This window comes from Helianthus annuus, chromosome 7 (assembly GCF_002127325.2).
Source record: "Helianthus annuus cultivar XRQ/B chromosome 7, HanXRQr2.0-SUNRISE, whole genome shotgun sequence".
NCBI classification, from domain to species: Eukaryota; Viridiplantae; Streptophyta; class Magnoliopsida; order Asterales; family Asteraceae; genus Helianthus; species Helianthus annuus.
In genome coordinates, this window is record NC_035439.2 from 144,275,129 (window position 1) to 144,347,217 (window position 72,089).

Sequence of the window (72,089 nt, forward strand, 5' to 3'; positions counted from 1 at the left end):
TGGTGGCTCACATCAAAATTCCTATGCGACATCTCCATCAGGTTGACACTTTTAAAGAAGTCGTTTATCATATCATATAATACAGAAATTGACAAGACTAATACTCCATGTTTTAGACTTCATGCCTAAATACTAGGTTTGGAGCTTGCTCGGATATGGCCCGGAAAAGCTCGCTTGATATAACTCGGTCTGAAACGAGCCGAGTTAACATGGCTTGGTTAGAGAGTGAGCCGCTCGGCTCGGTTCGTAACGAGCCGAACTGAATTGGTTTGGCTCTAAATATTTTAGTTTTAATATATATATATATGTATATATATATATATATATATAGGGGGAGGTTCATTTGAGAATAATGTTCTTGCAAGAAGAAAAATAAATTAATCTAAGCCCTACATTTTTGTGATCAATAGTTGTGAATCAAGATATCATTTTTGTCCTCTTTTAATTAATGCTTTAATTAATAAGGGTATGATAGACAATTTGATATAGAATACTAATAAATATTATCAAGAGTTACTCAAGTCTCATTAATGACACAATAATTTCTTCTACACCACCATTAATGTGTTAGGTCATACACCAATTTTATTAGGAGTGACAAAAGTATTTAAAAGTGTTAATGTCCTACACATATTTTATTATGTGTCGCAAATTTATGAAAAATGTTGTGGTCCTATACATTCTGTTGCCTACACCCAAACAATTTTTATGGTGTAGGAAATGTTGTGTTTATGGTGTAAGAAAAGTTGAATATGTAGGATCATGTGCATGATTGTTTTTATTGTGTAAGATGCACATTTTTTTAACAGGATAGACTCATTAAATGACTAGATATTCATTAATTTGAATAACTAAAATAAAGGATAGACTCATTAAATGATTTGTTCAAATTACCTTTGTACCCTTTATTCTTTTTATTCTTAATTTGTAATTTCTCCTCATTTGAACTCTCCACTATATATATATATATATATATATATATATATATATATATATATATATATATATATAGAGTAGGAGTTGTGTGGAAAGTCCTATTTTCCTAGAAAGTCTAGGAAGCAATAGTATAGTGACATGTGGCATGGATGTATTTTAACTAGAAGGGCAAACATGTAATTGCATATATATTTTTTTTTATTTTTGGTAATTATCTCAATTTATATATTTTTGCATGTTTTCGTTTTGTAACTGATTTCTATGCATCAAATTCGGGATTGTAGTTTCTTTTCAATCCAAATCTATTCCAAATTCCACGAACACGAAACACACATCTATATATTATAATCCGATCATCCTATTATTCATCAGCAAAGTTCTTATTCTATATTTTTTAAGTCTGAAAGATCATGGCTTCGAACACCCTCGCTGATGTTGCAGATGGTAATTGCAGTTACCTTTTTAGCATTTTTGTATTGTTTTACTATAACCTTTATTCAAAATATTCAGATTGTTCTTGATGCTGTGTTTTAACAGCAGAGTTGTCGAGCTGTATTAAGTACATAAAGATTACACATTGTTTTCATAACCTTGATGATGTGTTTTAACAGCAGAGGTCACCTTGTTAAAATCCACAGTTTTTTTTTTACGAGCAAGACCATCAAGCTTTGTTGTTGGTGATGTGTTTTAACAGTTATACAGATTCTTATTTGTCTGTGTTTTAACCGTATTGTGTTTAACAAGTTTCCTGTTGCAACAGATATTGAGGTTGTAGTCAACCTTTTATATAAATCATGTTAATGTTGTCTGTTAAATAGTGTTGTGTTTTAACAGTTATTGAGCCTGAAGACAATTTTTTTTTAATGTTCCAGAGTGGATGTTGTGTTTTAAAAGTAATGTGTTTTACTAGTTATGTGTTCTATTTTAGTTTCTTATTGAATGATGTGTTCTAAATTGACTGTGTTTTACTAGTTATGTGTTCTAATGTAGTTTCTTATTGAATGATGTGTTCTAAATGTACTGTGTTTTACTAGTTACGTGTTATTATTGGATGTTGTGTTTTAAAAGTAATGTGTTTTACTAGTTATGAGTTCTTTTTTGTAGTTTCTTATTAAATGATGTGTTTTTTAACTGTAATGTGTTTTACCAATTACTTGTTTCAACAGATGCTGATGTTGTGCCAAACCATCATCATGTTATTGGTGTTGTGTTTTAACAGTCATACATGTTCAGGGTGTTTTTGTTCATTGTTTCACATGAGTTGGATGATTGTTTGTAGTATGAAGGTCACCCCTTTTTTTACATAGTTGAATGTTGTGTTTTAAATTCCATAGTTGCAGTTTTTTGTTCATGTTTATTTTAAACTCTTTATGTGTAAACATCAGTTTGTTATATGTGATGTGTTTTCAACAGTTGTTGAGTTTGATGTGAATGTTTTTTTATAGGTTCACCTCTTATCATTGAATCGCTGTTTTTTAAGTTGCGTCATGTTTGGTTAGTTATGTGTTTTATACCCTTTTTTTGTCATGTCTTGTAGATGCACCTAATTACCAATTACGTGGTGTTGAACAAGTTTCTCCAAACACCGGAACGAAGAGATATATTCCGGATTCACCCTCTTCGTTGACGCCAGCAGAGGGAATGTTATTCGACACAGTTGATGACGCGTATAACTTTTATAAAACTTACGCAGAAGCGGGAGGTTGGACTGTAAGGAAGGGCATACAACACGAGAACCGTGGTATTGTTATAAACAAGTACTTTTTCTGTTCAAAGGAGGGTCAAAAAGACTTTCGACCAGTTGATACTTTAGTAGATCAGCCGTCCGATAGGTGGGTACGTAGGGTACCATCAAAAAGGACCGGATGCCAGGCTGCGATCAGAATAAAACTTACCGATGCTAAGAAGTATTTGCTTTATCATTTTATAGAGGCGCACAACCACGATTTTGTGCATGAAGAAGATTTACATCTTCTCAAGGAAAACAGGGGTATTAATCGTGCACACGAAGAGATGATAAACAAGATGTCACATCTCAACATCGGGCCTGTTCGTGCATTTAACATTATGAAGGAAGTGTATGGTGGGTTCGACAAAGTCGGTGCTACCAAAGTCGATTTTAAAAATTTCAAGAAGGAGTTAAATCTTTTTATCGGAGAGTTTGATGCGGAAATGTTTGTCAAGCGTTTGATGAGAAAAAAGGAGTTTTTACCGAACTTCTCTTGTGAATATGAAACCACAGACGAAGGTGTGTTGAAGTGCATTTTTTGGGCCGACGAGGATATGAAGAGAAATTATTATATGTTTGGGGACGTTATATCATTTGATGCTACATACAAGCGTAACAAGTAACTATGAGTTTATTTTTTTACATATTTATTGTGTTTTAAATCTTACTGTGTTATAAATACATCATGATTTGTTTTTTCATCGCTGATTGTGTGTTTTTTTAAAGGTATAACATGATGTTTGTCCCTTTTACTGGGATTGATAATCATAATAGGAACGTGACACTTGGTGCTGCAATTCTCGGTTCGGAAACGGCAGAGACGTATAGCTGGTTACTTAGGGCGATCAAGAACGCATACGGGTACGCGCCTCCTGTAATCGTTACTGACCAAGACCCTGCGATGAAAAGGGCTATAGCTGATGTTTGGCCTGAGTCGAGGCATCGGTTATGTATGTGGCATATCATGGATAAACTCACTACAAAGGTATGGGTTTTATATGGCAGGGTTTTATTTTTTTTTATTTTTTGTGTGATTTGTTCTGTGTTTTAAGATTATTTTTTTTTTGTCATTCACGATACAATGTGCCATTTTAGGTTGGGGCTGCCTTATGTTCAAATACAGATTTCAGGAAAAGATTGTCTGCAGTTGTTTGGACTGATTCTCTATTGCCCGAAGCTTTTGAGGCTGAATGGGCCGCTATTATTCATGATTTCGGGTTAACCGACCATGAATGGCTGACGTATATATATGGGCTACGTGAATCATGGATTCCAGCTTACTATCGTGAAGAAGAAATGTCTGGTCTTATGCGGACATCATCTAGGTCCGAAAGCGAGAACCACTTTTTTGGAAAAATTAGCAATCCAAAGTGCACGTTGGTTGAATTTCTTAGCCACTTTGATACGGCTATTGAAGCGCAAAGGCATGAGCACCGAAAAAACGATCATGACACTCGATACACCAACCCTGGAGAGTGGAGTGATTTTGTTCTCGAGAAGCAAGCAGCTCAAATATATACTAGAACTTTATTTTTTGATGTTCAACTCGAGATTCAACATGCTATTCATCGTTGTGCGAGTGTCAGATTAGATCACGTCGGTGATTTCATTAAGTTTTTTATAAAGGATCTCGATCAGCCATGTTCTTCGTACTTTGAGGTGATTGTTTATTTTTTCTTTATGTGGTCTTATTTTTTGTCTATTATTTATTTTTTTATGAACTGTGTTTTATTGATATTAAATGTTACAGGTTATGATACGCGAGGAGGATGTTACTGTTAAGTGTACATGCAACAGGTTTGAGCAGTTTGGGCTGTTTTGTAGTCACATTTTTTGCGTGTTACGGATTCTTGATATAAGGGAGTTTCCTAAACAATATATATTGAGGCGTTGGACGCGTGAAGCTGTTCCAAATAGTTCCCCCGGGTCCATTCTTACGGATGGTGGAAATCCAGATCGTAGTGACGATGTTAACCGGTGTGTTCGGGAGATTAGTCACGCAACGGAGTATGTCGTTAACAAGCTGATTTCAAATTTTGATAAGTTGTCTGATTTTCGAGACCATATCAAGCAGTTTATGTCAGCCGCGGATGAAGCTCAAATAAATGCACCTCCCAAGACACGACGTAACCGATTTGCTGAACTGCTAGGAGTTGCTCCAGAGAGCACGGCCACTATCCGTGTTCCAGTTGGTACCAGGTTCAAGGGCTGTGGTTCTCATAAACGCCTTAAATCTCAAAAGGAGCGAGCCGTAAGTCAGTCTGGAAGTAAACGTCGTCAATGTTCATTATGTAAAAAATACGGTCATAACAGAGTAACGTGCTGGAAATACAACGTGGCTGGGGCTGAGGCAGGTTCTTCGCGGAATGCTGGTGGTAATGAAGACACAATTCCTGAAGGAGATGCTGCTATGGTTGTTCAAGGTGATGGTACTGGTTTGAACGATGATGATGATGTGTTTTACACATCTGGAAACGATGCAGATATGGACGATGAGGAGATGGCATAGTAGGATCTTTTTTTATCAATATTTTTCTAAGTACTTTGCTGAACTATCCGTTTTTTAGTTTTATTTTTTTATCGTATGTTTGTGTTGAGATTTGGTTTTGGTGATTTTAAGACTGATTTGTATTCGACATTTTATGAAAATAGTTGCTTTTGTGTTTTAGTTTTAAGCTCTTTATGTAGTAGCCATATCTGTTTTACGGGATTCTGGATTTGTTCGTGGGTTTGGCATATTTGTTTACTTCGTTAAAAGTGTGTTTTAAACTTGTTTTAGTCCATAAAGTGCAGTTTTCAACTGTGTCTTAAGTACTCACTTTGTTCCAGAGTAACGAGCATACTTTTTAAATGTTAATGTGTTTTAGTAGCCATATGTGTTTTAGCATACTATAAATGTTAAATGTTAACTTTGTTCCAGACAAAACACAAGCCTTTTAAATGTTAATGTGTTTTAACATTTTTAATTTGGATTATGTTCCTTAGAATCCATCCGCCTGTTATACGTAATGTGTTTTCACAGATATTCGAACCTGAAGTCATTCTTTTGTATACTTGAAGGTTTTTTCAACTATTTAGTTTATGTTATTGATGTTAAAGTGCGTTAACTTGTTTTAATGTATGTTTTCACAGATACTCGAATCTGAAGTCAATCCTTTGTATACTTGAAGGTTGTTGTAAACTATTTAGTTTTTGTATTTGATATTTAAAGTGTTTTAACTTCGTTTTAAGGCATAGACACTTGATGATATAGATAGGTTGCTTACCAGATTTCATTATTGGCACTAAGTATGTAGACTGTGTTTTAAGGGGTCACACAACTGTAACAATGCCTTTTCCAGACAAACCATCAGCCTCTTTAAATGTTAATGTGTTTTAACAATTTTAATTTGGCTTATATTCCTTAGGATCCATCAGCCTGTTATATGTAATGTGTTTACACAGATATTCGAAGTTGAAGTCAATCTTTTTAATACTTGAAGGTTTTTGTAAACTCTTTAGTTTCTGTATTGATATTAATGTGTTTTAAGTTTGTTTTAAGGTATAGATGCTTGATGACATAGATAGGTTGGTTCCCAGATCACATCCTTAGCGCTGTTGTCCAAAACTTCTACCTTCATGTCCTTTAAATTAAAGCATACACAATAGAAATGAGCTTCGTGTAAGACTGGTACAAAGATGAGGGCATGTTCAGGTATCTTTTTGACATCAGCTGAAACTAAAACCGGTTCCATGTTGTCTCCGAACGTTTTTGCTCTTGATTTTGCATTTTTAATGTAGTCGTCTTCATTCTGCATTTCAAATTAATCGTGTTAAACAATATTACTAAAGTTGACAACTTAAATTGCAATTCCAATATGATCAGCCTTACCAACATATTGACTGAACAGAACAGGCGTGCGATGCTCCCCTTTAGCCTGAATTTTTCTTCGTAATTCAACAAATCCGCCCACGCGCTTATTACCAATATGTGCACCTCGATTCCCGGCAATAATGATTCGAGCGGAGATCTCATCACCGGCACTCCTTTCTTAGTTCTGAAGACAACATCCCTAATGTATACAAATGTGTTTTATTAAATGTTTTACAATTTATTCATCAGAATCAGTTTCAAACTGTTGTGAGTATATCGGTGCATTACTATTTTTTCGAATACAATATTAATGTGTTTTACCAAAACAGATGTGTTTTAACATACCACATTGAACCCCAGGCTGAAAACATGTATGAGCTGACGGAGAGCTCAGCGTTTTCAAGCTTTGCCTTAATCGACACTGCCCGCTTCACGTAAGGTGACCTTAGAGCATCGGTCAACTCTGTTTGTCTTTCCGGTCTTATTTTCGGCTTTCCAAGGTCCAGATCGTGTATTAGCCGCCCACGTCTAATTGTATATTCGTACTCTTCCTGTGTTTTTTGGGAGATTGGTGTGACGGCGAGTGCGGTCTTCTCCATTTCTTCAACCTGAGTCTTCTGTGCGGGCGGCTCAATTACTGCAAGCTGAGTCGTCTGCGTGGTTGTCTTGTCAACCGTCTTGCATACCTCTTCGGCCAATGAAGGTGTCCACTGCGACAACTGTGACATATCCAAATTCTCCTTATTTGCCTCTTTTTCCGGTGTTTTATCATCAGGAGTTTGTGGTTGTTCGGTTGTCGTACACGTTGATCCGACCTTTTTCAACTTATCTGTCCACAATTTGTGTACTTCTTTGATTTTTTCACTTTGGGGGTACAATTGGAAACCTTCTGTAAAAGTGTCGGTTATCCTTTTTACACATTCGTCGAATTGATTCAAGAAAACCTCCAACATTCCCGCATGTACCTGAATTACATCATACACACTTTATCATATTCTTATTTCTCCAATTATGCAACGTGTTTTTACCAGGTTATAATGTGTTTTCCCTATCAATATTTGTGGTTCTTTTTTAATTTTTTATGTTGTTTGTGTTTTACCTACCAGCAGTGTGTTTTATTAGCAAACAGAATATGTGTTTTAAATGATCAGGCTGTTAATACTTTAATGTGTTTTACCATTCGTAAAGTGGTTTACCAATCACATAAATGTGTGTTTTAACATTTAGCAGTGTGTTTTACTAATACCAAATATGGTTTAGCAGCAGTGTGTTTTAGCAATCACAAGGTGTATTAAATCAGCATTGGTGCTACTTCCAAACCCTGCACTATGTTTTTACCATTATTAAAAGTGTTTTACCTTTTTGGAAAATGTTATTTTCCAATCATTAGTTTGTTTTTTATTATTAGTGTGTTTTTACCAAATAATTATTAAATCAACATCAGTATTCTGTTTTTACCAAATAATTAGTGTGTTTTAATAATTCCAGTTTAAGTTTTTTGGTATTCTGAATGTGTTATTAGCAAACAGAATCTGTGTTTTAAATGATAAGGCTGTTAATACTTTAATGTGTTTTACCATTCGTAAAGTGGTTTACCAATAACATAAATGTGTGTTTTAACATTTAGCAGTGTGTTTTACTAATACCAAATATGGTTTTTAGGTAGTATGATTGTGTGGTTTAAGATGTTAAGTGTAAATAATTGGAAAATTAAAAGATTACCTCGTCGCTTTGTGTCGCTGGTGTCGATCCATATTGAGATGCCATAGATGAGCTAATTCCCGGCTGACTTTGTTGTGTTTGTCCCCACTCGCCGGTTTCTCGGTAGTATCTTTCTATATCGGATGTATCTATAATAGGCACTCGTTCCTGGCCAGCTTCTTCATTCATGCAATCTGCGAAATCGGTTTGGAAACCCGCATTAACCGGTATTTCTTCTACAACACGCGCATTTTCCGGACCACTTTCATTTAAAATTTTCTTCTTCCCAGCCTCTCCGGCTTTCGGCAGCTTCTTTGCTGTCTGTTTTTTTTTCGGTGACGGTGAGACCGGAGGTTTACCATGTGCTTTACCGGCCGGCTTTACGAATGTTTTTTTCTTTTTTTCCGGAACACACTTGGTAATGTGTTTTTCAGCCTTCGGTTCATCTTTTTTCTTTGTTTTCACTACTTCTGCTTCGATGTCATCATCACTCTTTTTTGCAAATGGATACCTTTGTTCCGGTTGCAACTCGTACTCTTCCACTAAGATTTGATCTAATCTGACCGAGTCCAACTTTATGCTCACTGCCTCGATATCGTCATCATTGATATCTTCGATGAGATGCGCTGCTCTTTGTTCACCTTCTTTGTATATCTTCTGGTCACGTATCAACGCAGCCTGTAAAAAACCAAATAACGAAACTAACGTCAGATGTGTTTTAAAGGTTTGGTATACTCCAGGTTGTGTTACATCACCTATAATACTGTTTAACTATTCTTAGAATGTGTGTTGATGGTTTTTATATACATAATGGTCTTCAAAATAAGTTTTGAGTCTATCGGTGCATTTCTATTTTTTCGAATACAACATTAATGTGTTTTACCAAAACAGATGTGTTTTAAAGGTTTGGTATACTTCAGGTTGTGTTATATCACCTATAATACTGTTTAACTATTATTAGAATGTGTGTTGATGGTTTTTATATACATACTGTGTTTTACCAGAACAGATGTGTTTTTACCAAAACAGATGTGTTTTAAAGCACATTACTCTTTGTTTTATATTAGGAAATTACATATCTATTTAGAACATACCACTAGCAATGGCATTGGTCCAAGGAAGGGCTCCTTTGGTGTCCATGCTTCCACCGTTCGATCCAGACACCTGATCATGTACTCACACCAGTTAAAACTTTTGATATCCTTCCCTCGATGCAATGCTGGTAAAAACTTCATATTAATTGATGAATTCGTAGTTGTCTCTCCCAGAAGTGTGTTGTAGAACAACAAAAAGTTCAACACAAAGATCCGTCCGCTCGCTTGTTGCCCCTGCATGTATGTTTTGAACTGAACAGGCGTCAAGCGTGCAGGATCACTTTCGAATTGTGCTTTCCATTCTGCCACAACCTCGTGGAAATCAGCCCTTGCTCTCGCTACTTCCTTTATTTCTTCGTTCCCTCTCGGTACTCCGAACACATCGTGCACCAATTCCTCTGTTATTTGAATGTGGTGGCTACCGCAATTCAAGACCCGTGTTTTAGTGTCGTAATTATTTACCAACCACCAACTCAGAGTTGAGGGAATCGGACCCATTCGAAAGCTAAGTATTGACCCGAAACCTATGTTTCGGACAGCCCCCCGTTGATTTTCGTTCAAAGATTCCATTAACTCCCCCATGTGTTTAAGAGCCAATCGCATAGTTAGTTTCCCATCAGCAAGTGGTATGTAATTCTTTACCGGTTGTCGCTTCTTGTGTGTTTTAGAGTCTTTGATTGATGTAGCATATGCGGGTTGTTGTGTTTTTTCAACTACTTGTTGACCCGCACCTGACCTTGTTTTTTTCCAAGGTGGGTTGTCAAAATCATCATCAGAATCGTCTATTGTCGTACCTGACAAAACACCAATATACCAAGCCGGTCAGCAAGTCAGTCTTTTAAGTATCTGAAATTTAGTCCTTAATATTAACTTTACCGTGTGCTGCTTCTTTAATCGGCTTAACCGTTTGTACAGTCGCAGCTTTCTTTTCTTCCGGTATGATTCCAGCCTCTTTGTGCTTCCTCTTCTTACCGGTTTCGTTTCCCTTTTTGTTTGTGGCGGCTGATTTAAAGCCCATAAAATTTGTTAGTACTATGCTGTTGTGTTTTAACTCATTGAACATATGGTTTCACGTTCGTTCATTTAACTTACATATGGGAATTTCACTTTTTTCGTTTGGTTCCGACTGCAATACGACATTTTTATCCATTACGTTCGGAAAGAGATGTGCAATGTCAGACAGAAGGGTACCGGCAGGCGGTTGTTGTGTGGACGATACTTTGCTGTCTATTGTTTCTTTATGTTTTTTAACACGCTCAACTGTTTGTAACAAAAATTAACACAACTTATCAGACAGGTGGCCATATAAGTTACCCACCCCCCCCCCACCTTTAACTGCCACAACTAACCGTACCCTGTAAAGGTGATCCTTCTTCTGTGTCCGATTCATCCAGTATTATTGGCTTGTCCGGTGGGTTTCCGGGTACCCTTGAAAGCCATTTTCCTTTTATTCTCTCACTTTTTCTCCGTTTGACTGAAAACACATCTTTATTATTTATAAAACACATTTCTACTGCCTTATCTAATAAATTAACCTTAAAACAAACATGTTCACCGTAAACTTATGACCAAAATGACCTTAAAACACATATGCTTTACACCCACATCTAATAAAAAACCCATTAACAAAAACAGTTTTTTGGACAACACATCATTACCCTAACAGTAAAACACAGCATGCTAATACATTACAATAAAACACATTTTGTTCAAAAAGTGTACATCAAACCTATTTTTAATACGAATAAAGCACTTACAGGCTGACAGTAAAACACATCTGCACTGTTCAAGTAAAAGGCTGACATTAAAACACATTTTCAGTACCCTAACCATTAACAAACACAGTTTATGGAGAACCCACCACACAACCTATCCATAAAACACATTATATTTACACTTATCCCATAACAGATGTATGTTCAAAAAAAGGTACATAAAACACATTTGTCCATTGAAACCATCTAACTACCTGTGTTTAAAACACATCATCGGAAACACACCCATAAAACACATTTGGGGCAAACTCATTAACACAGAGAATTGGTCTATACATAGTGTAAAACCTATATAAACATTCCATATCACACATAACCAACAACAAAAAAATCAAAACAAAAAAAAAACACAGTCATCCCAAACAATCGTAAATCATACTCACCTTTTTTTACTCTAAAACACATACCTGAGGTTCTCGCTACTACAACTTTGCTCCCGGATAGTCTGTTTTCACTTTCACCCACTTTGATTTTGCTGGATTCCATCTTGTTTAAATCCTCTTTTTTTTTTGAATTTCTTACCTGCAAACATAAAACACTTCAGTGTAGAGAACTATCGAACCCTAATCGCCTTCTAAAACACAGCAACCAATGTCCAATTGATCTTACGTATATAAAAGATTGAAAATCTCTTATCTTCATCCATGATTCTCGGTATTTTTGGTATGAATATTTTCTGACTTCTTCGAGGGTTTAGAGAGAGAAAGTGAGAGAAAGGGAAATTCGCGTGTATTAAGGAGATGTGATGTGTTGACGGTTATACTTGATTGTTTTAAAACACTGTTAAGACGATTTTGCCCCTCATCATTTAAAACATTCTATTAAATTTTATTGAATATTACAATCTTGCCATTGATTTGATCTCAACCATTAAACACACCAATCCAATGGACAAGATCGCTTCCTAGGCTTTCTAGGAAAAACACACTTTCCGTGCGAACCCTACTCTATATATATATATGTATATATATATATATAGACGCTAATGCTAGACAAAAAAACCCTAAAAATATTAAAAAACCCTAGAAAACCCAACCTCCCGACAATTTTTTTTTTTTGAAAAAAATAACACATGTAATATACATGTTTTTAAGAGTTTTAGGCCAAAAAAACAAAAAAGCGCCGAAGGATTATTTAAAAAAAAAATTTCAGCAACTTTCGTGACTAACATGTGTTAGACAAAAAATGCTGAAACTTGTTTATTTTTTTTAAAAACATTCCTTCGGCACTTTTTTGTTTTTTTTTTGCCCAAAACTCTTAAAAACATGTATATTACATGTGTTATTTTTTTCAAAAAAAAATATCGGGAGGTTGGGTTTTCTAGGGTTTTTTAAAATTTTTAGGGTTTTCTATATAGCCCTACCCTATATATATATATATATATATATATATATATACAGAGAGAGAGAGAGAGAGAGGAAGGTTAACGGACATTACGGCTTAATGTACATCACGTACGACAGGTAATTACGCACGTTTATTTTAAAATCACGCATGTTATAACTCAAAAATCCAAAATCACGCATGTTGAACACAATAATCACGCATATTGAAAACATTGATCACGCATGTTATTGAACAAAACACGCATGTTGTTGTACGTGAAGTACGTTAAGCCATAATGTACGATATACTTTATATATATATATATATAGGATTAGGTTCAAACGTGAACAAAATCCTAAGAGTGAACTGCGTGAACTGATCTGGGCCCTTGATTTTTATGATCTTGAGATTAAAGTGAGTGACATGATGGTAATTATTTGGTTAATTTTTTCTATTTAATTAAATACATAAGGGTATATGTGTAATTACATAATAAAAAAAATGGAAACCTAATTTGTTTTCATTATTTAAAATCCAATCATATATCTAATAATCTAAACCCTAATATTGAATCCTCACTGCAGGCAACGCCGCACCGTATCTTCTCAATTTCCAACAGCAGCAACAGGTTCATACTCCTTCTTGTTCTTAATCTATACTTTTTTTTATCTAAATCGTCCATCATACATGTATGTTTCAATATTTTTGTTTGTGTTAATTGATGTTGCATCGCTATGGTGTTTGTTGTCAATCCGTTTGTGTTAGTCTAAACGCCTTACTTTCATACATGATGCTATTGCATTAATATATTGTATTATTTCATATGGATTTGAATTGAATGTTGTAGATTATCATTTGGAGGCTTTAATTTGGACTTTTGACTTTACGTAATATGTAGCTGAGTTTTAAGTTATGTGCCTATAGCTTGTATGTTTCTCTACTGCTATTATTGGATTTACAGAAAATGATTGTAATTTTTAGGTTGCTATAAGAAAAAAATGATAACTATTGGGTGTCAGCCCAATGGCCACCGGCACCCTAGTTAAACCAGTTCGAGGCCTAAAGTGCTCGGGTTCGAATCTTGCTTGCAGGCTCTTCGCTCCCCTCGAAACGGATGGGTAGTCACCGCCAGGCAGTGTCGCCGGGTCGCTAGCTTGGGGAGGGAGATCCCTCCCGCGGTCAGGGGTACCGTGCAATTACCCCTTTTTATAAGAAAAAAATGATTGATTTTTTCTAGATTTTGTTAGACTGTGTGATTGTTTCAAGTCATTGATGTCTTCACTTATTTTTGATAAGTTTAGAGTTTAGACCCTTTCAATAAATCTAAATTTATGTTTTTTGTTATAATTTTGAGTTTGGATGACTTGTCTCAGTTCAATGTTTTACATTTAAAGCCAGTTTATTAGCATCAAGGCATTGTATGAATATAACCTGTTACAATTATATTTAAAAAAGTTCAAGGTATTAATTTGTTTTGGTGATTTGTTTCAGGTAAGCAATGGCGGTTACCAAGCTTGATAAGAAGATCATCAAAAAGCGCGTCAAGTATTAGTTGCTGAGTCTTTTTGTTCAATTCTTTGATTTTGCTCTGTTTTTAACGCGATGTACACATGTGTATTCTGATTTTGCTCTGTTTTTAATGCGATGTACACATGTGTATTCTGATTTTGCTCCAATTTTAACCCAGTGTACATATGTGTATGGCGTCTGCTTTTGTGATATCTCATAATTTTTTGTGTATTGAATGTGTAAAGTTGTTGATGTACACTTGTGAATTATGCAAAGTATTAGTTGCTGAGTTTTTTGTGCTATTATAGGAGATGCCGTTAACGAGAAAAGTGGAGATGAAAGGTCGATAAGGATGATTCACGTATGACGTCGATAAGGATGCTTCAGCATATAACGTGGCAAATAGTTGTAAAAGATTATGTTTTTTGTTTTTTCGATTATGTTGGGTTTATTGTTTTTACGAAAATGGAACTTGTAATTATATGTGTTTTTTTGTTTGGTTTGGAAAATATTATGGAACTTGTAATTTGTTAAATATAAAATAGTTTTACAGGTATTGTTTCTATGTATGTATTATGTAGCTAATTACACATATGTATGATGCTGAGTACACATGTGCACTGTTCTATTGATATCCAAGTACACATGTGTATACCGTTCAAATATGAAGGTTACGTGGATCTTAAAAATCAAAATTTGAATTCTGGTGATGAAATCTGAAATAAAAATTAAAATTGAAATCTGGTGATTTGTTGTTTGTTTTGATAATTATCTTATTAATAAATAAAACATAATGTGGATAATGAATTAAATTAGGAAAGATGTAACTTAATTCAATTATTAAAATAATGATTTAAATCTAATTTTTTATATAATTACAATCCTACCCTTAATAACTAAAAAGGAAATCAAGGGTCCAGATCTGTTCACGCAGTTCACTCTTGGGAGGTTGTTCACGCTGGAACCCTACTATATATATATATATATATATATATATATTTGAGAGAGTTATCTTGAGAACGCTAATGGTTGTTGTATGCTATTATACATGATTTACATTATATTGTGTCACTCTGATCACTTTCTTGGTATCGGTATTGGTGACTTCTTTTTTCTATATTCTTTGACTTGGTATGTTGGTATGCTATTCGTTTTGGGGTCGAGGGTCTCCCAAGAAGTAGCCTCTCTATTCCTAGGGATAGAGGCAAGGTCTCTCTACATCCCACCCTCCCCAGACCCTATAAGCAGCTTTGCTATTTGTGGGATTCATTGGGTATGGTTGTTGTTGTTGTACTTTTTGTATGTTTATTTGACTCTTATATCTGGATTTGGTTTAGGAGCTGGGGGTCTCACTGGAAGCGGTCTCTCTATCCCCTGGGATAGAGGTAAGGCTTGCCTACATCCCACCCTCCCCAGACCCTACTTATAGTTTGGCTATAGGTGGGATTATACTGTACTGGGTAGGGTTGTTGTTGTTGTTGTATCTTGAGAACGCTAAATATTGCGAGAACTGTAAGAAAAATGAAAAAACCAATCAAAACCAAAATTTTTTTAATACTAACCTCGTTGTAATTAAAATATAACATCAAACAAAACCTAACAATATCAAATATTTCATTTCTCCTCTCAAAATCACTCTTATTAGCTGTTTTACACATTTGTACATATAACAAATTTATACATGTGTAAATGACAAACTTACACATGTGTAAATTTTCTTTATTTAAATTTACATATTTAAATTTACGTGTAAATTTCTACACATATGGAAATTTATCTTACACTTTATTCTACACATATGCCCTAATTTATGGTGAAGGACAATTTTCGATAATGTGTAGGATAAAGTGTAAGATAAATTTACATATGTGTAGAACAAATTTTGAAATACGTAGAATAAAGTATTTTTGCCCGGATAATGAAAAAGAACATAATTAATAGAATGAATTTTAAACTAGAGTTAACTGCCATTTTCGTCCCTGTGGTTTGGTCACTTTGGCCATTTCAGTCCATTTTTCAAAAATGCGCCATTTTCCTCCCCGACGTTCTGGAAAGGTGCCATTTCAGTCCAAAAATCATAACCCAGTTAAGTCGGTTTGTAAATAAGGACTGATTGTGTAAATTTGTAACATAAAGGACCATTTAAGTAAAATGTATAAATATTAATATAATTATAAAATATATAATATATATATATAATGTATAGATATATATATATACAGATCAGACGAGATAGGGAGAGGGTGAACCGGAGCCGGAACCGGAGCTCCGGTGGTCACCACCGCCGCCGCCAGAACCACCACCATCAACGTCATCATCGTCATCATCTGTTATCAATCATCATCGACCTTCATCAACATCATCGCGATCTTCATCATCATCATCATCAGACCTGCATTCTCACCTTACCTGCATACTCACCACCACCACCGCCGCCGCCGCCTGCAACTCACCGGACCTTCATCATCAGACCTTCATCATCGACCTTCATCATCATCATCGCGATCTTCATCATCATCATCAGACCTTCATCACCACTGCCGCCGCCTGCAACTCACCGGAAAAACGGCACCCCCACCGTCGCCGGTTCTCTCTCCCGCCTCCTTTTCTCTCTCTCTCTCTCTCTCTCTCTCTTTCTCGTCGTTATCTCTCTCTCTCTCTCTCCGACTTTCTCCCTCTCTCGTCTGATGACGATGATGACGTTGATGGTGGTGGTTCCGGCGGCGGCGGTGGTGACCACCGGAGCTCCGGTTCCGGCTCCGGTTCACCCTCTCCCTCTCTCATCTAATCTGTATATATATGTATGTATACATTATATATATATTATATATATTTTATAATTATATTAATATTTATACATTTTACTTAAATGGTCCTTTATGTTACAAATTTACACAATCAGTGCTTATTAACAAACCGACTTAACTGGGTTATGATTTTTGGACTGAAATGACACCTTTCCAGAACGTCGAGGAGGAAAATGGGGCATTTTTGAAAAATGGACTGAAATGGCCAAAGTGACCAAACCACAGGGACGAAAATGGCAGTTAACTCTTTAAACTATTTATTGCTTTACCATTAAATAGTTTTACCATTTTCTTCTCGCATTAAATTTTTCTCAATAGCTCTTCTCCTATATATATATTCTTAACTTATATATACGTGTAGAAAATAAATAAAATATTCTTAATTTATATATACGTGTAGAAAATAATAGGATGATAAATAATAAATAAAATAACAAAATTTAAAGAAAGTTAGTTTAGATTAAAATAATTAAAAATTAAAATAAATTACTTCAATGCTCATCAAATTCTTACTAGCTTTGTTGTCGCCACGTATTGCGAAGAAACCGAGCAAATGATAATGTAAAACAAACTTTATTGCGTATTGCGACGAAACAGAGCAAATGATAATGTGAAACAAACTTTCTTTGAAAGTGAAGGATGTTGTTTAGAAATCAAACCATCAGAATTGTTCAGTTTATTATCGTACCGTAAAAGATACCAACTAAATATACTCTATATTAAATACAATTTTATTTTTAACAAAACTTATACCAAAATATCGCGAGAAAAAAAAATTAACTAACTTAAGCTATTAAAGAAATATTAGATTAATTGATAAAGAAAATATCATTTAATAAAAGACAAAAATTATTAAAAACATAAAATAAATGATAAGGAAATATAGATTTTAAAAGGAAAAAAATGAAAAAAATCTTAAAAGGTAAAAGTAAATATAATAATAAAGTATTATAATATTGAAATATAAAATATAAAAAAACTATATATTATTGTAAAATCACATGCGTGAGGCCTGCATGTTTTAATGTTATTGTCACCGGTACAAGTGTGCAACTCAATATACAATAAGTCAAATAAATAATTTTTTTTTGAAGGTCGGGTTTTTATTGAAAAAAAATATAAGCGTACTCTCCTTCGCTCTGCAGAGGCTGCGGTTACCGAAAAAAAAGGTTCCAATCAAGTCGTCTTCTCTGTTCTTTTTTTTCCCACCCTTCATGAGGTCGGTGTCAAAATTTTATGAAAGTCAGTCGAGATTTTATTGTGTATACTACTAAAATATTTTTTTTTCATGGGGTGCGGGTGACACCATGACTTATGATAAACGGGTGAACCTAAACAAAACTATCCCTTTGAGGGTATGTTTCTTTGGTACCATCTTTTTCTTTCACTAAGGAAGTGATTTGTCATTTGAAAAACCTATACGCATAAAGACAAGATATATAAAAAAAAAGATGATGTGAAAAAAATTAATGGTGTAAAATCACCACAAATGATAAAGTGATAAATTAAAGAATTGAAGATAGAATAGAATAGTTTGCTCCAATAGTTTTTGTACAAGTTCAACCTAATATGATTATACTCAAGATTGAAAATATAAGATAGTGATTTGGACTATATGCACTATTCATTCACTCCTTTCTTTTATTTCAAACCAATGATACTCTTTTTGATAATTTTGTCCAATCACATACAAGAAAACAACACCCTGATTAATGGGCAATCTGTTTTCAAAAGTAGAATCAATGATATGATACTGGCATATGAAGTTTGATGTTTGGATATGGACTAGGAAAGTTATTGCCAGTTTTGCCACATGGTCATTGTTTTGTAATTTATTATGAGATGGTCCATTGACTGTGATACCTCCCCACCCTCCCAGGGTCTGGGTAATCTATCTGTTCTTGATTGTTTTGGAATTTCATAGTTGGTAATCCATGTAAAAGGTATTCTCATACAATTTGGGATCACGGGTAAGTGTATTCATTTTAATTGTATTCTCAAAATTGTGGAACAACAAAGAAATATAATTAGAATGATAACCAAAGTTTACTTAGTTATTATTCAAATAAAATGAAATATCTTCCTCTCTCTTTGTCGCGCTTACCTTCATCGTTGCCTACTTGTAGGTTGCAACACTTTTGTCTCAATAATATAATGAAAACGACAACATTAGAAAGAACTTTATATTTTACATAGATTACGGATAAATAAAAATATTTTTAATGTAAAGTGTACTAAGTGATTTAGAACCAATGATCATATTATTATATATTATATTGCCACCGTTAACTCTAACTACTATTTAGATAAATTTTGGCCGTTTAAGTCCCCATCTTTTGATCTGAGCCGTTCAAATTCATTAAATATCTTCTAGAAGCAGCGGTTGGTGTTAGTTCTACACTCTCTTTCCTACAATCCAACAGTTGGTGACGGTTTTGCTAGATCATTATATAAACCCTTCGCCACCCGCCATCACCAAGTTCAAATTCATCCTTCTTCACCCACAACCACTGGTTTATGTACCAAAGAAACAACAAGTACAGTTGAAGAAAGCTTTGAATCTTCCGGTGGATTTATCGAGTTCGTAGCCGTTGACGACGATTGAAAGAATGATCTCCGGGAATCTGTGTGCAATTAATAGGTTTCGTCTCATCTCACCTCTATTCGAATTGGAAATTAGATTATATTTTTTTTTTCATTTGTGTGATTCTTAATGTTTGGAAATGAGATAACCAATTGATCAACGGCCAATTCCTTTTCCATTATCATAGCCCCAAATCTCGCTTTGATACATTTGTCTCTTGATGATAAATTCTCTAAAGCAGGATCCCTACATTCAGTCTTAATAATAAATTTTGTTTTGAAGTGGATTCAAGTAGTTATGTTTGCTTGAAACTTTTATCTAGACCTCTTATTTCCTGTTAGGATTCTTGATCAATGAATTAATGCTACATCCACATGGTTGGTCAACGCCCTTTAGGCGTATGGCTTGACCGAAACAAGCGGAGTCTCACGAATTGCAGGTTCTTATGAGAGCATGATAGTAGGCCTGTTGGGCGGCTCATAGCCAATTGTGAAGAAATGATAGTTGCCCAAACTATGAAGCAAAGATAGATGACCCAAACACGAGGCCGGGTTACCTCCTATGAACCATGGTGAACTATGAGTTGGAGGCCCATTCGTTGCGAAAGGTAAACATTATGTTTTCATCAAGTCAAACCACAACTTTTCATTGTAAAGTATGTGTAGATTAATTTAAAATGATCACCGGTTTTCTTATGCCAACATGATGTATATTAAAACTAACAATTTCAACAATGTTAACTATTAAATTAGTAACTTATGTTATGATTGATGTCTGTTGGATCAGTCGGATAAATTAGAAAAACTTTGCTAAAAGTGAAACGTAATGGGTTGGGTCGAAAGTTGCTAAAGAGTGTTTTCAACACATCAATCTTTTGAATCAGTTTATTTAAAAAAAAACAAAAAAACTCGATAGTTAATTTAAAATTTTATTTTTGTGTAATGCTTATTTATATACAAAAAGATGCAAAAATGAGACAAAAGTGTTCTGAGGTCAACACTATGCGCCCTGGAAAATAAATGGTTGACCTGACTTTTTTATTTTTGCGATCATAGAGAAGTTTAGATACAATGTTGATCGAATGGATGGCTAATAAGTGGTAATCTTTGTTACATTGAGAATGTAGGATTCTTATTCTTTATGAATCAGTTAAAAGAGTTGATCAAGTATAAAGGTTACTAGGTATGTTTTATGCATTCAAAGATTTATAGCTAATACTAATAAACTACAGTATTACTTAACCTAAGATAGTTGTAAAACCATGGTAACCTTATCGTATGCAGGTTCTTGAAAGAAACTTAGTAACATTCCCTAATGTTGTTAATTCCATGTTAGCAAATGACCTGTTCAGCCACCTTGATCGGCCTCGTATTGCTCAACTTTTATTTTGAATTTATAACTTAACATTTCCAAGAAACTTCTCTCTTTTATCTTGTAAACCTTTATCACTTGCACGACACAAACTATTGCTTTTACATGCAGCACTATGGTGAATTGTTGGATATCAAACATGTTAATGTGAATACTCAAGCAACCGAGCCACAATTTCTTCTATATTCTATAATTGGGAGCAGCTGGGTGTTGAAGCTTGCATTAAGCTATTTGAGCAATTCATATCCCATGAAGGTTTTTAGTTCTTTTTGTTTTTAGATAAAGAGACTGTAAATTTTAAACTTTAACGCACTTTATGTTAAAGTTTACAATATGTATAACATATGAAAATCAAAAGTCCCTAACAATAATAATAAATATCGACTAATTATCTTAGTTGAGTTTTATACCTTTTAAAATTAATTAGACGATTATCTTTTTTATCTCTCAAAATTTATTTAGTAAATATTATCTAGCAATGTTGTATTTTTTTATAAAAAAATAAGTAAATACTAATATTTAATAATAACATTTTTTGTATGTAATTATAATAGTTTAGGGTCAATTAAATAACAAACTAAACTAAAATGTTCATTTAGTAAGTTGCCTATTATCCTAATGGGTTGATTTGCATTATCATGTACTGCGTATACATTTTAGATGTTTTAATCTTTGCATTATCATGTACTACATATGCATATGTCATTATGCCATTAAGATACCCGGCCTACAAACGGGTATCCAACTAGTTTTATTGGTTATGACTGTAGCGATGATAATATTGTAACTCACATTGAAGTAAAAAACGATTCAATGGGCAAAAACTAAACCATGTTTATTTTTGTTAAATCTAGTTTCATCAGTATACCAATCATATATTACATTAACTTTTCTTAAATAAATTATAATATAAAATCAATAATTTTTCTAACTTTAATTTGAGTATAATATTAATAGCTATAATAAAAATATAAAAAGCATTGACAGGGTGTTGGTTTTCAAATGGTCCAATTATAATAACACTTCTAAATTGTCCAATTATAACAATGGATCAAAGCCAGTAGAATGGTGCATCTAAAGTCTAAACCATTACAACAATTTGTAAACATATGATTACAATGATGTGTCTAAACGATTAAAACGGTGTGTAGAAAACACTTGTAATTATACAGAACAAAAGATCTTGTTATCATGATTGTAGCCTTTAATTGGGTTCCAAACAAGGCTTGGAATATATCTTGTGATTGGGAGAAATGGCTCATGCCCTTTTTTCAGGGGTTTCTAAGTTATGGTTTCTTTGTATGGGGTGTCATCAGCTTTTCGTGGGTTTGTATTTCCTTTCTGGTGTCGTACTTTGGTGCTTTTTGGGTGTTGTTTAGGTTTTTTTGCTAAAATTAATTGGAATCCCTTAAATGAACAGAAATTTGAAGTGTTAAGAATTGAATCTTTCTCACATATTGAAAGTTGATGGAATCAGAATTGCTTTTAGTTGACAAAGTCATCATGTTGGTTTATGAATTAGTAGAATTGGAATCTGACGGTGGTGGTAACGTTAGTGGTTGTGATGACGGCAACAACAATAGTGAGACGAAGAGAGGAGGGGGTTACACAACAATGATGGTGATCACTAGCTGAGAGGAAGATTTTGCTTCGATTAAATTATTTTATTTTACGGAAAATATGTGATGGTGGTTGTGGCGATGACGACAACAATGAAGACAAGAGGGATAAAGAGAGGAAGAGATTACATTTTATTTGATTGAAAATCTTTATATTAAGCAATATATATATATATAGAGTAGGAGTTGGGTGGAAAGTGTGTTTTTCCTAGAAAGTCTAGGAAGCAATAAGAACGCGACATGTGGCATTGAAGGATTTTATCTAAAAGGGCATTTATGTACTTTCACAATCTATTTTTATTTTAGGAAATTATCTTCAATAACTAACTATACATAAATTTCGGAATTTTTTGTTTTTGATTTCTGATCTCACGTAATATCAATCATTCATTCGTTTTCTTGCTGGAATCTATCAGCATGTTCTTGGTACTGTGTTTTAACAGTTTGTTCTTGGTGATGTGTTTTAACAGCAAGCAGATTCATACAGCTGTGTTTTATTATTCAGATTCATACAATTGTGTTTTAACAGCAAGCAGATTCATACAGTTGTGTTTTAGCATTCAGATTCATACAGCTGTGTTTTAACAGCAAGCAGATTCATACAGTAGTGTTTTAGCATTCAGATTCAAACAGTTGTGTTTTAACAACAAGCAGATGCATACAGTTGTGTTTTAGCATTCAGATTCATACAGTTGTGTTTTAACAGCAAGCAGATTCATACAGTTGTGTTTTAGCATTCAGATTCATACAGGTGTGTTTTAACAGCAAGCAGATTCATACAGGTGTGTTTTAACAGCAAGCAGATTCATACAAATGTGTTTTAACAGCAAGCAGATTCATACAGTTGTGTTTTAGCATTCAGATTCATACAACTGTGTTTTAACAGCAAGCAGATTCATACAAATGTGTTTTATCATTCAGATTCATACAACTGTGTTTTAACAGCAAGCATATTCATACAAATGTGTTTTATCATTCAGATTTATACAACTGTGTTTTAACATCAATTCAGATTCATACAACTGTGTTTTAACAGCAAGCAGATTCATACAAATGTGTTTTACGTCAGCAGATTTCGCCCCAGCTTTCGAACGGCTTCCGGTAACTGTTCCGTTGCTATCTATCCTTTCCAAAGTTTCCTGCTTTTTGAATCTCTTCCCTGCAACCAGCAAAATACCGTCAATTACAAACAAGAATCACCCGTAATCGCTTTGTAAAACACGCAGTACAATGAAAGCTTGATCTTACGTATATGGAACAAGGAAAATCTGTTATCTTCATCCATGATTTTTGGTATTTTTGGTATGATTTTGGGGGTTTCCGAATTTGGGTTTAGAGAGAGAAAGAGAGAGAGGGAAATTGGCGTGTATTAAGGAGATGTGATATCTCTGACGGTTATTTTTGATTGGTTTAAAACACACATAAGGACGAAATTGCCCCTCATTTAAAGCAATCTATTAAATATAGTTAATTATTACAAGATTGCCATTGATTTAATCTCAACCCTTAAACACACCAATCGGATGGACAAGATCGCTTCCTAGACTTTCTAGGAAAAACACACTTTCCGTAGGAACCATACTCTAGGACAATTCTAGATAGAAAACCCTAAAAATTTGAGAAAACCCTAGAAAACCCAACCTCCCGACCTTTATTTTTTTTTTGAAAAAAATAACACATGTAATATACATGTTTTTAAGAGTTTTGAGCCAAAAAAATCAAAAAAGCGCTGAGTGGACGTTTTTAAAAAAAATAAACAAGTTTCAGCAACTTTTATCACTAACATGTGTTAGACAAAAAGTGCTGAAACTTGTTTATTTTTTTTAAAAAAAAACCACTCGGCGCTTTTTTGATTTTTTTGGCTCAAAACTCTTAAAAACATGTATATTACATGTGTTATTTTTTTCAAAAAAAAAAAAAAAAGTCGGAAGGTTGGGTTTTCTCAAATTTTTAGGGTTTTCTACCTAGCCCTACCCTATATACCCCCTACTCTATATATATATATATAGGGGAAGGTTCATTTGAGAAGAAATTTAATGTGAGAAGAAAAAGAAGAAATGGCATATTAGTAAAATATTATTTCATTTATAACTCATATCATTAATTTTTCTCTCAATAATTAATTAGTCAACTAATCAATAATTATCCTACATATAATCTACAAAACCTACACATATCAAAATTTTCCTACATATACCCTACACATTATAGAATTTTATACTACACAGTCGAAATTTATCCTACACACCTCGAAGTATATCCTACACAACTCGTAACTTATCCTACACAACCAATAATTTATTCTACACTTTAAATTAAGTTGTTTTTTAATTTGGAAAAAATATATATTTTGAAAAGGAGTTACAAATTTAATTTAGTGAGCTATTAAAAAGGAAGACTAAGAATTAATGATCTATCTAATTTTACCAATATACCCTTACACCCATATTAAATACAAATATTAAATAAAGTAAAATGAAGCATTCTTATTGGTTGAAACTTCTTTTTTTTTTCTTCTTAAAAAAAAATTCTTCTCATTTGAACCCTCCAATATATATAATATATATTGGAGGGTTCAAATGAGAAGAATTTTTTTTTTAAAAAGAAAAAAAAAAGAAGTTTCAACCAATAAGAATGCTTCATTTTACTTCATTTAATATTTGTATTTAATATGTGTGTAAGGGTATATTGGTAAACTTACATAAATTATTAATTTGTATTCTTCCCCTTTAATAACTAGCTAAATTAAATTTGTAACTTATTTAATTTTCTTCTTAAATGAACCTCCCCCTATATATATATATATATATATATATGTATATATATAGGGAGAAGATCATGCGAGAACCAACTGTTATTGTGAGAACTGCGAGAACCAATGTGACCGCACCAAAAATGCCTAAAATAGCTAAAAATCACACAAAATTTTTTTTTAAATTTTTTTTTTAAAAAAGAAAAATTTTTTTTGGCTTCTAAAAGTAGCGATTTTAACATAAAAAATATTAAAAAGTTCAAAAAAAAATTTTAGATTTTTTTTTTTGATTTTTTTAGATTTTTTTTAGATTTTTTTAGGTTTTTGGAGGGTTTAGTTTTTAGCATTTTAGCTTGGGGGTGGGGGGTGGGGGAGGGGGGTTTAGGGGGTTTAGGTTTTTTCTTTTGGGGTTGGGGGGGGGGGGGGGGTTAGGTTTTTTTTTTTTTGGGGGGGGGGGGGGTGGGGGTTAGGTTTTTTTAGGTTTTTTTTGGTTTTTTTTAGCTATTTTAGGTTGTATTCACATTGGTTCTCAAGGTTCTCACAATAAAGGTGGTTCTCGCATGAGCCCCTCCCTATATATATATATATATTCATTGCTTTTTACTTAAGTAAAATTTAATTATCATTCTGATTATATTTCCTTTTTTTAGCTATTTTAGGTTGTGTTCACATTGGTTCTCAAGGTTCTCACAATAAAGATGGTTCTCGCATGAGCCCCTCCCTATATATATATATATATATATATATATATATATATATATATATATATATTCATTGCTTTTTACTTAAGTAAAATTTAATTATCATTCTGATTATATTTCCTTTTTACAACTAAACATGTCGTTCCATTATTTTGAGAATACAATTGAAATGAATACACCTACCCTTGATCCCAAATTGTATGAGAAAATACCATTTATAATAAATAAATATAATATGAGAAATGAAATCACAAGGGAAATGAAAACAAATATAACGAAAATAGTCTAGATAAATATTACAAATGAAATAAATAGGAAATGAAAGAAAAAAGGAGATCCGTTTTTAACACCCGATTTTCATAAAATAGATTTTGTGTTTATAGATGTGCATCTCATGTACAACAACTGGAATAGTAGCAGTGTTGTCGAAAATGAACTTGCTAACATAAAACCATAGTTGATAAATATTTATGTAACAATTAAGCATATAATTATTTACATACAAGTTTGATGAAAACCTTTTTTTCTCCAACACAAAACATCTCAGGAAAAGTATGGCTGGTAATAGATATCTGTATAAGACATGATTAGACTTATTCAGTTAAAAGTATACAACATGATTTTTTACCTTTTTAAAATAATAAAATTATGAGGTTAGGATCCATCATTTCTTCTACTTGATACATAAAACATAAAACTGTGTTATGGACGTGAGATATAAAATAGTTAAACGAGTTGTATTCATGTTTAATATTTGTGTTATAAGCGTCGTCAGAGACCTGTTAAACCCGATAAGACACGATTTGCCAGCCCTGATCAAAAGTCATCTAAACAAAAGGCTATATTGGTAAAATCACAAGTAGACATAACTGTCTATTTATAGCATCACTTGCCTCGCATTTCTCTCATTTTAAGCTTCCAAAATGGAAGAAAAAGGATACACACAAGATGGCACAGTCAACCTTCGCAGGCAACCCGTGCTTTCTTCCAAAACTGGCAAATGGAAAGCTTGTGCTTTCTTAGTTGGTAACTCACCCCTTTACTTCATTTCATGTTTACATTTCAAGATTCTCATTTCTCTATGTTTGCAACAAAAAATAAATAAACATGCAAGCTAGATCATTAATTATTTATTTTCTCATCTTGATGGGATTGTAAAAGGCTATGAAGCGTTTGAGAGGATGGCGTTTTACGGTGTGGCATCAAACCTTGTGGTTTATTTGACCACACAATTGCACGAAGACACTGTTGCGTCTGTCAGAAATGTGAACAACTGGTCGGGTGCGGTGTGGATGACTCCAATCTTTGGTGCATACATCGCTGATTCTTATTTGGGTCGTTTCTGGACTTTCACCTTCTCGTCTCTCATCTATGTCTTGGTACGTACGTATGCATGTATATACGTTTATTTTTTTCGATTTGTTAGAGAGATATTCGTGTTAAAAACAACGTAAAATATAGTTCTTATATATTGTAAGGTTTCGATTTTGAATTTGATCAAGAGATGTAGTTACTTTATTTGATCAAGAGATGTTGTTACTTTTTTTTTTTGTGACTGATTTGGTCCATTAGTTTTGTTTGAACAAAAATAAGGACACATATAAAGAAAAAGAACTCTTGGCTTATATTTATTTTGACCTACTACAACTAAGTGCTCAATATATACTCATCATGATTTGTCAACCTCAATGGTGGTTTTCAACTCTTGATATCATTTTCCACATTTAATATTTTATTTAATTAATTATTAACAAGAATGTATTAATAAAGACAAAACTCGTGAAGCTCACTCTTGGCATGGTCTAACTGTTACTTACCAAATTTAATAAAATTTTGTTTTTTTAGGGGATGGTGCTATTGACACTGGCAGTTTCAATCAAATTCTTAAAGCCAACTTGTAGTAATGGAGTCTGCAACAAAGCCTCCACTTCTCAAATTGCATTTTTCTACACATCTTTGTACATCATAGCCATAGGTGCAGGTGGGACCAAACCAAATATTTCAACATTTGGTGCTGACCAATTTGACGATTTTGACCCTGATGAAAAAAGACTCAAGGTCTCCTTTTTCAATTGGTGGATGTTTAGCAGCTTCTTGGGTGCACTTGTTGCCACCCTTGGTCTTGTGTATATTCAAGAAAACTTGGGTTGGGGTCTTGGCTATGGCATCCCAACTGTTGGTCTCATTTTGTCACTACTTATTTTCTACATGGGCACCCCTATGTATAGGCATAAAGTTAGGAAGACCAAGAGTCCGGCTGCCGATTTCATTCGTGTTGTCAAGGCGGCATTTGCCAACCGCCAGCGTGACCTACCAAGTGACCCGAAGGAGCTTCATGAGTTTCCTTTGCAACATTATGTTGATAGCGGGAAACGTCAAGTCTATCACACTCCAATTTTCAGGTACATTTGGTTGTTTTTTTGCTTTTATATTTATCTGAATTTCGTGCTAATACTTTAGACTTTAGAGCATAGGTTTAACCTCTCATTTTCACTTGTCTTCTAGGAACAATTTATTACATTACAAACAAGGTGATTTGTGTATAAAAATTCACTTACACTACATAGTATACTATTAACAAAATATGGTAAACCAGCACGTCTAGATGAATAATTTGTGTGGTGTATAAATCTATCTTCTTTTGATTATGGAAAATATATATATGTGACATTTCGAAACAAAATAATCACACATAGTTTGTTCAGAAGAGAGGTATAGGCGCATAATGAATGCTTGACCTCACATATCATCTACGTGTGTTTTGTATGTATTGGTTGTAGATAAAAGAAGAACCCCACACCTAGTCGTGTTTGGATGGAGGAAATTTTATGAGATGGATAATCTCCTCTAAATCTTCACCCGTGTAAATCAAAACAAAGTATTAAGCTACTTATAGTCGGGGTCAAATATCACAAATGGTGTGAGGGGTCATATATGACAAATGGTTACGTCACTCTTGGTATGTTTACGTCGGTGAGGCAAACATCATCGAGGACCGATACGTCCATAAGAGCATTCACATCCAAATAACTAAATTGTGAGTGTGAGGTTTTTAAAATATAAAGAGTATAAAAAATGGTTGTGAGTGGAGGAGAGAGAAAATGTTACTGTTCATCTGTATATTTGGGGGGACACTGTTCACCCAGTATAATTTTTTAATATATATTGAAAGTGGTTGTGAGGGAATGAGAGAGAAAAATGTAATGATAAAGGTATAAAAATATTATTTAATTGAAAAGGAGAGAGAAAAAGTATTTGTTTTTAGTGGAAATATATTGATATAAGAGTTGTTTTTTAGTGGAATGTATGTATAATTTTAGGGTGCTGGAGGTGAATGCTCTAAGAGGGTTGTTTGTGACACCTTAGGAAAATCTCACATTGTCCGTTAACATGAGAGATAATAAGACACAAGAGCGATCTGAAATACTAACAACACGTTTTAGACACATTGGTTGTATATGAAAGAAGAGTTCCACAATTAAACATGTTTTGGTGCCAGAAAGTTTAGGACATGTGACCTATTAGGAAGTCATCAACTTGGTAGCAAAAAACAAAGCATGAGTTCTTTATAAACAAAGTGGTTATTGGTATAATTGGCTGGACATCAAAACAACAAGTTTTTTAATAATAATAGAATTTTAACAAAAAAAAGAAGACAAAGAAAAAGTTCATTTCTGTTATGTATATATAAACATAACATATAACTAACAAACACTTTCACAAAAAAAGTCAAATCTTTTAGCAACAAATCTTTACATAAAACAAGGGCATCATGTAGCAACTTGCATTCACACGCAAAGAAAGACACTCGCATTCATTACCAAATAAGACATTATACCATAAAGTGACATTTAATACAAAAGGGCACAATTGGGATTTTCATTTGAACGTAAGATTTTGTCACCAAGACCCTTGGAATTTCCGAATCCGTTGTTGGCCCCTCGTACATTAAAAACGGCTTTGGGGTTGGGGATATCTCATTGTATTGTAGTTTGTTACAACTGTTGCAGAATTTATTTCAAGATTCATTAAATGGTCCAAAGGATAGAAACTGGATATCAAATCAAATGGACCCATGGTATTTAATTTTATGTCAAGTTGGACCCATGGAGCATCATCTTAATTCTTACACACCCAGAAATAGTATCACCTTCATTGGAAGGTTCACCACTCATGTTCATCCAAGATTCAAACTCCTATGGATATTCTTGTCACATATATATATAATGTAATATTTTATTAATACTTTAGGGGACTTATTGAGTGTTATTTAATATGAAATGCCAATTTTAACCTTAGGTTCTTGGACAAAGGTGCACTTAAAGAAGAAGATAAGGTTGGCAACTCAAAGAGGCCACCATGCACAATTACTCAAGTGGAAGGAGTCAAGCTTGTATTGGGTATGGGCATGATATGGCTTGTAACCTTGATCCCTAGCACTATTTGGGCACAAGTCAACACCTTGTTTGTAAAACAAGGCACCACTTTGGACCGACATCTCGGGTCAACCTTTCAATTACCGGCAGCATCATTAGGGAGCTTTGTCACACTCTCTATGTTAATATCGGTACCAATGTACGATAGGTATTTTGTGCCTCTAATGCGTAAAAGAACCAAAAACCCTAGGGGGATCACCATGCTCCAAAGGCTAGGGATTGGATTTTCAATTCAGATTCTAGCCATAGCAATGGCCTATCTAGTTGAAGTTAAGAGAATGCAATGCATCAAATCCCACAACATTTTAAACCCTAAAGAAGTTATCCCGATGACCATCTTTTGGTTATTGCCTCAATACATCCTACTCGGGGTGGCTGATGTGTTCAACGCCATTGGATTGCTCGAGTTCTTCTATGATCAGTCCCCGGAGGATATGCAAAGTCTTGGAACAACATTTTTTACAAGTGGAATTGGCGTTGGCAACTTTTTGAACAGTTTCTTGGTGACGATGGTGGACAAGGCAACGAGCATGGACGGAAGGAAGAGTTGGATCGGAAACAACTTGAATGATTCGCATTTGGATTACTATTACGGGTTTCTTTTATTAATTTCAATATTAAATTTAGGAGCTTTCTTGTGGGCATCAAAGAAATATATTTATAAAAGGGAGTCAAATGTAGAAGCAAAGAATGAAATCCTAGAGATGGAATGCAAACCACTGGAGGTAGTTCCATTAGGGTTACAAGTTTAATATGTATGGATTGCTATTGAATTTCTAGTGAAGAATTGGTATTCTGTACTTTTATGGCTTATTGTATGTTTATATAATAAAACTTCTATTTATATAAGCCAATAATATTGTTCTTTTTATTGTATGTTTATAATAATAGCCTTTTGTTTATATGACCAGTAAACAGTAATAAATTGGGCCTTTCACCATGAAAACTCATTTTTTTACTATATTTCAAAGCACAACGCTATACGGCAAACCCAATTTGATGTCCTCCAGAATGGGTGTTGGACTTGAGTCTCTATTTCATTATCTGAGACGGAAGTGTGGAACATACAATGTTTTTTAGTTCAACAAAATGATTAATGATAACAATAAGAATAATCTAATATTAATTCGTTGAACACCATCGTATTTCGTCACCACTTCTTATTTCCAATGATAAATAAATATATCCTACTCATGTTAATATGTAGAAGAAAAACTAAAGATGAGGAGTTCAAAGAACACATGAATTAAAAAAAGTAGTGAATGGTATTTTTTAGTATTGAATAAATGAGAACTAATTTTTTAATAAAGGAATTAAATTGGAAAGGATAATAATAAAGCTTTTTTTTAATGTTGAATTTCTTGCTTCTTGTGAGACTTGAACACATAACTAGCTGCCCCACTAGTATAAAGTTGGTGTGTTTTAAAAGGTTTTGTCTTGCCACTAGACCAGCTGCCCAATTGGTATAAAGCTAACCACCTGTAATTAACATAGTCTAAAGATGAGACAAATGGATAAATCTTTCACAAATTTATGATAACTAAATATACTCAACATCATCTCACCTAGTATTATTAGCTTTGAATCGTATATGTAATTTAAGAAATTATGCGTTATATATTAATCAAAGTAGAGGACATTATCGTCGGTCTGTAATTTGTGGTGGTGGAAGGTGGACGAAGAGGAAGGAGGAGGTGGTGCTCGCGATGGTACTAGAGGAGGTGTTGGTGGTGACCTATAGAAAAGAAAGCTTAACTGATAAGGTGAAGGAATACTATGATGATCATGGTTGATTTCTCTATAGTTGTGTCTTAAAATCTCATCTCTTACTGCATCCAATGCAGCTTGTACTTGATGTTGTAAAGCCAAAATTACACCCATTTGCTGCATGGGCTCTAAATTCTCTGGTACTTCCTGAATTATCACAAAAAATTTGAAGAAACATTCATAACCATATGAAGATATTGACTAATTATATCATGGCTGTTAAGAAATATAGATGTTAAAAGATATAGATGTGCATTACACATCACATAGATGTTAAGAGATATAGATGTGCATTTACACATCACAATGTATAGCTACTTAAATTTTTGTTATGTATATATCTTAGGTCATGTGTACTCGAGCGTCATGAGAGGGGTGAAAAAAGCCTATAGCCTCCCATAAAGCCCAAAACACCGCCCTGAACATTATGGGGGGTTATGTTGGTGGCGTTATGGGCTACACGTGATGGTGGTAGCAATTTTGTTTTGATTTATCTCTCCAACTTATATTATATATAACTGAAGAGGGGTTATAGCGGGTTATCCACTACACACATATGTTATGGGAGATTATGTTGGGGCAAAGGGGGTCATGGGGGGTTATGAGTACACAAGAGCTTAGAAGCAACGGTTTGCTTGAATTTAAATTTCCTTTTTTAATTATTAATACTCATAATTCATAAGCAATATACATATCTATATCTCAAATATCTCAGACCAGGTTTAAACATTAACATTGATATCGTATCGAACCAAACAACATTTTTTTTTCTCGTGATCATGGTCGTTTTATCGTATCTCACAACCGTCTCCCGAGTTCCGCTTCTGGCAACTCTATCGCGACGGATAAGACTAATTAGTGTGTGTGTGCACGCGCGCGCGCACACACACACACACACATATATATATATATATATATATATATATATATATTAATGGAATGAAATATCAATTGCAAAAATAACTTGTATAGGATCGCACCACAAGAAAAAACCCCTATAGGGACAACATTTCTTAAACTTTTAGGGAGAACGTGTCGTCTCTATAGGCTACTTTCATCTCGTCTCTATAAAACTTGGCTCTACATCCCCGTCCCTATAGGTCACAAAAGTTGTCCGTGTAAGTGTCGTCCCTATAAAAGAGCTTGTCAGACGACATGTAGTCTATACAAGTTTATGCAAAAAAAATAATAATTAAAAAACAAAATTTATAATCTAAATTTTAATAAAGGATTTCAATAAATGTCACGTAACATCTCTCTTTTAATTTAGTAATAATTTTTTAATATATAACAATAGATAAATACGTATTATATAAAAATATTGCATTATCTTTTGTGATTTAAAAAACATAATATAAATCCTATAAGTTTTTAAGTTATTTATTTTTTCAAAAACTAAAGCGATTTTTTATGGTTTACTTTTATATATTTTTGTGTATGTATAGTAATAACTACTGACATCCCTCGCACGATACGACAAGAACTAATTTTTGATTGGTATCAGTTTAGTTTTTTATGTTACCGATACTCGGTATAGCAACTGAAAGAAAAAAAAACAAAGAAATAAATAAATTCGTTAAACATCATAGTATAAATTTTTTGTGGTAATTTTATAAAGAGTTTAAACTTTACTATTCCTTGCATAAAAATGTAGCAATGTATAGCTTTTCATTTCAAATTATCCATAATTTAAGTTGTGTAAATGGTAAATCTTAAGCAATAATCATCTATGATATGTTGGCCTTTTAAATTATGTAAATTTAAATTTATTTCAAAATTATTATGTTTTTCTTTAAAATTCAAAGAAAGAAATTGACATTTTTCTAATTATGTGTAATTTGAAGCAATTTTTTATATCGTATTTATCACTTTTTAGTTATGTGATATATTTCCTTTATTCAACCCGCGAGTCTATTAGCTAGTTACTTAATATTTTCATTATCTAACATATATTGTTATTTATTATTATGCTTTAATTTCAAATGCATCATCGTATTTTTTACCATTCTTTGAAAAAACGATAAAACCTGAGTGTTTAGAAAGGGAGCTTTAAACATATTTATTATAACTAGCCCAATATCATTATTGGGCCGATTCTTGAAAAGGGCTTTTAAACATGTTTGTCATATAAGGGCCTAAGGACCGGTAAGCTGGCTTGAAAAGGGCTTTTAAACATGTTTGTCATATAAGGGCCTAAGGACCGGTAAGCTGGCTGGTTAAACCTCACAAGTCACAACAGTCACAGGTCAGATCAAAGATTCGACACCACAAGAAATGTAAGCTTTAGCGGCGGCATTTGGATTGTCACCGCTAAAGATCACAAATCCATGTGCCAGTCCGAGTGCCAAATCCGGGTGCCATTTTGAATTTACGAAGTTCATTTAGGTGTAAGTATTTTTTTTATAGAACACTTTAGTATGTATATGATCATTGATATTTAATCTTATAGGTGTTTATAAACCGTTAAAACTGACCAAGCTGAAGAAAGTCGACCGATTTGGGCGGTTTGAAATATGTACTGTCCGGTTCACATATCAGCTTTGTTGGTTTGATGATTTACGGTTATGTTTTAAGGATGAAATTTGGAACTGACCATCTGACATTTTTTTTACTTTTTTTTCATTTTATGAACGTGTGTGTAAATAGAGATGAAGAATCCTTGTCATAAGGGGCACATTTGTAGGACCAGTATGTTCCTTGTGCGATGATTTGTGAAAAAGTCAAATATAGCCTATAAGGTTCAAAAAGACCTAACATGACTATAAGTGTTTCACAACCCATACTGTGTACGCATAAAATGTTAATCGTGGTTTTTCTTTTTAAATTGTATAGTATAAGCTAACCAATATTTAGCTGACGTTATTTTAAGTATACTTATCACATGTAACCCTTAATGTAGAGACTCCTTGGTGATGATGGATCCCTAGATTAAGGAACTCTTCTCATGCTCTGCCATTAGAGAAAACTCTATATAACTTTTTTTTTTCATTTTTTTAGTGTAACTTTTATATGTAATTACATTAGCAAAAATAAAATAAGATAAAAAAGTGTCGACGGAAAGTCTATGTTACACATATCAACTTATGTTACATGTGTTACACATTAAAATGCATTTTGAAACAACTACTTACACATAAATCCCTTCGGCGCTTTTTTGATTTTGTTTTGTTTTATTTTTTTAGTAATGTATTTACCTATAAATGTAACCTTAAAGATTTGGAAAAAAATGGTTACATAGAGTTTTCTCATCGTAACAGGACAGGATTTTCTAATTATTCTTATCCACATTATATTACGAACTTTACCCTATATTTTTTATTTCTTTAAAAATTATTGAAATACTAAATAATAATAATTTGTATTTAGTTTTTGTTACAGTATTATAAATTATGAAAAAACTTTTTATAGTATTAAATTAAATTAAATTAAATTAAAATGAAAAATATTAGTTCATTGTTTCAAACTAGCTTTATGTGCGCGCTCCGCGGCGGGTACGCGTAGTGGGAATTTGTCAGTATCGTTCGCTTCGTATGAAGTCAAGACTCAGTCTAACAACCGGAAGAGAAAACCCAAATATAGTAGCGTTAGCAATCTAAAGAAAACAAAAAACAAAATAAAATAAAGCGGTAGTGTAACAAAAGGGTTATCAGCATATGCTCGGTATCGGACCAAGATAATAAAAAACGATTGTTTTGGGTTGGTTAAAACCGAACTTCGTCAACACACAAACATAACTTACTCGTTTTATAAAACCCTTAATACTATATAAGTTTTCCTGTAATTTTATAAAAATATAAGCTTTAATATTATATATAAATACCTATACACATTTCATTTAATTAAGAAAAAGAAAAAGAAAAATTAACCAATGGTAGAACGCCATATGGCTTAATCACTATTCATATTTGGAAATGTTATACAGTGGAATAACAAATCCCATGTTATTTTCATTTGATTCTTCGTATTTATATATACTCTAATTTACAACAATTCTATGCAATGTTACTTGTACTACTTGCTTGGATGATTGTACAGTTGTTTTTAGTAAAACCATGAGTTGGTTTTGGAATTTGGTAACTTGAGTCGGTATTTAAAGCTCATAACCCCTCTCTCTCTCAAATGTCAGGCACTCTTCCTCTCCATCTCAAAAGTTTGAGATCCTTTCATTCTCTCTCTAAAAATCTTCAAACCGTCCCATATGCGCCATTGTTGCGGTTTTTCTTACGACTGATTATGGTCGGTGGTGCTGAAGTGGTGTTGCTGGTAGTCGTTACAGCTCTGTAAGAATGTATATGGTCTGACCGGTTCCTACAACACCGCGATTAGTCACGTGACGCCGTTGCCGGAGTGATGGCAGCGGCCAGTGAAGCGCTCCGGTGGTGGTTATGAGTCCGGTGTGAACAAGTGGTGACAACTATTATTTGTGTCCCTGTGTTAAATTATTGGTCGGCGATGATGGTGGCCTGCCGGAGTGATGGCAGCGGCCAGTGAAGCGCTCCGGTGGTAGTTATGAGTCCGGTGTGAACAAGTGGTGACAACGATTATTTGTGTCACTATGTTAAATTATTGGTCGGCGATGATGGTGGCCTTTTACATGGCATGGCAACTTCGGTTGCAGCCGTGGTGACACTGAACGGTGCTTTGTTGGGCAATGGCTATGAGAAAGTGTGCATTTGAGCCTGTTTGTTTTGCTACGACTATGATGATCTCTAAATCTAAGTCGAATGGTTTTATTGTTTTCGTTTTTTCTTTTATTTGTTTATGACTTTAATGAGTAGGATTAGGAAGTAAAGATGAAGAAAGGTCAACAGATTTGCGGTGATTGTGTTGTTGGTGTTAGCGAAACCGTATGGTGATTGTGGCGGTGGTTGTGTGGTGGAACTGTTTGATGATCTGGTGGTGGTGATTGTGTTTGTGGTGGTGGTGGTGGTGGTGGGTGTTGTTATGGTGGGAATGATGAGGCTGTGAAGTTAAAAAGCAAGGCGATAATGCTACTGTTGTATGCTTTGTTATATACGTGAAAACAAAAATAAACAAAATGAACAGACGATATGAAATATGCTATTGAATAGTGGTGAAGATCATATTTAGTTCGCTTGAAAGTAAACCTCAACTTCGTGTAAGTTGTAAATTAGAAATTAACCACACTTGATATTGGATACAATGCACATAATGTTATTTGTAAACTCCTGGTGGCAATACATGAATATTAAATAGCATTACCCATGTTATATTAATATCCCTAGAACCCACCCACACGAAGTTCAACTACTAACACAATATTCTGAAAGATAGATGGATCTCTTTTGCCGCTTCAAAAGGTAATTGTGTTTTTTAAGACATGGGATTATAGCTCAGTGGTTATGGGAAATGAGGGAAGACTTCTGGTCTTTGGTCTTGAGTTGGATTCCTGATCCCTTCGTGTTTTACCGGTTCATCATTGTCGTGTCCTCGGGCGGGTGAAGGGTTAGGTTTTCCCCGGAACTGGTAGCTTGGTGGGCTAGGGGCTCCGTGCGTGCAGGTTGGGTTGCCATGAGGCTACCTTTTGACCAATGGGTGCCGCGTACGGAGTACCCGGTGTTGCTTAAGTTGGACGTTAAAAAAATTGTGTGTTTTTTAAACAAAATGTTTAATTACCACATGTAATGATAATAAAAATTATTTGTTGAAAGAACGAAAGAGGAGATGGTCTTTAGGAATACGAAGGGTTGATTTGTCCTCCTTAATAAGTCCAATGCTCAAAGGATTCGGTGAGCACACCTCCAAAAGCGCGGTTTAGGAATCAATAGATTTTAATTTAATTTTATTATGTTGTAATCACCTATTTGCTACATTGTTTAGGAATCAATAGATTTTAATTTAAGTTTATTATGCTCTAATCACCTATAAAACGTACGTAGATATCCCCACAATTTGCCACATAATAAATATAAAAACAAACTTTAGACGATGTGTAAAATGGTCATAAAATATGAAAATGAGTACACATAATCACAACGTTATTTATTCCGATCTTTTCATCTTTGTGTTTATATTAGTAAAATAAATTAATTTTATGATATATAACGACATATGTACTAACAAAATGTGCTACAAATTGTTTCTTACTTTTATCAAAATGTTTGTAACTTCTCTTGTACTCAAGGTACGTACGTGAGTATGGTGTAACAACTTTTATTAATGTGTCATTTTCTACATGCCGTTACGAACGTGTGTGATCAAGCATTAAAAATGTCTTCTTTTAGGGTGTTGGTTGTCGTTGTCGGTGGGTAGTGGCATGTCATTAAAGTTGTTTGTATGGTTGTTCCCCCGAAGCAACGCGGGGGAGCTTCCATCTAGTTTATCATCGAATTTGCATGACTCCATTTGAACTCACTGTTTGCATGTCAGAATGTAAAAAAAAACAACATTTTGTTCAAATTGTCATTTTAGTCCAAATAGTTTTTTTTCTTCTCTGGGTCCCTAACTTTTCCATTTTCTTGCCATTTTGATCATATTGTCTAACTCAGTCTAAAAATTTGATTATAACCAGGGGTATTTTTGGCATAACTGTTGTGTAGTGATAACAAGGGGTAGTTTACAACATAATTTATAAACCTCATAAAAATTTAATGCCATAAATACCTCTGATTATAACCTGGTTTTTAGACTAAGTTAGGCAATGTGATTAAATTGGCAAGAAAAAAGAAAAGTCGGGGACCCAGAGTAGAAAAAAAAAACTATTTGGATTAAAATGACAATTTGAACAAAAACTCAGGGACTAAAATAGCAATTTACTCAAAAAACAATAAAAGCAAAATTTTGAAAATACTCCATTTTTACTAACCATTTTAAAGAATCATCTATTGAACGGGTATGGTTCAAAATTTTGTGATGGCTACATGAGCTAAACTCAGGTCGCGTGCGAGACCATACCTAAAATAAACCAAAGTGTTGGCTTCCTCGATCTCGTGCCAACTACAAGGGTGTGCCCCCCAGCCGCGCGCGAGGTCAGGACCAAGATAGAACCAATTCTGACACTTAGTTCCTTTGACAAAAGACCTAGCTTCCTTGACCTTGCGGCTACACAGGTGTATACAAGTCGCGTGGGGGTAGAGGTGTACAAAAAAACTGGTTTTAGAATCGAAACCGGAAAAAAAACCGAAACTGGTTTTTTTTTAACCGGTTTTTTTTATAACCGGTTTTTTTTTAACCGGTTTTTTTTAACCGCCGGTTTTTATACCGGTTACTATTCTTGATTTCAAAAACCGGTTATTAACCGAACCGGTTATTAAAAAACCGGTTAAAACCGGAAAAAAAACCGGTTTTTTTGGGAAAAACCGGTCTCAACCGGTTATACCGGTTATTGTTTTGGACCTCAAAAACCGGTTATTAACCGAACCGGTTATTAAAAAAACCGGTTTTTATTTTGGGTGAAAAAAACCGGGTTTTTTTTAACCGGTTTTTTAAAAACCGATTAACCTATTTGTACACCTCTACGTGGGGGCAAGAAGCGCAGGGCAACATCAGACAAGTACAGAAAGTACCAGTGGCAGAATAGTGGGCCAATGGGTGCTCAAAAGGTTGTATTATACAGTGGCGGACTTATAGTGTTAATAGGGGTAGCACGGGCTACCCCTCAACCCCGTTTCCGTAGTGTCAAAATACCCCTTAACTTCATTTTCGTAGTGTAAAAATACCCCTCAACTCTGTTTCTGTTATATAAAGAATACCCCTGATCCTAAAAAAAATTAGGATACCCCTAACTTTTTGGGCTATTTCCGCCACTGGTATTATATTATGTTGCACGATGAGCAATCGTGCAGGAGATAGAAAGTACACAAGGAAACATATGTGGCACCAATCAGCTTGCGCCGACCACTGCTCCATGACCTCCACCTAATTGCTGATGACAGACCAAACAATACGGACAACCGTCAGGACACGTGGATCCGTTCAGCGTGCGCCAGCTTCCATCTCACCTAGAACCATTAACGGTCATGACAGGGGAGGCAAAATAGATATTCCTTGTTGTCGATCTCGGGCCCACGGCCCATCAGCCCATATCCTTCACAATTCACATCGGCTATAAATAGAGAACTTTACCTTCAGGTTTAAGAATCGCTCTCTTGCTCTCTTACTTAATACACACACTTTTATCCTCAAAGCAAGTTCTTATTCTCACGCCGGAGTGTGGTTACAAGGAGAAGCCCTTATTCTCCTCCTTGTAGAGCTTCACGGTATCTTGATTGTTTTGTAGGATTGACGTAGCAGTTCATCGAGCTCAAAAGAAGATTAACCTTATTTGGACGAGACACAAACCACAAGCTAATCTCCGAATTAACTTGTTGTTTTAACCTATTTTATTAATTTATAAAATTCCAAATGTTTCATGAAAATTAAGGGTTCCATACTTCTATATCATAATCTGTTCAAAACCATTAATACCAACAATTTTTGTTTTTCTTTTTCTTTTTTTTACTTGTTAAAACACATAAAAATACAATGACTCAAAAGTACATCTATACCATGAACAATATCCAAAACAAAAGATAGATCAAGGAATTCTAGTTATGCCTTACCCATTATCTAGATCTAGGGGTCTTCATCCATTCGGTTATCCGTTAAAATTCGGTTGTAACCAAAAACCGAACCAAATAAAAGAAATAACTAACCAAACCAAACCGGATAACCTAATAACACCTCCTACTTACCATGACGTACAAACCATTGAATTGCTTTCTTCATTTTATTAACCCGGTAACTTCTCTTAAACCCACCCGATGCAGGCGACCCACCACCGGCATGCTCGGGCTCACCACACTCTTCTTCCAACCCAAACTTCACAACCGACATCACCCGCCGGACCTCGGTCTTTTTCCGGGAAGAAGCAAAAAGAATGTTGTGAAGGAAACCGGATCTTTTTGATGAGTTGTAGTTTTGGCTGCATTGATGGTACGAAGGTGGAGGAGTGAGAGGTGGGAGTGATGATTCGGTGAGAGCGTGTTTAGGGGTGCCGGGCTGGGACTCCCACATAAACGGCACAGATCCTGCTGAAGCACTCGCGTAGTACAATACTCGAAACGACTCATCAACTCCATTGTTGGTGGATTCATGTTTTGGTTTGAATTGTAGTGATTTGGGTGTTTTGCCTTTTGTTGTGTTCATTGTAGTCCGGTTTTTTTTAGTGGTTTGAAAGATGAGAGGAGATGTTATTTATTAACATTTTGTCATGTTGGTATATATATATGGTATATATCAGTGGAGAAGCTTGACCCGAAGACGGGGGGTCGAAAACGTATATACCCAAAAATTTCTGTAAAACCGAGGGTTGAAAACGTATATACCCAAAAATTTCTATACGAAAACTACATATAGAACCCTACTGAGCGAAAAGTTCGGGGTCCCCCTCTATACTTCGCCCCTGGTATATATTGTACAAGTTTTGATGCATATGATAGAAGTATTTGCATGATGTTTGCTTTGACTGTTGTTTGACTTTATGTATAAGGTTTCATGCAAAGAGTACAACCATTTGCATGTACTTGCTTCAGTGAAACAAAATGATCATAGTGCACTTATATCTTATATCTGTGCTATTAAATGTATATCGTTAAAATTTAACTAAAATACATATTTATCTTGTATTAGTTTAAAGATTTTCAAAAAATCTCACACACACAATGTTGGAAAATAAGTGAAAATAGCATTTTCACAAATATAGGAAAATGATTTTTTCCTATTTTGGACTAGAAATAAATATAATAAAATGAGCGGGTTTTATGTATTTATTTATGGGTTTGTGTTCTATGTTGGAAGAGCTTCGCAACGAACTAAACCACGTCCAAAACCGAGCTAAGATGAATGAGATATCGATGCTCAAAGTTGGGTGTTTGGAACATTCAATGTTGAAACTAAAGGGAAAGTGGCACCTTGTCCCACATAGGAGGAGAGATGGAACTTAAATGGGTATTTAAGGTGGAACTCTCCATCCTTATTGTTTCATGGAAGCACACACTAGTGTCCTCGCGAAGGGTGCGGAGCACCCTAACTGGCACACACACTCGCTCGCGCGCGCGTGGCGTGGGCGATGAGGCGCAATGTGGCGCTTTGATGGCGCACTTTGATGGCGATGCGAGCCGCTTGAGAGCCGCCTTTGTATTTTTGACCGCGCGCGCGTGGTAAAGCACAAGGGTTGCAAGGACCAAGTGGTAGGTGATGCGGCGCATGACGTGGCAGTCATGCGCATGCGCGCGCGGGTACACGAGGCGCGCGGTTGGGCGCATGGTGCATGGGTCCTGCTGTGTCGTGCGCGGCGCACCAGAGTGAGCCAATGCGGCGCGACTGTGTGGCGCGTACGTATAGGCTCACAGGTGACGTGGCGCACGCCGCATGGCAGTGAGCCAAGAGGCCGCACGCCACATGGCAGTGAGCCACAAGGCCGCACCGCGCATGAGCGCGCATGGACATGGGCCAGTGTGGCGCACGCCGCATGGCAGTGAGCCAAGATGCCGCACCGCGCATGGGCGCGCGCGCAGAAGCTTCCAGCATTGAATGACTAGGCAGTTTCAGTCCAGCTTCGTAACTGACGAGTTAATAGGCTTTGACTGAGAATTAAGTGACGTATTAAATTGCATTGAAGACGTTTAATGCAATTTAAACCTCTCATTTAATTCGTTTTGACTGTTTCAACCTAGGAGCTGTATAAATACAGCTCCATACCCACTTCAGAAGTACACCAGCAACAACAGCTATATGCAAACAATCTTCTACACTCTTCTGTTCATCTTCTTCTTACAAGCTTCAAGGTAACCTTCGGGTTGTAGGCGAATTCCGGCAGTACCACTGCTCCGGCTGTTGTACCCTGGGAAACAAAACGAGTACTCCTAGGAGACTCGGAATTTGTTTTAAGGGAAGCGTGTGTTCACGTGCCTCAGCCACTCTGCTTCTACTCCTTTCTTGTATATTTGGTTTATTTCAGTTGTATTGTTCTAGTATTTTATTTTTAGCTTTCCTTGTATTGTAATCAGTAATAAAAATATTGTTTATTTTATTTATTTATGCGAACGGGTCCTACAATCTTAAAACAAATTTTTAAAACCGTTCGTGTAATCAAAACCATTCTGATTGTGATTCAAACCAGTTTTGTTTTCACTCAGTTTGTGTTTTAAAAACAGATTTTTTTTTTGGTTTTCATCTTCAAAGGTGCGACTTTGGTTGAAAACCAGGTTGGTTACTTATAGATTGTCCTAAAAAATTGGTAATAAACTTTCTGATTTGGTCTTCAAAGTTGGACTTAGAAGCCAATCAGTAAGTTATAACTAATAAAAATTTTCTGTTTTTGGTCTTCAAAGTTGGACTTAGAAGCCTAAACAGTAAATTTGTGGTAAAAAAATTAAAATTTAATTGTTTACTTCTGGTTTTTGCGTAAATCAGAATATTTTGACTAAACTTTTAAAATTTTAATTTTTTTCAGAATGTCGACCTCAAACAACAACAATACGAATGTTGTAGTTGGAACCCCTGCCAACACTGTGGGAGCGTCCACAGTGGCAAATCATGCTGAAAGACCTGAGAAGTTCTCGGGTCTACACTTCAAGCGGTGGCAACAGAAGATGTTCTTCTACTTGACCACCATGAACCTTGCGAGGTTCTTGACGGAAACCGCTCCCCAACCTGCGGAAGGGGAGACCGACGCTCAGGCTCTGAGCGCGGTAGATGCGTGGAAGCATTCGGATTTCATATGTCGAGGCTATGTACTCAACGGTCTCTCGGATGCACTATATAATGTGTACTACAATATCAAGACTTCCAAAGAGTTGTGGGAGTCTTTGGAGAAAAAGTACAAAACGGAGGATGCGGGAACAAAGAAATTTGTTGTCGCCCGTTTCTTGGACTTCAAAATGGTTGATAACAAGCCGGTTATGAACCAAGTCCAAGAGTTGCAAATTATACTAAATGACATCCATGCCGAGGGAATGGTACTTAGCGAGACATTTCAAGTGGCAGCCATGATTGAGAAATTACCTCCTGCTTGGTTGGATTTTAAGAATTATCTTAAACACAAGCGGAAGGAAATGTCGGTGGAGGACCTTGTTCTTCGTCTTCGTATAGAAGAGGAGAATAGGATCGCCCTAAAAAACAGCCTTGTGCAGCCTAGTGCTAGTGCAAACGTGGTTGAGCATGGGCAATCCTCTAAAGGCACAAAGGGCAAGGGGAAAAAGGACAAAGGGAAAGGGAAAGCAAAGGCTAGCAACCTTGGACCGAAGAAAGGGGTTGTGAAAAAGAAACCTCAAACGTTCCAAGGGACTTGTTACAACTGTGACGAGCCGGGGCATCGGGCTAACCAATGCAAGAAACCAAAGCGTGAGCGTGCGCACATGGTGGATGAAGACGGAATGCCTTTGGTGGCAATGATTTCCGACAAAAGCGCAATGATGGATGAGGTCAATACTGTGACCAACACTCCAAAAGGATGGTGGGTTGATACGGGCGCGACCCGTCACGTTTGCGCAGACAAAAGTCTCTTTACCACCTTCAAGGCGCTTTCTGGAGAAGAGAAGATGTATATGGGAAATGCAGCCACCGCTGACATCATGGGTGAAGGAACGGTGATCTTGAAGTGGACTTCGGGGAAGGAGCTCACTTTAAGCAACGTGTTGTATGTCCCAGACCTGCAAAAGAATCTAGTCTCGGGATGGTTGCTTAACAAGTTTGGTTTTCGTTTAGTTTTTGAGAGCGATCAATTTGTACTAACTAAACGAGGAACGTATGTAGGCAAGGGCTATGCCCAAAATGGAATGTTCAAATTGAATGTAATGGCTGTCAAGAACATGAATAAAATTGCTACTACTTCTACTTATATGCTTGAGTTTTCTGAATCGAATAAATGGCATGGTAGATTAGGTCACGTAAATTTTAATTCTATACGCCGTTTAATCAATTTAAATTGTATACCAACATTCCATATTGATTCACACTATAAATGTGAAACATGCGTTGAATCCAAACTTACAAGAACATCATCAAAATCGGTTGAACGAATAACCGAACCCCTTGATTTAATTCACACTGATATTTGTGACTTAAAAGCGGTACCCACAACAGGTGGAAATAAGTATTTCATCACGTTTATTGACGATAGTACTAAATATTGCTATGTATATTTACTAAAAAGTAAAGATGAAGCAATAAGTAAATTTATCTTGTATAAAAATGAAGTTGAGAATCAACTTCAAAAGAAGATAAAGGCTTTGCGAAGCGATCGAGGAGGCGAATATGTTGCACCTTTTGCCGAGTTATGCGCAAAAAGTGGCATTGTACATGAGTGTACACCTCCTTACTCTCCACAATCGAATGGCGTGGCGGAACGAAAGAACCGCACATTGAAAGAAATGATGAACGCCATGTTGATAAGTTCTGGGGTGAGCCACGAACTGTGGGGGGAAGCCATTCTCTCGGCTAATTATCTTTTGAACAGGATACCACTAAAAAAGAGAGACGAAACTCCATATGAGTTATGGAAAAGGAAGAAACCTTCATACAAATACTTGAAAGTGTGGGGGTGCCTAGCAAAGGTGACGGTACCACCTCCTAAGGCTCTTAGGATAGGACCCAAAACTGTTGATTGCATATTTATTGGGTATGCACATCAAAGTAGTGCACATCGCTTTCTTGTACATGAGTCCAAGAATCCTGATGTACACGTAAACACTATTATGGAGGTCAATTCTAACGTTGTGTCTTACTTTGAAAATGTGTTTCCTTTGAGAAGACAAACACATGCAACGTCATCAACACCTAATTTTGAAGTAGGTGAAAGTTCATCAACACCAATTGATGAGGTGGTTCATGATAAGACACATGAACAACCTGAAGTTGAAGAAACCGATCGTACGCGAAGTAAAAGGCCAAGGGTTGAAAAATCCTTCGGTCCAGACTTCGTTAGCTATATGGTTGAGGGCGAGCCCAATACATATCGCGAAGCGGTTTCCTCTTCAGAAGGACCTCAATGGAAAGAAGCAATAAGAAATGAAATAGATTCTATATTGCAAAATCATACTTGGGAGTTAGTAGATCTTCCACCTGGTTGCAAACCACTTGGATATCGTTGGATATTCAAAAGGAAGATGAAAACTGATGGAAGTATTGATAAGTACAAGGCTAGGTTGGTGATTAAAGGATTTAGACAAAAGGAAGGTCTAGATTACTTTGATACCTACTCGCCTGTGACGCGCATAACCTCGATTAGATTGGTTCTTGCTATAGCGGCTTTAAGAAATTTGGACGTTCACCAAATGGACGTTAAAACCGCATTTCTAAATGGCGATTTAGAAGAAGAAATTTACATGGAGCAACCTGAAGGTTTCTCCGCCCAGGTCAAGAGGGTAAAGTATGTAAACTCGTCAAGTCTTTGTATGGCTTGAAGCAAGCACCAAAACAATGGCACCAAAAGTTTGATCATGTCATGATTGACAATGGTTTCAAAATAAATGAGTGCGACAAATGTGTTTATTTCAAAGACACAAATGAAGGTTATGTCATCTTATGCCTTTATGTAGACGATATGCTTATCATTGGGAGTAATGATAAAATTATCAAAGCTACTAAAAGCATGTTGAAAGCGAGATTTGACATGAAAGACATGGGTTTAGCGGATGTGATTCTTGGAGTAAAGATCATAAGAACCCAAGAAGGTCTTGTGTTAAGTCAATCTCACTATGTGGATAAAATTCTTGAAAAATTCAACTCGGGAGATACGAGTGTCGCTCGAACTCCAGTTGATACCTCCCAACATCTCAAGAAGAATAAAGGAGTTGGAGTTGCTCAGTTAGAGTATTCAAGAATTATAGGCAGTCTAATGTATCTAATGACATGTACTAGACCCGACTTGGCTTACGCGGTGAGTAGGCTAAGTAGATACACCAGCAATCCGTGCGCGGATCATTGGAAGGCTATCACGAGGGTGCTTAGATACATACGATACACAAGAGACTATGGACTGCATTATACCCGACAACCAGCAGTGATCGAAGGATACACTGATGCAAACTGGATATCGGATAATAAAGATTCCAAATCAACAAGTGGTTACGTGTTTACACTTGGAGGAGCTGCTATTGCTTGGAAGTCTTCTAAGCAAACGGTCATAGCGAGATCCACAATGGAATCTGAATTTATCGCCTTGGATAAGTCAGGCGAGGAGGCGGAATGGCTACGTCAATTCGTGGAAGATATTCCAAGATGGCCAAAGCCTTTGCCAGCCATATGTGTACATTGTGATAGCCAATCAGCGATTGGTAGAGCTCAAAGCTTGATGTACAATGGCAGATCAAGGCATATGCGACGTAGACATAACACGATACGACAACTACTCTCAACGGGTGTTATCACAATTGATTATGTGAGATCAGCGGATAACATTGCGGACCCGTTTACAAAAGGCTTAAGCAGAGAGTTAGTAGAAACGTCGTCAAGAGGAATGGGACTAAAGCCCGTGGTTAATGGGAATATGAGGGAAACCTAACTTAGTTGACTGGAGATCCCAAGATCTAAGTTCAATAGGACAACTTAATCATATTACCAAAACGGAGTCACTGTGGGGGAGTACCCCAAACTAAATAAAAGGGAGTTACATATACTTCCTAGTCCATTCCAATCAGTGACATGAAGTGAGGTTAAGCATATTAAGGTTAATGATTTCGGGAAATCAAATAACCATGATGCTTTTAATGATTCAAGGGAATCACCTATGTTAGAGAGAAGTGGGGTCGCTTCAAATGGATCTGTGGGGTGCGCAAATCCTAGAGCTCTTGCAGAACCAGGCTAGTGTTCCAGGACCATAATAGGACACGACAACGAGGAGTTGGCCAAACCAGGGAGAGTATTGTGTGAAGTGTATTGTCGTTTACACAAATGGGGGTATGTTCAAGGACATCGCGTCTACACACCGCTAGTAAGCTAAGTGCGTTTCACAAAAGAAGGTTCAAAGGCTTCAACCTACCTATCTTGCAATACTCAACTGTCGAAGTTTATCGTTGAAAAGTGTAAGGAAAAGATCCATTTCCATACATGTGGGGGATTGTTGGAAATTTGATGAAAATAGCAATTTTCATGTGGGGGATTGTTGGAAAATAAGTGAAAATAGCATTTTCACAAATATAGGAAAATGATTTTTTCCTATTTTGGACTAGAAATAAATATAATAAAATGAGCGGGTTTTATGTATTTATTTATGGGTTTGTGTTCTATGTTGGAAGAGCTTCGCAACGAACTAAACCACGTCCAAAACCGAGCTAAGATGAATGAGATATCGATGCTCAAAGTTGGGTGTTTGGAACATTCAATGTTGAAACTAAAGGGAAAGTAGCACCTTGTCCCACATAGGAGGAGAGATGGAACTTAAATGGGTATTTAAGGTGGAACTCTCCATCCTTATTGTTTCATGGAAGCACACACTAGTGTCCTCGCGAAGGGTGCGGAGCACCCTAACTCGCACTCGCACTCGCACACGCTCGCGCGCGCGCGCGTGGCGTGGGCGATGAGGCGCAATGTGGCGCTTTGATGGCGCACTTTGCACTTCGCACGCTCGCATCGCCGCATGGCAGTGAGCCAAGAGGCCGCACGCCACATGGCAGTGAGCCACAAGGCCGCACCGCGCATGAGCGCGCATGGACATGGGCCAGTGTGGCGCACGCCGCATGGCAGTGAGCCAAGATGCCGCACCGCGCATGGGCGCGCGCGCAGAAGCTTCCAGCATTGAATGACTAGGCAGTTTCAGTCCAGCTTCGTAACTGACGAGTTAATAGGCTTTGACTGAGAATTAAGTGACGTATTAAATTGCATTGAAGACGTTTAATGCAATTTAAACCTCTCATTTAATTCGTTTTGACTGTTTCAACCTAGGAGCTGTATAAATACAGCTCCATACCCACTTCAGAAGTACACCAGCAACAACAGCTATATGCAAACAATCTTCTACACTCTTCTGTTCATCTTCTTCTTACAAGCTTCAAGGTAACCTTCGGGTTGTAGGCGAATTCCGGCAGTACCACTGCTCCGGCTGTTGTACCCTGGGAAACAAAACGAGTACTCCTGGGAGACTCGGAATTTGTTTTAAGGGAAGCGTGTGTTCACGTGGCTCAGCCACTCTGCTTCTACTCCTTTCTTGTATATTTGGTTTATTTCAGTTGTATTGTTCTAGTATTTTATTTTTAGCTTTCCTTGTATTGTAATCAGTAATAAAAATATTGTTTATTTTATTTATTTATGCGAACGGGTCCTACACACAATTCCTTACCTATCTATATTAAACTAAATAATGCTTTTTTAAATAATTTTTAGTATTTTTCCTTTCTCTTCCACTCACAAAATAAAATATAAGAGATAAATAGTGACTTGTAAATATAATGTAGAAGTAAAAGTGAACATTTTTATGTTTTTTTAATTTTAGAATATGAGTAAATTCTTCAATGGGAATGCTCTTATGATACTGTATAATATAAAATTTATAACTGTATAATATACTTATAGATAATGCATTAAAGATATTAACGTAGTAGGAAAAAAATATGAGTTACGCACTTGTCAACATACTCTTTGGAACCTCTATTAGTAGAGGTGTTCATCGAATTATTCGAATAACTTTAATTTTTCCTTAAATTTGAATTCGATTAAAACCTAGCCAATTTGATTCGAATTTATATTCGAATAAAAACCCAATTCGTATTAGATTCGTATTCGATTAAAAATCCGAATTCGAATCGAATTCAAATAAATTCGATTTGATTCAGATTCTTTTAAAACATGTAAAAAAAACTATCAAAATGAAACATAAATGTTAAAGCAACCATAAAACATAATATCACATTAAAAAGTTCCAAATTAAACATCATAAGTCTAACATTTAAAACAAGAAGTCAGAAATAACCACTCCACATCACAAGTTAATATTAAAAAAAATTAAGAGGGTTAGAAATCTATTGATAGATTTGTTACTTAGGTTTTAGTTATGGACAATGTTTTGGGTTTGGTGATGAGTAATTTTAATACTTGGAATAAATTTTGAAAATAATTTATAGTATAGCCCAATAAAAGTTATATATGTATTCTATATAAAAAATTAATAAAAATGTATAATTTTTATCCGAATTTCGAATTGAATTTGAAATTATAAATTCGTATTCGATTTACTTGACTCGAGCTGAATCGAACTCGAATTCTTATAATCGAAACGAATTCTTGATAATCAAATTTCGAAATTTTCAATTCGAAACGAATTCTGAACACCCCTAATTATTAGGCCATGTGTAGTCATAAAGCCCTTTTGGGGGCGTTATGCGACATGTGGCATGACACGTCAGCAAGGGGCTTTATGGGGCGTTATGCAATTTGAGGCCGTAGTCATAAAGCCCCTTTGTCATCATTACTCAATTAATTTAATTTTCATTTTTTAATTAATTTCTAAGTTTTATAAAATTAAAAAACATTCCATTAAATAAAAAACAATACATTAAAATAAAAAAAATTAAAGAAAAAAAATTACACCTAAAAAATAAATTTATTCTTCGGTTTCATTTTCGTTCTCTCCTTCTTCCTCTTCGTTTTCTCCAGCATCCAAACCTACGTCTTCAAAGTTCCCGTATTCGGATTCCTCAACCTCTTCTTCCTCGGAATCTTCGTCGAGATCACTGTTGAATCGAATTGGGCGAATCGCCCAAGCATGCTCAACCAAATCCGCCTTCAACGTGTTATGTATTTCTCTAGATCGCAATAGCTGAGCATTTGCGAGTCTCTCTTCCATTGTTGCTTGGGTTCCTTCGACTAAATCTTCTGGAATATAGTTTTGGCATATCGCTCTTCCATCATCCTCAATGATCATATTATGCAAAATGATGCAAGCATACATGGTCATTCGTATTCTATCCTTATGCCACATGCGAGAAGGATTTCTGAGAAAATGCCATCGTTGCTGTAGAACCCCAAAACACCTCTCGATATCCTTTCTCGAAGACTCTTGTAATTTTTTAAAATACTTTCTTTTTTCATCGAACGTTTCAGAAAACGTTTTAACAATAATCGAATACTCCGGGTAGATACCATCGGCCAAGTAGTAGCCATGCTCGTAGTCGTTCCCGTTTGCATGAAACCGGCCTTTGGTATAGTTCCAGAAATGTAGCCCTCTATTAATGGTGAAGCCTCTAACGTATTAATATCGTTAAAACACCCGGCTACACCAAAGAAGGCCGACCAAACCCAAAGGTCGTATGACGCAACAGCTTGTAATACCAAAGTTGGTCCTTTTTGATCACCCCGTGTATGTTGACCTCGCCATGCGGTTGGACAATTATACGAACGCCATTGACGACAATCCAAGCTACCAATCATGCCGGGTATTCCATGCTTTTCTAGATGCACCTCATATATTTGTTGAAGGTCGTTCCAAGTGGGGTGTCTCAAATAACGTTTTCCATATAACTGGCATATACCTAAAATATAATTTAATATATAAAAGTTTTACTAGTAAGCTACTAAAAAATAAATATATAAAAGTAAATAAATAAAAGACAATAAAATTTACCATAGCAAAAATGTTCCAAGCAATCTCGGGTTGTTTTCTCCGCCATCTTCAAGTACTCGTCGTTGATGTCGTACGTGTTTCCGTATGATAATACGCGTAAGGCGGATGTGACCTTTTGAATTGAGGTGAAGCCTAGATATCCTCGCGCGTCCATTCTTTGCTTAAAGAAATCATACCTATTTTCCAAATCATTATTAATGCGCAAAAATAACCTTTGGCTCATCCGAAAACGCCGTCTAAAAACATTCGGTCCGTGAACCGGTGTCGCATCAAAATAGTATTTCATCAAACGCTCGTTCGCGGCTTCACGATCTCGCAAGATATAGGTGCGTCGCAAGATGGGTCGTGGAGGGGGAGTAGGCCGAATGTGCTCAAATGCTTGTATCACAAAAGTACATGCACTCGTAACCGCTTCTTCCTCGGCCGCGTCTTCTTCGGGAGAAAAAAATTTTCGGTAAATTTCGGTGAAAGAGTCTTCCGACGGGGAACCCATTTTTTTGAATAGGGTGAGAGTAGCTTCAACACTTTTTAAAAAATATATAGAGAATGAGAGAATATTTGAGTTTGATTTGTAAAAAAAAATGGAAGAGTTGGAATGTATTTATAGTGTGAAAATAAAAAAAAAATTTGATTTTTTTTTTAAATATGACCGTTTGACAACGGTCAAATATTAAAAATCTTCATCAAATAACGCCGCTAAAATCATCGCGCGGCTTCCCTTTTTTTCCTGCATAGCGCCCCGCGTTTTGGTGTTTGCGGCGCCATGGCGGCGCTATGGGGGGTTATACCGCCCCACTACGTATGCTCTTAGTCTAATCACTATTTTTTATACGCAAAAACTTATAATTAGAGTAACAACCTTAAATATATTTAGGACAAGCTAAATATACGTGGGCTTCTGACTGGTTGATAATATAGCTTTTTACTTAACATACGATTATACAACCAAATTCTAATTATATAAAAAAAAATACAAAGGGACAACAAACCGGGTTATGAGGTTCACATCATTGATTGTTCATGGGACCATTATGATCTGTCGTGGTATAATTATAGAATTTTCGTATTTATGTAATTATATTGGAATAATAAGTATAGTTCAGAAAATGCATTAAACAGGATCATAAATACGACACTATGACATGAACATCCACGCGGTGAAATGATCAGAAATTGTAGCATTTGTTACTTTCATACTCATAGTCCACTTATTTGTCCAATTAATTCAAACTATTTTAAACATGCTTGAAATTTTGAGATATAAGTAGCAAAGACATTTTTGAGAATTTATTTATCATGTTCGAGCTCGAAAAAATGTGTTATTCTATAATGTTTTATTATTATTTTTTTAAATCAAGTTAGTATTAGGGTCACTAAATAGGCTAACTTCTAAACCATAAAAATTGATTTGTAAATGAGTCTATATTGGAACTGGTATGGGTAAACTATTTTAAAAAATTAACATATATTGGATTAAAAAAAGACGTGCCCTCAAAATCACGAGCCCGGCACGGTGGTTCTACTTGCACACCATAAAGGCCACCCATGATAAGTTGGTCGTAAAGATGTGGAAGTATTTGTGAGATTAAGAATGACTTATTAAAGGCTTGAAAAGAGGCTAGCATAAATTAAAATTTGGGTTGATTATACCTAAGTAGAGTTTACATACCGAGCATATTATATATTCGAGACTTTACACAATAAATAGAGTTAATTACACAAATAGTTTTTTTTTTTTTTTTTTTTTTTGAACGGCTAATTTCTTTAATCCTCTCTTGTTTGTGGGACTTGAACCTAAGACCTTCCCCTTCTCAACCTAGGTGTTTTAATGGACCACCACCCCATTTATTACACAAATAGTTGATGTGGTTTCGAAAGTTGTGTAACTATAAAATGTTGCACATAATAATAACTAGAAATTTTACCCTGCGCGTTGCGGCGGGAGTTTGATTATCAATATAGTACCGACAATCGGTATAGCAACCAAAAGAGATAACATAAAATCATTGGAAAAGGATTATTGAAACGTCCACGTATGTATAAAAAACACTAACAAACGAAATACTAAAAGAAAAAATATTGGTTCTGATAATACCAATAGCGGAAACAATATTATTCAGTTGGATTGGCTTTGGTTATTCATGTTAGGGAGAAAAAAAAAACTCTTAAAGGCGAAATACTTAACTAAATAAAAGTAAAGTAGAGTAATTAACTATGTATATCAACAAAGTTAAAGTAGATGACGTAAACATGTATATAAGCAAAGTAAACTAATGGGGAATCAAATTTATTAAGTTAGAGACTAAATATGTATATTAGGAAAGCTAGAGTAGAAGGACAGCAAAGTTAAAGTAGAGGGACTAAACATGTATATTATCAAAGTTAACTAATGAGGAATAAAGTTTATTAAGTAGATGGACTAAACATGTATATTATGATAGTTATAATAGAAGGACTAAACACGTAAATTAAAAAAGTTAAGGGTTAAAAGCCAAAAATTCTTTTGCCCAACCAGAAGTGGACACTCGGCTATGTCAGATCATTGGCCCACCGACATAGCCTTTTAAGTGTATATATAATATGGTTTGTAAAAAAGTAACACGTATGATTTCAAGCATAAATTTCGTTAAAACAATATGTTAGTATTTTCAAATGATTAACTTATCCTTTACTACCAGCTTCACCAATTCAGAACCAAAACCATCAATGATCAACATGTCTTAGGCTTTGCGTATGAAATTGTGCAATGTTTCCCTTAAATCTAGAGTAAATTGCCATTTTAATCCTTGAGTTTTGTCTAAATTTGCCATTTTAGTCCAAATAGTTTTTTTTTTTTTTTGCCTCTAGGTTCCTGATTTTTCCCTTTTGTTGCCATTATGATCTCATACACTAACTCTATCCAAAAACTCCATCTTTAACCAGGGTATTTTGGGGATTTTCATTTTAAATGATTTCAATTGCCATTTGATCCAAGTCCAAAAAATCAAAAAAAAATCCAAAAAATAAAAAAAATTCTAAAAAAATTCTAAAAAATCATAAAAATTCTAAAAAATTCTAAAAAAAATATAAAAAATTCGTTTCGGCGCGAACCGTTTCGAACCCGAACCGATTCGAGCTGAACCATTTCGACGCGAACCGTTTCGACCCGAACCGTTTCGACCCGTACCGTTTCGACCCGAACCGTTTCGCGCTGAGTCGTTTCGACGCGAACCGTTTCGACCCGTACCGTTTCGACCCGAACTGTTTCGACCCGTACCGTTTCGAGCTGAACCGTTTCGACGCGAACCGTTTCGACGCGAACCGTTTTGAGCCGAACCGTTTCGAGCCGAACCGTTTCGACCAGTACCGTTTCGAACCGAACCATTTCGAGCCGAACCGTTTCGAGGCACGGTTCGCGTCGAAACGATTCAGCTCGAAACGGTACGGGTCGAAACGGTTCGCATCGAAACGGTTCACCTCGAAACGGTTCGCGTTGAAACGGTTCAGCTCGAAACGGTACGGGTCGAAACGGTTCAGCTCGAAACGGTACGAATCGAAACGGTTCGGGTCGAAACGGTACGGGTCCAAACGGTTCGGCTCGAAACGGTTCGGGTCGAAACGGTACGGGTCGAAATGGTGCGGGTCGAAACGGTTCGCGTCGAAACGGTTCAGCTCGAAACGGTATGGGTTGAAACGGTTCGCGTCGAAACGGTTCAGCTCGAAACGGTTCGGGTCGAAACGGTACGGATCGAAACGGTTCGCGTCGAAACGGTTCGGCTCGAAACGGTTCGGGTCCAAACGGTACGGGTCCAAACGGTACGGGTCCAAACGGTTCGGCTCGAAACGGTTCGGCTCGAAACGGTACGGGTCGAAACGGTACGGGTCGAAACGGTTCGCGTCGAAACGGTTCCGCTCGAAACGGTTCGGGTCGAAACGGTACGGGTCGAAACGGTTCGCGTCGAAACGGTTCAGCTCGAAACGGTTCGCGCCGAAACGGATTTTTTGGATTTTTTAGAATTTTTTAGACTTTTTATGATTTTTTATAACTTTTTGGAATTTTTTTGATTTTTTGGAATTGGATCAAAATGGCAATTGAAAACATTTAAAATGAAAATCCCCAAAATACCCCTGGTTAAAGATGGAGTTTTTGGATGGAGTTAGTGTATGTGATCAAAATGGCAACAAAAGGGAAAAGTCAGGGACCCAGAGGCAAAAAAAAATTATTTGGACTAAAATGACAAATTTGGACAAAACTCAGGGACTAAAATGGCAATTTACTCTTAAATCTAATATTGAAAACAATTTCCGTCAAATTTATTTAAATAAAATAAAATAATAGAATAGTTAATAAATAATAAAAAAAACAAAGGCGAGCTTAAGATATAAAGATCGAAAAGAGCGTGGCTCGCACTCACTCTACTCGATGCTTCTACACTCCTAAATTCAACTACGAATAGGTATGTCGCGATACTAAAGCGCGCTTAGACTGCTCGACACGTTTACACCCTTAAATAATATGACTAGGAATAGCTATTTCACTAAACTTTGAATTAGCAAATACAGTCTTATTTAAACATTTACAAGCAATAAGACTCGCGCGCGTTGCGGCGCGGGTACTCGCAAACGTCGAATGAATTAGTTCAAACGTTATGTGATGCGTTAACCATATGAAAGCACACATTTCGACATATATGATTGAACTCAATGTAACCTATATAAGCATTGTGATTAGATCAAAACATAAAGTAAATCAAATTTATACCGTACAATAATAACGTATTATATGTGACTCGAGTCATACATAGAAAATGTAACATGTATAACGAAAAAGCTGACACGTATAATCAAAAGAGATTAATTAGATCTTTTGTAAAAAGGGAAAAAAGAAACCACAATTTGACTCCACTCGATTCGAAACAAAATTTACAAAACATTCATAAAATTAAGCACGAAAACATATTATATTTGACCTTGCTCGTTTCCCAAAATAGTTTACGACAAAACATACACCAACTCGAATTTATACCAAAACGCAAATAAAAATATGCACGTAAAAATGTTTTCTTAAACGAAAACATATTATATATGACCTGACTCGTTTCCAGAAAAAGTTTACGTCAAAACGTAGAGCAAATCGAATTTATACCGACACGTATATAAAAATATGCACGTAAAAAATAATTTTTCTTAGACTAAATTGCATAAATCAACTTTTATGTTATACCTAAACTGCACTTTATATCTTTCACTATGAAATTGGCAAAACCCAACATTTATGTTCATGTTTTGTTACATTTTATAACCCTTACAACTAACGTCGTCCGAAAACTCAGTTAAGTTACCTCACATGCTTTGCATGTGAGGGCTTTTTAGTCACTTTACTTCTTTTAAAATTGGTTTTTGTTTAGAATTAGCGGTAAACTTGAAATAAAGTATTAGTAAAAAAATAATAGGTTAAATACGTTCGTAAAATCGTGCCAAGTAGCACTAATGTCACGCCACTGTCAGCGACCACCAATATTAGAAAAGCTCGAAAAAATAAAATAAAAAAGGTAAAAAAACAACCCTGAACGAAAAACCGACGTAAAATCGTTGAACCACGCACGCCCGTTGTGGCGTGTTAATCCGAAGAAATTAGACAGAAACGTAAAACGCAGATGATAATAACTAAGTCGATCTAGGACCCGCACGTTGCGACGAACTTGTCAAACTGAGAAAAATACTGTCAAACGGGAAAAAAAACAGACGAAAAACGTTAAACCCCACACGCACGTTGCGGCGTGTTAACTCGTAAAATTTAGAACGAAGCGTAAAACGAAAAACTTGCGAGAGATGAAAAGTATGAGGGACCAAATTGAAAATAAGAAAGTATTGGGGTTAAATCGCAAAAGATGAGAAACTTTGAATAAAAAGTTAAAAAATCATTGGGGTTAAAATTCAAAGAATAAAACCTTTAGGTTAAAAGTAAAAATTGCATTTTTTTAAACGACCCTAAGCCATAAGGACAACCTCTTTATACACAAAATTGTTAATTTAGGCTAGAGGGTATGTTGATGGTCCTCCCAAGGATGGTCCATCCCACAAAACTAGAGGGTATGGGAGGATGATCCTACCCCACCACTTTTTTTATTTTTATTTTTAATCTCTATGCCTTGTGTACAAGTATTAATGCCTAATGTACAAATCACAAACAAAGGGGGCCCACCAGATTGGACCGTCTTGAACGTCCAAAGCTCGACGTGGAAGACGGTGACGGGAGGGGGCGGGATGCTTTGCTGCCGACGACGATCCTAGACGGGTATGGGGACGGACCCCATACCCACCAGCCTTAGTGTTTGGTATGCAGGAATGAGAGACGGAATGGAATGGATGATTACGAGTGAATGAAGAAAAGGGTGTTTGGTTGGTCAATGGAATGGAATCACCAATTCCAAAAGACATTCCATTCCCTCAAAATCATTCCATCCACCCCCATGTTTTTTTTTCATTCCATCCCCTCTTGCACTATTCATCAACAACACCACAACCCACCACTTTCGCCACAACCCACCACCACCACCCATCACCGACACCATCGCCGCCACTCGCAACCCGCCACCCCGACAGCCACCACCGCCGCCGCCACCGTTACCACCCACCGTCGCGACCAACTGCCAACGCCACTCGTCGCCGCCACCCACCACCATCGTCGATGCCACCACCTCCACCTCCACCAACCACCGCCGCCACCACCCACCACCAACGGCTGCCGTCGTCACCACCGCCACTCGTCGTCACCGTCGCATCGCCACTCGCCGCCACCACCACCATCCATCGCCGCCGCCACCCACCACTGCCACCTATAACCACCCACAATCACTACCACCGACCACCACCACCACCACTCACCGCAAATTTTATTCTTTCATTTTTCTTGCCACCAAACAATACACAGTAATAATTCATTCTATTCCATTCACACATGGTGGTAACTAAACAAGACATGAAATGGTAATGATGATTGCATTCCTTCGTCCATTCCATTTCCTCGTCCATTCCATTCCTTCGTCTATTCCATTACCCCATACCAAACGGATTATAGTGTGAAAATACACCAATATTTATAATCATTGCAAAATCCTTGTGTCAAACTTTGTCGGTTTTAAACTTAGATATTTTGATATTATTACAAGCAAATAGAAGCAAAAATAGACGAATGCTATCTTCATGCATTGACTAACTGCATTATTATTTCTATAATTTGGTGTTATTGTTAAATTCAGAACCCATTTTTTTAACGGTAAGAATCTTTTAACAGTTGAGAGAGAGATTTCATACCCTCTCAAGAGAGGACCATAACCCCACTCTGGTCAGACTATGTTGTCTTAATCGGGCTCACGCTGGCGTCCGAGTTTGGCTAAGGGCATTCCTCGGGAAACCATACCACCCGCTGCCAGTGGCAGGGGCTTGCGCCGCCACAAGAGAGAATCTCTCTGGCGTAACGCACAGTGGACTAAAACCCGGGGTGGCTCTAGCTCGAACTCTTGACCTAAAGTCTGGAAGAACTAGCCTTCATTGTCTTTATCCACCAAATATGACGCTAGTGAGAATTGAATTTGAGCCTCGAAAGAGAACCCAAGTCTTTCAAACCACTAGACCACAAGTGATGGGTAATTTAGACCCCAATTGACATGTGTTCCATCGCTTCATATTTATTGTCATTACCAATCTTATTGCATTAAATGGAAGTACTTGATATTTTAAATTATTGGTTCTTAGATGACATAGGAATAAACATTTGATACAAAAATGGTAAAGTTGATCAAAATGTATATATATCGTATATTTTGCCGCACCATATGTATCATGTCTATTTAATGTGAGGGGATGCAACACGTTCCACATTTTCAATCATACATGTGTTCTTTTAATGAGAAAATCATTAGGAAAACTCAAACTTCTTTTCTTTTTGAAAAACCAATCGTATTATGTATAAACAACTAGCAATGTGCTAGTAACAATTACAATGCTAGCATAAGCTAGCCACCCACCTATCAAAATTGAAATTACACCATTGGTTCCATTTTTGTAAATGAGACAAGTTTAGCTCTACAAGATACCCTCTCGATTTCACTTCTGCCAACATATTGCCGATGTCCAGATTTTTTGATTGAATTACATCCTCATTCCTTGCTCTACAGACGATCCAACATGCCAAAAGGATCACAGTTTGTAACATGCTTTTCTTGATATCCGACAGACCAACATTCTCGCATTACTGTAACAGCCCAAGTAAACCGTGACAAGATATTGTTCGCTTAGCCCCCGATGGGTTGCCCATCCAAGAACTCACGATTTTGTCTTCCCCGACGAGTTGTTCGCCCAGGCAAAACGCGTCTTAAACATTGAGGAGATTCGAGATCGAGAAAACATAGATAGACGGGATCTGGCACCAAGAGGAGATACGTTGCCAAAGAATCTGAGATCAAACTTATATTATGATTACGAATTGTTTGATCTCTAACATCTTGATTCCTGGGGGGGTTTGCATGTTATATTTATTGGCCCATGCTTTCAATCCAGGACACACAAAACCAAACACAAACGATTTAGAAACAAACACGTCTCATACTTTTTGTATTGTTAAACTAAACTCGACAAATAAAAAATTGAATACATAATCCTGTATAACAAATAAAAAATTGAATACATAATCATGTATTTATACTAGGAATATTGGATTTAAATAATCCCAACTATTCGTCGTTGGCCGTCAACAGTCCCAACTTCAAAAATAATCACTGGCAGTCCCAGCTATTGACATATTGGACACCAATGGACCCTGACTAACAGAACACTAACACAGTTAGTCTTCGGTTGTCGGAAAACCGTTTTTGTCCATAAAAAGGTTTCTAAAGGTCCGATCTAAGGTTACAAAGAGGTTTGGGACGCAAAATGTTGAGTTTTCCGGCCAAAAAGTTGAGTTTTACGGCCAAAAAAGAGTTTTCCGGCAACTTTAATAATTGGGTCTTTTACTAGAAAAAGATTTCCAAAGGTCCATAAAAAGGTTACAAAGAGGTTCGGGCAAAAATGTTGAGTTTTTCGGGCAAAGATGAATTTTTTATGGCCAAAAAACGTTTTTTCTGGTGATCAGAGACTAACGGCGTTATGGTTCTGTTAAGCAGGGTCCATTGGAGGCCAATATGTTAAAAGTTAGGGCTGTCAGTGGTTATTTTTAAAGTTGAGACTCTTGGCGGCCAACAACGAATAGTTGGGATTATTAAAATATAATATTCCTTAATACTAAACATAAAATAATCTTAACCCAACTCAAATTCTATTAAAATTAATTAAATAAACTAACTAGATAAACCTACCTGTTATATAGACGATTCAAACTATTTAAAATAGTTAACCAACCCATTTTTATCTTAAACCCACTTAAACTTTCAAGATAATCACCAAATTAGAATTATCCGTCAATATTTAGGTAAACATGAAAAACCGAGTTGTAAAACTAGGTGTAGACAGTTCAGTTTCACTTTTTAGGAACCAAAATCCATTTATATTCACCTAACTAGACTGGATTAAACCGATTCATCCAAACCAACACCCTAAAAAGACGTCGATACGAATACTAAACAACTAGTCATCTAGAGGAAGACATGGTGTCCTATGATGTTGCAAATCCATGAAACAAGGCATCCTTTTGAATGACTTAATACAGTCCAATGTAGACTAAAACTCAAGACTTTTGATCATAAACTAAAATATGATAATCACATAAAACTCCTAAAAACGTTTTCTTAAACAGTGTCGTGATTGGTATGTAAATTGATATTAATGCAATTTGTAAATATAAAGTTCAAAAACTAATGGTGTCAAATGAGGTTTCTAAAGAGACATTAAAAAAAATAAAAAAATAAAAAAATAAAAAAATAAAAAACAACATTTGTTAGCAAAGTTATAACAGAATTCTCTATTATGAAATTCCATACACAAAGGTTAGAATGTATGTCAGATTTTCTGATATAAAGTGGAAGCACAACATATAAAACAAATTACTTTTAAGAAAAGTTTTGATAAAATTCTAAATAAACTATCACAACATGCCTTGGAAAATCTTATAATCTTGGAAAACTAGAAGTGAGAATATATCATGAATCAATAAAATTTACGGTTCACAAGCTTTTATAAAGGAAAAATAGTCGATTAAAATGACTAATTTTAAAGTAAACTCTAAACTAGAATTGGAGTTCCGTACTAAGGAATCTGGTCAGTTTTTTCTTTAAGTTGGGCCACTGTGTTGTTTGTGTCCATGTTTTATGGCCCTGTAATTTCATACGGATAAAAGTTATGTTTGTTTAAATCGGATATTTTGCAGACCACTTATTGTTATTCGTATCCAGTTGCTTCATATTAAGACCATACTGGGTTTTAAAAAAGCGTGTCTCATGCGCGCTGAGGTGCAAGGCGAAGGGCATGGGGCTTTTTCTCTCAACGCCTTAGGTAAATACATGAAGCGCCCAAAAGGCACAGGTTTTAGGGTATTTTTTGGGCTTTTTTTTGCCTAAGGTGCGCACCTCACGTATATTAGGCGTTTTATGCAGAAATGTATAGTACCTTTGGTTTTCTGGCTTGAACATGTAGGTAAAATCAAGAAAAAATATTATTGTAACTATATTTTGGGTCAAGAAAGCTAAAAACCTATGGAATATATTAAAATTTTACTTAATCACCACTCGCCTCGGGTACGAAAAGCCCACCGCCACTATTGTGCTTTGTGCCTCAGTTTTAGACCTTGTCGTTCTTTTGCGCTTGGCGCTTTTTTAAACCAAGAGTCCATATAAAATTCCATTGTATTTCAATGGCCTCTTGCTAGACAATAATTACTTCTTGGTGCCTATAGATTTGATTCCATCTTACAAGATGGATTTTATGATGTGGGCCGATATTTCAAAAGTTCCTGTGTAAGTGTGTTCAAGTGAATTTGGAATTTTGGACTATCCCACTTTGTCACTTGAGAATTGGCTTTTCAATATAAAGTTTAAAGTAAAAGTTATGCATACCCATGACCCATGGGCCATGACCCAACACATATATTAAACAAGATAACTTTTACCAAACTCTATTCAACTCAACAAGTAAACAAACCTTCTCCTTGCTCTATTCAACTCAACAAGTAAAGAAACCTTCTCCTATATAAGTGATTCTTGATGACTAAATGCAAAAGGATTAGTAATTAATTTTTAATTATACTTGTACTAAAAATGTGCATGTTTTACAAATTCTTACATCTGATGTCATAGAGTACGTTAAATCGTTTCATGTATCTAACTACATTGTGTTTGTGTATAATCATAAGTACCATAGAATTTACAAACTTTATTGACTTTTAATCTTTTTTCGATTTATATGCAAAGTTCTTGCCGTATATCAAATTTAGATGTATCCACTTTATTTTCCTACACTAAGAGCCATGTTTGTATCGTAAAAACATAAGGTGAGTTAACGTACAAAGTGTACAAAGTAATTACGCATGAAGGGTTTCAAAATTACACATGAAGGAAATAACAATCGAATATTAGGCATGAAGGAAATAGCAACTGAATTAAGCATGACAAAAATAACAAATGAAAATTACGCATGAAGAAAAACGAAAATTACGTAACTTGTATAATCATTTTTACACTTTGTTGGTTAACAACCCTTTATATTTAAACCCATACTTTACCAAAACATATATGACACTACAAAATTATTTCACGTATCTCATAGCTACAGAAGTATGATGTCATAAAAAACGATAAAAAGATCACTAGTAACTTCTAATATTAAATAAACTACACAAAACATATAAAAGGTAAATAATTATACAATATATAAGCTATCAGAGCAACACAAGAAAAGGGGTGTAACATTTTGGCAAGAACTCCTTCTGGAGATACTTCGCTGCCTGGAGACCTGCACTGGTTCTAAAACATACGAGAAACTGTAAGTTAAGGCATTAAGCACATTTTTGTAAATTTATCTTAGGTTAGTTATCTATGGCTGGAATATATATACAAGCTTCCCAAAATCACGTACAATAAGTACCATCCTTAAATTTTCTGGATATCCATCACGCACGTGTACTCATCAAATGCTTTATCGGTGTTATCCAAATGGCTTCAGATACAATTTACTTTTTATACTTCTTACGATTCTAATTTTGTTTTTTGTGTGCTTATAGTGTGTATATAAGCCTGACACTTAGTGTGTATATAAGCTGACACTTTTGGCGTAAGTACTGATTCTTCCAGTTTTATAATTCTTTGTCTGATCGTATTAATAAATACGTAAATTATTACTTAAGCTTTAATGCGAGTTTCTATTATTCATTAGATGGCTGGGGAAAATCACTTTGGAAACATACATCTCTCAGATTCACATATGGTCGTGGTATATAAGCTGGCAAGTTAGTGATGCTTATATATCTTAACAAGTTTTACCTTTTAATATTGAGTAATTAGCGTATTTGTTATTCTGCTTGTCAAATTATTGGTTTGCAGATCAGGAGTGCCAGATGGTCAGCCAAAACTGTTGTTGTCTCTGATTCCCGTGTAACGCATTTATCTAAATGAGTCAAATGAGTTGGTGGCTTGTAATAAAGTCGTAACTGGGTTAAAAGGGTCATAAATGGATTGGCGGGATGTAAACAGGATGACCTGTTTTATTAAAGTATATTCTATACTAGATTGTTGCCATAGCCGCGCGTTGCGGCGGCGGCATCTTAGTTGGCGGCGGCATCTTAGTTGTTTATAGATGACAACATGTTTTGTGATGCATTAACCATATAAAGTGTTTCAATGTATCCGATCTAACTCAGTGTAACCTATATAAGCATTGCGGCTACGGTGTACGATAATGACATTAATGTGTGGTGTCTGCACGTGACGTTACTTGTTTTTGACTTTGTCACCCTTGTTACGTTTGTGACATTAACGTAATTAAACATAGATAAAAAAAGCGTATGTTTCGTTCATTGCGGTGTAGAGTCGTGAAAGTAATTTAGATAGCAATGTAAAGTCTTAAAAGTAATTTAGGCATTAACGTGATGAGACTTAAATAAAAAAAAAGATAGTAACCCGTGGGACATTGCGGTGTCAAGTTGAAGGTGATGTAACTTACTTAAAAAATAAAGTGTGTGGGTTTCAATTTAGAAAATGTAGAGACCAACCTTTATTTTTTATGATATATTAAATAAATAAATTTAAAATTATGTGTAATTAATTAGAGCATCTCCAATAAGAGATGTTTTTTTCATATTTTTTCTAATGCCAAGGTGGCACTTGCCCAACCAATCCCCATCTTTCTCTCACTTGCCCCTCTCACAAACACATTTCTTCTCTCTCTCCTCTCTTCTCTCTCCTCTCTCCTCTCTACACTCACATAACTTTTCTCTCTCCATTTTTTCTCATTCTTCACCACAAACATCTCTACACCCTCTCTCCTCCACATCACTCTCTCTCTCCTCCACATCACTTTCTCTCTCCCTAAAAACACCAACAAATCCTCCTATTGGAGATGCTCTTAGTTTTAGCAAGTCAACTATGAGTATGAGAAAAAGATTATAGTTAAATGTAAGTATCATCTCAAATTAATTTTAGCAAGTAATATTAGTTTTAGAAAGTTAAATGTTTGAAAAAATAAAAAGCCACGGATTAAAATAGTTACCTATTGTTTATGATGTTACATGAAAAGCAGATTGCCATTTTGTTATTTACCATGCAAAGATTAGTTGTATATAATAACAAAGGCGGTGGTTGTAGCCACCGACCTTTTGTTTTAATATTACATAAATTTAGACGGTTGACCTATTTTATTAAACGAGTTAAAACATGTCAACTGGAACATAACTCGTTAAACGTGTTAAACTACCAACTCGAACACGACCTATATATTTAGCCAGTTAGACATGACAACTTATAAAGTTATTATATTTATATCAAATCCATATCGCATTTCAGATCGTGTTAAGAATTATCACCCCTGGTAAAAACAGATGTGGATAACTCACATTATTGTCAAACGAACCCCATAAAGGGCGCATCTCCAAATCAGAAGTTTTGGCAAGAACTCCTTCCGGAAATTCTTCGCTGCCTAGAGGCCTGCACTAGTTCTAAAACAAACGAGAAACTGTAATTTAAGGCGTTAAGCACACTCGAAACTACAATATCTCTTTAAAAGATAAATATCTTGCATTTTTCTGCATCCTTCAACTCCATTTGTGATCTTTGTAGTATCTACCATGGCAGATAACATTAATACCCTTTGATAAAGTAAACAATCAAAAGATATATAAAGGGTTAATTGCATAAAAAGATAAACAAGTTTATCCATTTATTATATCCGGTAACTATCTTTGTTTTCACCCATAAAAACATTCAAAACACTCGCCATGTCATTATACCGTAATGTTCAAAGCTAGCGCCACATCAGAAATTTGACTTTAACCAGTACCTTAGACTCAAAACCAGGTAACCCTTTATATTTAAACCCTTACATTACCAAAAACATTTATGATAATACAAAATTATTTCACGTATCTCATAGCTACAGAAGTATGATGTCATAAGAAAACGATAAAGAAATCACTAGTAACTTCTAATATTAAATAAACTACACAAAACATATAAAAGGTAACAAATTATACAATATATAAACTATCAGAGGAACACAAGAAAAGGGGTGTAACATTTTGTACTTAAACTCACATCACCTTTAACAAAGACTACACAAAATTCTTATAAGAAAGGTAAGAAAAAGACATAAATTTGAGTGCTTGAAACCATTAATACCAAACCCCACCATTGAATTTAAACCGACCCACTTAATGTTCTAAAGTCATTTCCTTTACCTTTTTTGTCCAAGTTTAGAGGGACCATTGTTTGATTAGGGTAAGAAAGAGCCAATTATATTAACAAGTTATGAGTTCAAAGTATTCATTATTAAAGTAATATCACTTCATCCATAATTACAAAGTGGATTAAACGCGGCGTTAATCCAACTTTATAACATATATTAAGAGCAATAATTTACTGATACGTGTTGACATAGACTTCAATATATAAAAATCTTTAAATATAGATTTCTATAACATTTTCATTTTATCAAGTAGTATTATATTCGATTGGTTTTGAATGAAAAATCTTAGTTGAAATGCTAATTATGATTAAAAAAACATTAAATCAAACATGTTGGGTTCGTTGAAAAATCACCAGATAATGAAGAATTTTTTGGTGGAAATCACCTTCAATTAGAAATTCAATGTGTAGTCTTCTCACTTCGAATGTTGTAGAAGATGGGGGTTTAACTACGTTGTATTTCTTCATTTATTCCGAGTGTGTGTGTTTGCTCTTTAGTTAAAGGTGAATTTAGAGTTGTGGCGAAGCTATGACCGTTATAAAACCAAAAGAACTTGAGTTGATTACTAATTCTTGAGTTACTTATGATTTACATCTAAGTTTAAGGTTTAGAACGATATAGATGGCATCTCTAACCATGTGAAAAATGGTGTAAGTTGAATATTTGTTGTTGTGTGTTTGATTTGTAGGTGTTAGTAAAAATCATTTTATGAAAAAAAAATTGAAACACCTGATATATTTTTTTAAATGACGAATTTCTTTAAAACGAAAGCACAACTAGCCAAATGCTAGCAACAACAACAAGAACACTTTATATACCCCCATACTTTTACAATGTGTTACTTCTTGTTACATTGATTACATGGTTGTTTGCAAAAATTATATAAATTCAGCCAACTCTTTAAGGCAATTGTGTTGTGTATTTTGTATATAGGGTTAGTTAGTGAGATATTGTGGGTCCTAATCATAGGTTTTTTTTTTTACTGTTGTGAGGAATCATTTTAAGGCCTAGACATTATAAAGTTTAGTAGGTGTTGTAATGTTTGGTTTGTGTTCTAACCATAACCAATTATATGTAGGATTTGTAATTCTTGATAATGTGAATATTTTTGAAAATCGAGTGAACACTTTCGTATTGAATTATTTCGTTGGTACTCACGAGTGTTCAATTGGATAATTCTCAGAGAGATCAAGAACAAGTATGAAACTACGTACCAAAATCTGACTATAGTGTATCTGTTTTATGCGGGAAATCAGTCCGCATATCAATGTAAGTTCACAACTCTTCACAAAAAGAGTCAGTTAATTGGCGATTAAGTCAATTCGCAGTTAACTCGGAAGTAGATAACATAGCGGTAGCAAAAGAGTCACTACCGACCTCAAACACTCCTTAATGTTTAGGTTTAAGATTCCTATCGAAATTCAAGATGTTGTTACTACCTTGGTTTAGTTGCAACCGCTCCACATATTTGCTACTGAGCTTACAAAGTTGCTTCCAAACAGTAGCAACTTGCTATTAATGTTTAGTCACTTTTGAAGATCAGTCTTCTATGCAACTTTTCATCACCCATTCAAATCAATGCAACTTTTCATCATTGGCCTGGAAGCAGTGTTGAAGTAATCGATAGTCGCTAGTCGGGCGGTGGGGACTAGCGATTAATCGGGATTAATCAGAACTAATTAGGATTAATCGATGATTAATTGGCGCTTAGTCGGAATTTTACAACCATGCCTGGAAGTGTGACCTCAACCAAGGGCTCTGCCTTTGGACACCACTAGGTGTTGGTCGGACCTAAGGGAGGAGGGGGAGGGATTTGAAACTCCTTATGTTTTAATTGGCTTCACCCCTTAGAACCATGGAGTTCCCATGTGCTTGAAGTAAATATATACTCAAATAAGCATGTACTCTACACCTTCAATAATCATCAACATTATATTGTTACATTGGTGCTTAAGAGTAAACAATGTACAAGTGATGTCTTGTACATGTCTATTTGGTGAGATAAAAAAGGATTGAAGGTATATTTAAGAAATGAGTGTTAAGACAAGAGATACTTGCATTTAATTACTTTATTCTCAAATATTATTGTGGTCCTTTTAAGTAAAATGATGTATTCACTTCACTTTTATGCTAACATATGTGTATGTCTTTGTTTATACGTGTATGTTTTATATGTCCCTCGGTGAAGGAATGACTTATGAGTTATGTTAAAAACATGTAATACACATACAACATTCTTTAACTACAATGTCTAAAATAGTAGTTGTAATATTTAAGTATAAATATACAATAAGCATCAAAATCAAGTATGTTTGTCATTCTTAATATATAATTCTTAAAGTTGCGCAAATGATGCCAGTCCAACTAGTTGATGCATCCGGGTTTTTACCCATGGTACCCGAGTTCGATCCTTACTTGAGGCGGTTTATTCCCCTCTGTGGCGGCTCTCAACTCGTCAAGCCTTGATCCAGGGCGAGGTACCTGTGGGGTTTTTTCCCTGGACGCCGTCACTCTCTGATGCCAGTTGGGGCACGGTTAAGACACTCACGTCTGACCGGAGAGGAGCGACAAGCCTCCCCAATGAGAGGAGGGGGGATGTGGGGTGTCTCGCACGCAAAAAAAAATGTCAGAACTTGACGTTCAAAAAAAAATTCTTAAAGTTGCAATTCAACCAATCGATAGAGAAAGAAAAAGAAATCGTATTTCAAAGACATTTGTGGGATTTAGTGTCTGTGATCTTTTTTATAGTATTTCTGGAATTTGTCATGATGACAATAATCTAACGGAAAATGACACCTTAGAAAATGAATTCTAAAAACAAATTGATTAATTAGGTAGTGATGATAAGGTTCTATATTTTTTTAATATAACATTATTTTTAACATTATCATAGTTTTTGTTAAACCTATTTAAAGTGTTATAGTTCCTTTCAAAAGGCAAAAAAAAGCCTTTGTATTTAAAAGACTAATTAAAAAGTTATCAAATATCAAATCTCTTAGTACGATAGGCTTGTAATTTATGCCATAATTTAATTTCAAACTTTTTTAATGGTGAATTTCTTTTAATTCTTGTCGTGAGACTTGACCAAAGACCTTCCTCTCTCAAATCAAGTGTATAAAGGCTTTGTTTTTGTCAGCGGACTACCACCTTATTGGTAATTTAATTTCAAACTTAATGCATACAATTTTAGATGATGGATCAAATTACTATAATCCTAATATTTGATCATGCCCAATTTTTTTAGTTCTTAAATTGTGAACATCCCCCGGACCATATAATGAGAGACTTGTTTTAAACATCGAAACGTAGGTTAAAGAAAAACACGTTATGACGGTATATTCTCAAACCATGAAAAAGTTATGTACTTATAAAAATGAATGTTAATAAATACGAAAGTGACCTTTCAAAATTGTTTGTAAAACCGTTGCCAACTCAAGCCTATCTTTTAAAAATTTAATTTGTTGAATGTATAACCAATTAAAATGATTTTGAATATCCAGACATAAATAAAAAAAAAAAAAAGCACGTTGGGATGGTATCTTTGAAAATCATGTAAAAAGTTACGTCGTCGTAAAAATAATTGTTAGAAAAATACAAAAGCGAACTTTAAAATATCGTTCGTAAAACCGTCGCGAACCCAACCATAGCATTTACAAATTTAGTTTCTAAAGAATTATAATTAATATAAAAAAAAATTAAGTATCTGACAAAAAAATTATAGAAACAATAATAAAAAAATCATATCCCAAGGTGCTTTTTTTTATAAAAAAGCCCATAATGGGTCAAAGTTCAATTTTTATCATCCTCACCTACATATATGGTCTAGATGCAATAACTAAATTATACACTTCTAGTATGCAACAAAATCTTATATAAAGTGTTTCTAGTTAAAGGATGTTAATTGATCTTTAAAGTGTTTGGACACCAAGATCCACTTAGAAGTAATGGAATCCAGCTAAGGTTGTTAAGATGGGGGATACCGGATCACAATTCTTCACATGAAAACCCCCTCTAGTATCTCCCTTTGCAATATGTATAATTGTATAAATAACCCATCAAGGTGCCTAACACCCTTTTTATATTTCCAAAAGTTTACTTATGCAAATATGTACTTTGTTTAGCTTTTAATGGAGCTTTTAATGATTCAGATCTCTTACTGGTTCAGCACTTAATGGTTTAAACTGTTAGTTTTACGAGCAGATCTCTAAATGGTTCAGATAGCCTCTGAATGGTTAAGTATTATCAAGGGCGGAGGTTAGTGTAAAGTGGGGGGTGCACCCGCCCACCCGAATGTTTCGGTTAGAAGTGTAAATTTTCCTATTTTTCATCCGAAAATTTTAATATTATATAGGATTGTCCCCCCAATTATTTTGCCTAAATATTTATACAACATATAAATTGGGTCCCATGATTTTCCGCCCCCTCGGAACTTTTGGTTAAGCTCCGCCACTGAGTATTATACTAGTCTGAATGGCTAAGACCTCTAATCTGAATTGTTATGACATTTGCCTCAGAACAGTCAAACATTATACTAGCTCTTAATGGTTCAGACCTCTAATTGGTTAAGCACTTGATAATTCAGACCTCTTACCGGTCTAGCATTTAATAATTTAGAAATTGCCAAATAGTCCTTAAATAACCATCAAGTTCTATTTTTAAAGTTGGGTTTAGCTAACTTTGACAAGCTAGTTCGACTCATGTTGATCTTTTTAGAATTTTTGAATAAACAACACCAATAAATGAGAATTTCTTTTTGATAAATAGTAATCGAAAAAAATAGATTCTTGATTACAATTGCATTTTTATTACCCAATTAGGCAATTACATATCCAATCCACATGGCATATATGTTATTCTTTCGAATAAGTGAGTTTTTATAGTACTCACTAGTTTGTTATTCGTAAATTATAATTTTGAACCACAAACCAAACATTATGTTTATTCTTGCTTAATGTGATTCGATTCTTGTCATTGAGCTCTATCCTATACAGTCGACGTGTGTATTTGCGGCTAAGAACGTATGAATTCATGCGATTATCTAATCACATACTTTATTTGTTTTTTATGTTTATAATTATAACGTTATTTTTGTCATGTGCTAATTCGCCAAATCCATTTGGCATATTTTTTTAATGGCAAATTTAGATCACTGACGAACCACTGAAGTATCATTGTGAACCAACTTATTATAAAATTTATCCTCGATTAATCTTAATCATGTGTTCGAAAGCAACTCCAACACAACCTTTTAATTTTTTACTCTCGGATGGAATGTGACACTTACGAATAACAGGCCAAGAACGTATGCATCACGTGTGTTCATTCATGGCGGATTATGACATGTTCATGGCTACGGACAAGCTCATGGACAAGTTTGTAGACTGTAGAGCCACTTCTACTTTTAGTTAGTTTTTTTTTTTTTCTTTTTTCCTTTAAAAAACTAAATAAACATTATAATAAATAATTTTATTATCAGACATAAAAAGTAAAAGGTGGCAATACTATAGAAAACGTGAAATATCCTTAAATGGACGGTGAATGTGTTGGTGAACTATCTTGACATGACACCACTATTATTAAAAATTCAAGTAGGTTGAATTTCTTCTTTATAGTTGAAAGTTTTAAACATAAACATATATATGTATAAAAGTTAGTTTTAATTACTTGTTTAACAGTTAATATGTACCTAATTATGATTTTATTTTA

At 35.3% G+C, this 72,089-nt stretch overlaps 4 protein-coding genes and 1 long non-coding RNA gene across 5 annotated transcripts; 3 read left to right on the forward strand and 2 right to left on the reverse strand.

The window, feature by feature from the left end:
- The first annotated feature begins 2,672 nt into the window (after positions 1-2,672).
- LOC110869026 (protein FAR1-RELATED SEQUENCE 5) lies at positions 2,673-5,309 on the forward strand. The gene is made up of 4 exons (XM_022118320.2): positions 2,673-3,284; positions 3,392-3,650; positions 3,761-4,324; positions 4,416-5,309. Exons 1-4 carry the CDS (start codon positions 2,950-2,952, stop codon positions 5,172-5,174), a joined length of 1,917 nt encoding a protein of 638 aa, XP_021974012.2. The 5' UTR covers positions 2,673-2,949; the 3' UTR covers positions 5,175-5,309.
- Positions 5,310-6,201: 892 nt separating this feature from the next.
- On the reverse strand, positions 6,202-10,331 carry LOC118480300. Its single transcript, XM_035975076.1, has 6 exons — positions 10,190-10,331; positions 9,314-10,107; positions 8,241-8,897; positions 6,864-7,483; positions 6,537-6,717; positions 6,202-6,456 (listed from the first exon to the last, which is right to left on the reverse strand). The coding sequence occupies exons 1-6, from the start codon at positions 10,329-10,331 to the stop codon at positions 6,202-6,204; spliced, it is 2,649 nt and encodes an 882-aa protein (XP_035830969.1).
- Positions 10,332-12,985: 2,654 nt separating this feature from the next.
- LOC118480493 lies at positions 12,986-14,400 on the forward strand. The gene is made up of 3 exons (XR_004862990.1): positions 12,986-13,042; positions 13,906-13,959; positions 14,232-14,400. It is a non-coding gene; the product is annotated as an uncharacterized LOC118480493 (long non-coding RNA).
- A 12,220-nt stretch (positions 14,401-26,620) lies between these two features.
- Positions 26,621-31,064, forward strand: LOC110869027 (protein NRT1/ PTR FAMILY 5.1). Its single transcript, XM_022118321.2, has 4 exons — positions 26,621-26,783; positions 26,919-27,136; positions 27,603-28,159; positions 30,057-31,064. The coding sequence occupies exons 1-4, from the start codon at positions 26,681-26,683 to the stop codon at positions 30,943-30,945; spliced, it is 1,767 nt and encodes a 588-aa protein (XP_021974013.1). The 5' UTR covers positions 26,621-26,680; the 3' UTR covers positions 30,946-31,064.
- A 9,339-nt stretch (positions 31,065-40,403) lies between these two features.
- On the reverse strand, positions 40,404-41,132 carry LOC110867446. The gene has a single exon (XM_022116467.2). The coding sequence runs from the start codon at positions 41,105-41,107 to the stop codon at positions 40,646-40,648; it is 462 nt and encodes a 153-aa protein (XP_021972159.1). The 5' UTR covers positions 41,108-41,132; the 3' UTR covers positions 40,404-40,645.
- Between the last annotated feature and the right edge of the window lie 30,957 nt (positions 41,133-72,089).

Bases quoted from the DNA above. Each gene is read 5' to 3' on its own strand.
- LOC110869027 (XM_022118321.2), top strand. From the start codon at position 26,681: ATGGAAGAAAAAGGATACACACAAGATGGCACAGTCAACCTTCGCAGG. The intron at 26,784-26,918 runs GTAACTCACCCC...GGATTGTAAAAG, and splicing joins AGCTTGTGCTTTCTTAGTTG to GCTATGAAGCGTTTGAGAGG. The intron at 27,137-27,602 runs GTACGTACGTAT...TTGTTTTTTTAG, and splicing joins CGTCTCTCATCTATGTCTTG to GGGATGGTGCTATTGACACT.
- LOC110867446 (XM_022116467.2), bottom strand. From the start codon at position 41,107: ATGAACACAACAAAAGGCAAAACACCCAAATCACTACAATTCAAACCA.
- LOC110869026 (XM_022118320.2), top strand. From the start codon at position 2,950: ATGATAAACAAGATGTCACATCTCAACATCGGGCCTGTTCGTGCATTT. The intron at 3,285-3,391 runs GTAACTATGAGT...GTTTTTTTAAAG, and splicing joins GCTACATACAAGCGTAACAA to GTATAACATGATGTTTGTCC. The intron at 4,325-4,415 runs GTGATTGTTTAT...TAAATGTTACAG, and splicing joins CATGTTCTTCGTACTTTGAG to GTTATGATACGCGAGGAGGA.
- LOC118480300 (XM_035975076.1), bottom strand. From the start codon at position 10,331: ATGGGCTTTAAATCAGCCGCCACAAACAAAAAGGGAAACGAAACCGGT. The intron at 7,484-8,240 runs GTAATCTTTTAA...GATGTAATTCAG, and splicing joins CAGCGACACAAAGCGACGAG to GTACATGCGGGAATGTTGGA. The intron at 6,457-6,536 runs GTAAGGCTGATC...TTTGAAATGCAG, and splicing joins TCTGTTCAGTCAATATGTTG to AATGAAGACGACTACATTAA.